The sequence below is a fragment of the Ctenopharyngodon idella genome, chromosome 7 (assembly GCF_019924925.1).
Source record: "Ctenopharyngodon idella isolate HZGC_01 chromosome 7, HZGC01, whole genome shotgun sequence".
Taxonomy (NCBI): Eukaryota; Metazoa; Chordata; class Actinopteri; order Cypriniformes; family Xenocyprididae; genus Ctenopharyngodon; species Ctenopharyngodon idella.
In genome coordinates this window covers 40076989-40148102 of record NC_067226.1, presented here as the reverse complement: position 1 = coordinate 40148102, position 71114 = coordinate 40076989, and the positions used below count along the sequence as shown (strand labels likewise).

The 71114-nt window shown below is 38.4% G+C and overlaps 3 protein-coding genes and 1 long non-coding RNA gene across 6 annotated transcripts; 1 reads left to right on the top strand and 3 right to left on the bottom strand.

The window, feature by feature from the left end:
• Window positions 1-11802: 11802 nt before the first annotated feature.
• slc35c1 (solute carrier family 35 member C1) lies at window positions 11803-15949 on the bottom strand. 3 transcript variants are annotated; one of them, XM_051899884.1, is made up of 3 exons: window positions 15798-15949; window positions 14857-15362; window positions 11803-12551 (listed from the first exon to the last, which is right to left on the bottom strand). In XM_051899884.1, the coding sequence occupies exons 1-3, from the start codon at window positions 15839-15841 to the stop codon at window positions 11986-11988; spliced, it is 1116 nt and encodes a 371-aa protein (XP_051755844.1). In that variant the 5' UTR covers window positions 15842-15949; the 3' UTR covers window positions 11803-11985. The 3 variants fall into 3 exon arrangements, with proteins under 3 accessions (XP_051755844.1, XP_051755846.1, XP_051755845.1); XM_051899886.1 differs by having other exon boundaries at window positions 15787-15901; XM_051899885.1 differs by lacking the exon at window positions 15798-15949 and having other exon boundaries at window positions 14857-15725.
• A 789-nt stretch (window positions 15950-16738) lies between these two features.
• Window positions 16739-27367, top strand: tollip (toll interacting protein). The gene is made up of 6 exons (XM_051899887.1): window positions 16739-16929; window positions 19712-19861; window positions 21066-21248; window positions 24282-24434; window positions 24776-24866; window positions 26776-27367. Exons 1-6 carry the CDS (start codon window positions 16897-16899, stop codon window positions 26994-26996), a joined length of 831 nt encoding a protein of 276 aa, XP_051755847.1. The 5' UTR covers window positions 16739-16896; the 3' UTR covers window positions 26997-27367.
• A 2483-nt stretch (window positions 27368-29850) lies between these two features.
• LOC127515657 (mucin-5AC-like) lies at window positions 29851-61711 on the bottom strand. Its single transcript, XM_051899538.1, has 27 exons — window positions 61625-61711; window positions 61374-61443; window positions 60321-60461; window positions 59986-60150; window positions 59780-59874; window positions 59566-59692; window positions 59189-59444; window positions 58752-58792; window positions 58462-58568; window positions 58017-58168; window positions 57796-57934; window positions 57612-57716; window positions 57343-57522; window positions 57000-57236; window positions 56730-56886; window positions 56496-56624; window positions 55894-56041; window positions 55763-55806; window positions 55427-55654; window positions 53851-54102; window positions 31787-31827; window positions 31572-31697; window positions 31327-31422; window positions 31060-31188; window positions 30921-30960; window positions 30491-30611; window positions 29851-30130 (listed from the first exon to the last, which is right to left on the bottom strand). The coding sequence occupies exons 1-27, from the start codon at window positions 61694-61696 to the stop codon at window positions 29929-29931; spliced, it is 3600 nt and encodes a 1199-aa protein (XP_051755498.1). The 5' UTR covers window positions 61697-61711; the 3' UTR covers window positions 29851-29928.
• Window positions 31928-33187, bottom strand: LOC127516567 (uncharacterized). The gene is made up of 3 exons (XR_007931022.1): window positions 32964-33187; window positions 32321-32489; window positions 31928-32029 (listed from the first exon to the last, which is right to left on the bottom strand). It is a non-coding gene; the product is annotated as an uncharacterized LOC127516567 (long non-coding RNA).
• Window positions 61712-71114: the final 9403 nt, after the last annotated feature.

Genomic DNA, 71114 nt, shown 5'->3' with positions numbered 1-71114 from the left:
TCAATACTTAAAGGCTTTGAACCTCTGCATATTCAGAGTAAAGGCCTCAGGGTCTGTATTCCCCAAGGATTCAAAAGCAATTTTTAATAATCGAGAACCCGAAAAAACAAAAAGCAGTAGAACAAGACAAGTGTAAAAAATCATAAAGTCAGTAGGTAAAACAAACAGAACGGCGGGTAAACCAGAAACTAAAAAAAAGGTAAACAAGTCGTCGAAACCGCGATAATGAATTGCTAACGTTAGATATATATATTTGAAACATTGAATAAATAATAAAATAACATTAATTATTCCACTCCAGATTTTGCATACCTTTTTCTGATTATTGTAGTATTACAGCATGTTTCTGAGCACATACTCCATTTAATGCTGCTGTGATGCTACTGCTTGACTGCAGACATCATTGTGTGTGTCTAATGCAGGTCGATGTAATTGTCATTTTTTCATATCAGCTGTTAGCCAGCGGCATTCTCTCAGAGTAAGCAAGTGTCTCTTCAAGAAATGGAGGAGAAACAAATCCAAAGTACCAAAAATAAAAAAAAATCAAGTATAACAAAATATATGATTAAACTGTGAGTATAATTCACTATTTTTTCTAATGTGACACTATCCAACAGCGGCACCTTGAGCCCTGAAGCCAATAGACCTCCATATTTGGTGTATGAGGCAAGTTAGACCTATTTATAATTAACTTTATTATTGTAACTGTATTTTTTTTTTTTTTTTTTGTCAACATCACGGCATAAATACAAAAGCACATGACTGCATTGGTGTATCTTACCTTAGAGTATTTTTACAACACGAACTTTAACCTGATACTTAACATGCTTACAAAGAAAATGTGTTAACGACCCAGGCTCTGTTGGTGCCCTATGCGAGATTTTAGATCTCATTAAAAGTTTCAGAAAATGCAGATTTTTCAAAACTTTACTATAACGTAACATAACATAACATACTTATAAGTATTAACATAAATAAGTAGTAAATAAACTGTGATAATAAATAAATTTGTCTTACAGTCACCTGAAGAATAACACAAAAATGTAATTAAATTAAAGTGCAAATCAACAAAAAAGTGCAAAAAACTATATTTTCAGAATTACAGAACAGTTTCAAAACTGAACATGAAACATGAACATGCTAGATTATAGTCCTAGTCGTGGTCTTTTTCAAAAGACATTTAGTGCACTTTTTGGTGAATTGAAAGCAAGCAGTAATGCAACTGAAATTAAAACATTACAGAAGCTTATATTTAAAAGAAAATAAAGTACAATTAAATAAGCAGTTAACTCGAAGCAAAAACGTTCCACAGTGTCAGTGTTACCAGTTAAGATGTTCTAAAAAGGCTATTTCAAAATACTGCATAAACATCACAGGCTAATACACAGTGATTAACTTGATTCTTACCTCTATATTGCTCTGTTTTCTGCTCCTCTTCTTTGCGCGGCTTCCTGCCTTCTTGTGCCCCTGATAATTTTCTTTTTTCACTCATTTGTTAGAAATGATACTTTCAGAGCACATAAATGGCAAAACTATTTTAACTGTGTGCGCCATGCATTATTAATGCGTTATGATGATATGTTATAATGACGTCATGACGCAGAAAGTGTTTAAATTAGTCCAACGTGACATGTTGTCAAATCTTATGATTTTTCGTTGACGTAAATTGTATTGTATTCTAACATTATTTTAATCAGTTCGATGATCGATCAGTACTAAAAATGTTAATTGTCAGGATTTGCTTAATATATGGGTGTAGGAGTGCACGATGGTCACAAGAGGGCGCTCCGAGGAAAAAAAAAAAAATTGTGCGGCGTCCCCCAGTCATTTTGCCCCCTAGGCAACTGCCTATGTCACCTATGCCACGGGCCGGCCCTTAACCTTTAATGAATTAATTTTTAGTTTATTTTTGTCATGTAATATTATATTTTATTTTGTTTAAGCTTTATTTTAATTAAAATGTTTTAATAGTTTGAGTTTAGTTAACAATAATAACATTGAAACGTCCAAAATAATGCATTTAATATCATTTATTAAAGCCAATAGAGTACCTCAGGGATGACGTGTTTTTGTAGGCCAACCCAGAAGTTAGCGGCACACGGGTTCCCTCGATCGAAAGCCAGTGCATTTTTCCCATAGACTTTTGGAAAATCGCAAACAAATAGGCTCTGTGTTCAACAAAGGGTTATGACACTTACACGTTTTGTCTATCAAGATAATCTTTACAAGTTAACACATAATTTATAAATTTTGCAGCCTAAATAAAGTCGTCAGATATAAAAAGCTAACAGTAGGCTATAAACGGACTACAGCACACCATGGTCACGGATCAACGTCACCACCACCAAGCTTCCTCAAACTTGATTTAAAAAACAACTTTATTTAAAAACATGCTCGCTGATTATGATCTGCGCTGTGTATGAATACTTATCCACTTTTTCATGAGAAATGCTGTCCAAATGTCCTGTTTGTCATGATGACGTCTAAAGTCCCCGCCAAAGGAAGTAGTCCCTTTTAGCAACTTGTTAGCAACTGCCGTTTTTAAGACACAATAAAGGTTTAAAAAATCACAAGCGGGCTATAACTGGTGTGTTTTATGTCATAGATCAAAACGTGAAAATATTTAGAGGCTTTGTTAACCACAGACCTTATTTCAGGCGATTTAGCAAAAACCCATTCAAAAAACCCATTGACTTTGGGGCGATGGAACCGGAAGTCCTAAAATGCTAACTCGCTTCTGGGTTTTGCCTACAAAAACACGTCATCCCTGAGGTACTCTATATATATTAAAATTAGTGTTTTAAAGCTTTTTTATTTTTTTTTACATGTATTCCAAAATATTAACTGTAAGAATGTAAGTAAGGAATAATTGACGACGGTCCATTGAATTATTAGAAAATAATGCACACCCGAAGTGGTAATGCGGCCACAACTCAAAGCGGCCATTATAACTCATATTTCATATGTCTATGCCCTAGGCACTCAAAAAAAGCACATGGTTCCCTTTTTTGTGGAAGTCCTAAAAGCATGAAGCATTATTTTTTTATTTCTTGTTTTCTATTGATCTCAACATAAGTTGTTTTCTCATGATTTAAAGTCTAGACATAACAATAGTTAGAGATAACGAAAAAACAAGAAAGAAAGAAAAATAATGCATGGCCTCTTAGAGCTCCTGTACTTTTGATTGGATGGGTAAAAACGCCTATCCCAGTTTGAAAACGCCCAAAAACTGGGAAACACCCATTTTTGTTCCGCAAAGATCCTAAACTTGCAAGAGGGAGGGGAAGTTATTAAGGTGAGTTCACGCTATGTCGTAATTACCGTAATGATTCTGAACTTTAAAAAGCCTTCATGTGCTTGTAGAACTTGTAATTACAATGTGTAAACTCATCATTTTCTGAGAGCTACATGTACACATGGCCACTGTACCCTCTGACCACTGCAGATTTAAGATGTGTTCGACTTGAAACTGTGCTGTGCAGACTGATCAGTGTATGGTATCAAAGTACCGCGAAAGCGATTTGAAAGCGCACAGAGCTTTATTTACAGTAATTACAAATTGTGTGAACGCAGCAAAAGATTCCGAGGCACATACATTGCAGTATTCCATATAAACAAAACAAGAACTGTAAATTTTGAATTCATGGTGACTTTAAAGAATAAGAAGTATTTAATTTCATCTAGTTTTATTTACCATTACACCATGGTCTGTCTGAATACTCTGATTAGCTGGATTGTGTGAGTTGAAACCAAGTAGTTCCAGTCAGTTTAATCACCATTCTAAATCAATGCTCTGTCTTTATTTCAGGACATCCGCACACAGGTGCTTCTTATCTCGGCAGCCACGTCATATACAGGTGCATCTCAATAAATTAGAATATCATGAAAAAGTTTTTTTTTTCTTTCTGTAATTTAATTCAAAAAGTAAAACTTAAATATATTCTAGATTTATTAGACATAAAGTAAAATATTTCCAGACTTTTTTGTTTTCATTTTGATGATTACAGCTTGCTGCTCATCAAAATCAAAAAATCAGTATCTCAAATTATTAGAATATTTAATTTCAAGTTCTATTAAATTACCATTCTCAGGGTATAAATACTGGGTTTAGGTCAGTAATCCCAACAGCATTCATGGGGAAGTCTGCTGCTGTCCAGAAGATGATCATCAAGACCCTTTACAATGAGGGTAAGCCACAGAGGGTCATTGCTGAAAGAGCTGGCTGTTCGCAGAGTGCTGTGCCAAAGCATATTCATGGAAAGTTGACTGGAAGGAAAAAGTGTGGTAGGAAAAGGTGTACAAGTGAAAGGAATGACCGCAGGCTTGAGAAGATTGTCAGGCGAAGCCGATTTAAGAACTTAGGAGAGCTTCAAAAGGAGTGGACTGAAGCTGAAGTCAGTGCATCAAGAGCCACCACACACAGACGTCTTCAGGAAATGGGCTACAACTGTCACATTCCACGTACCAAGCCACTTCTGAACCAAAGACAACATCAGAAGCGTCTTACCTGGGCTAAGGAGAAAAAGAACTGGACTGTTGCGCAGTGGTCCAAAGTCCTCTTTTCAGATGAAAGTAAATTTTGCATTTCATTGGGAAATCAAGGTCCCAGAGTCTGGAGGAAGAGTGAAGAGGCACAGAAACCATGTTGCTTGAAGTCCAGTGTGAAGTTTCCACAGTCAGTGAAGATTTGGGCTGCCATGTCATCTGCTGGTGTTGGTCCACTGTGTTTTCTGAAGTCCACAGTCAACGCAGTCATCTACCAGGACATTTTAGAGCACTTCATGCTTCCTTCTGCTGACAAGCTTTATGGAGATGCTGATTTCCATTTCCAGCAGGATTTGGCACCTGCCCACACTGCCAAAGGTACCAAAAGCTGGTTCAATGACCATGGTGTTACTGTGCTTGATTGGCCAGCAAACTCGCCTGACCTGAACCCCATAGAGAATCTATGGGGTATTGTCAAGAGGAAGATGAGAGACACCAGACCCAACAATGCAGATGACCTGAAGGCCGCTATCAAAGCAACCTAGGCTTCCATAACACCTGAGCAGTGCCACAGGCTGATTGCCTCCATGCCATGCCGCATTGATGCAGTATTCATGCAAAAGGAGGCCCAACCAAGTATTGAGTGCATAGAAATGAACATACTTTTCAGAAGCCTGACATTTCTGTTTAAAATTTCCTTTTTTATTGATCTTATGAAGTATTCTAATTTTTTGAGATAGTGAATTGGTGGGTTTTTGTTAAATGTGAGCCAAAATCATCACAATTAAAAGAACCAAAGACTTAAAGTCCCAGTGAACCGGAAGTTGCAGACTTTTCTCCAGTGTTGTGACGTATTTCCAAGTAAAACGGAATATTGAATAGAGGGCAGGGTTTTATTTTAGCGCTCCTCCTCTCCATCTCTCGCTCATAGCAGACTAATGGTTGGAGGGGAGTGGTTTAAGCATTTTCAACCCAAGCTGTCAAACTGATATCATTAGAGAATGGGCACCGTTGCAGAGGGGAGGAGCATTTTCAGATTTTGATTAAACATTACGAAGCCAAACAATTTTTTTGTGTGGATTGACTTGCACGGATGAATTGTTCACCACAAAACTAGCAATTTGAGCTAACAAAATAAATAAGGTTAATTTTGATTTCATGTGTACTTTAAGTACTTCAGTCTGTGTGCATTGAATTTATTTAATACATGAGTTCCACAATTTGAGTTGAATTACTGAAATAAATGAACTTTTCCACGACATTCTAATTTATTGAGATGCACCTATATCTCAATTTGAAGAATCCTTGTGCGGCAGTTTGCTTTGTGTCACTTTAGCTCCAACACACCTGCATGGAAGTTTCTAGTGATCCTGATTATCTTGATTTGCTGGTTCAGGTGTGTTTAATTAAGAGCTGAAGCTAAAAACTCAAGGAACAGGTTTGGACACCCCTGCAGTACACGTCAGATAAAGACATTATGTATTGTACAGTATACCAGTTTGGTTAAGAAATGAAAGTATTTCCTCACGTGAATGTATAGTACTTTAGTAGTACAGAGACAGCGCATTTAGGCCAACCCAACCCTCTCCATTGACTTTATATTGCATGAAGCTGCCTCCTTGTCATTTCTTGCTTCTAACAAAAGACAGAAGACAGAACAATGCCTAAAAGCCACTGTGTGACAGGGTGTACAGCAAACAAGCTATACCCCCAGAAGTTTTTATAAGCTACTGAGCTGTAAAAGCCAGCCTTTGAGACAAAAGTGGATAGGCTACAGGCAATAAGACGTGAAGCATCAGCAGGAAGAATGGATAAATTGTGGGTAAATTTTAGTTTCTCAATATATCTCCTCCTCTCAGGTTCACATAGGGTGGTAAATTAATGTTTTGACATGGTTAAAAATAATGAAGTTTTTTTTTTTTTTTTTTTGCATATCCTGTTGCAGATAACGTTCCCCTCTATTGGGCGTAGTTCTCAGAGTAACATGACACGTTGCACTCTGTCTCAATTGCCTGTATCTACTTTTGTGTGTTTTTTTGGGTCGACAGCTTATAAAAACTTAGTTCTAGGTTTTTTAGCTTGTTTGCTGTACACCCTGTAACGTAGCAGCTTTTAGACATTGTTCTGTTTTTTGTTATAAGTCAGAAATGACAAGGAGGCAGCTTCACACAATACAACATCAATGGAGAGGGTTGGATATATATACAGGTGCTGGTCATATAATTAGAATATCATCAAAAAGTTCATTTTTTTATTATAAATTATTTTTAAAAATGAAACTTTCATATATTCTAGATTCCCTACATGTAAAGTAAAACATTTAAAAAGTTTTTTTTTTACATTTTGATGATTAGAGCGTACAGCTCATGAAAGTCCAAAATCCAGTATTTCAAAATATTAGAATATTTCCTAAGATCAATCAAAAAATGGATTTGCAAAACAGAAAAGTTCAAGTTCTTTAAAGTATGTTCTTTTGTGCACTCAATACTTGATCGGCAGGACATACTACAGCAAATGACTTGCTCCTAGCACAAATTACTGCATCAGTGAAGTGTGGCATGGAAGTGATCAGCCTGTGGCACTGCTGAGGCACTATTGAGCCTTCAGATCATCTGTATATTGTTGGATCGACTGTTTCTCATCTTTCTCTTGAAAATATCCCATAGATTCAGGTCAGGCATATTGGCTGGCCAATAAAGCACAGTAATATCATGGTCAGCAAACCACTTGGAAGTGGTTTTTGCACTGTGGGCAGGTGCTAAAGTCCTGCAGGAAAAGGAAATCAGCATCTCCATAAAGCTTGTCAGCAGATGGAAGCATAAAGTGCTCCAAAATCTCCTGGAAGATGGCTGCATTGACTTTGCACTTGATAAAACACAATGGACCAACACCAGCAGACGTCACGGCCCCCCCAAATCATTATTGACTTCAGAAACTTCACACTAGACTTCAAGCAGCTTGGATTCTGTGCCTCTCCAGTCTTCCTTCAGACTCTGGGACCATGATTTCAACATGAAATGCAAAATTTACTTTTATCTGAAAAGAGGACTTTCGACCACTGTTCACTGTCCAGTTCTTTTTCTCCTTAGCCCAGGTAAGATGCTTCTGACGTTGTCTCTGGTTCAGAAGTGGCTTGGTAGTCCTTTTCCTGAAGATGTCTGAGTGTGGTAACTCTTGATGCGCTGACTCCGGCTTCATTCTACTCATTGTGAAGCTCTCCCAAGTGTTTGAATCGGCTTTACTTGACAGTATTCTCAAGCTTGCGGTCATCCCTGTTGCTTGTGCACCTTTGCCTACCCAATTTCTTCCTTCCAGTCAACTTTGCATTTAATATGCTTTGATACATCACTCTGTAAACAGCCACCCCATTCAGTAATGACCTTCTGTGACTTACTCTCTTTGTGGAGGGTGTCAATGATTGTCTCCTGGACCATTGCCAAGTCAGCAGTCTTCCCCATTAGTGTGGTTTCAAAGAACAAGAGATACCCGGAATTTATACTGTAGGGATGGTCATTTAATGAAACTCAAATGTAAATATTCTAATATTTTGAGATACTGGATTTTGGACTTTCATTAGCTGTACGCTCTAATCAACAAATTAAAAAAAAAAAACTTTTGAAATGTTTTACTTTACATGTAGGGAATCTAGAATATATGAAAGTTTCATTTTTTAAAATAATTTACAATAAAAAAATGAACTTTTTGATGATATTCTAATTATATGACCAGCACCTGTATGTGACCCTGGACCACAAAACCAGTCATAAGGGTCATTTTTTTTAAATTAATACATCCACTGAAAACTGAATAAATATGCTTTCCATTGATGTATGGTTTGTTAGGATAGAGCAATATTTGGCCGAGATTCAACTATTTGAAAATCTGGAATCTGAGGGTGCAAAAAAATCTAAATATTGAGAAAATCACCTTTAAAGTTGTCCAAATGAAGTCCTTAGCAATGCATATCCACTCACAAAAATAATTTTAAAAAAAATTTACGGTAGGAAATTTTCAAAATATCTTCATGGAACATGATCTTTGGTCCATAGGGTTTAATATGGAGTTGGCCCACCCTTTGCAGCTATAACAGCCTCAACTCTTCTGGGAAGGCTTTCCACAAAGTTTAGGAGTGTGTTTATGGGAATTTTTGACCTTTCTTCTAGAAGCGCATTTGTGAGGTCAGGCACTGATGTTGGATGTTGGCCTGGCTCGCAGTCTCCGCTTTAATTCATCCCAAAGGTGTTCTATCGGGTTGAGGTTAGAACTCAATAAGTCCTAACAAGTCAAGTTCCTCCACACCAAATTCGCTCATCCATGTCTTTATGGACCTTGCTTTGTGCCATCCCCAAACTGTTCCCACAAAGTTGGAAGCATGAAATTGTCCAAAATGTCTTGGTATGCTGAAGCATTAAGGGTGTATTCACACTAGGCGCTCTGAACCGTGCCCGAGCGGGTTTGACCCCCAAAGCCCGGTTCGTTTGACAAGTGTGATCACTCCAGTCCGTGCCCGGGCGCCGTTCGTTTAGCCGTCCCTGGCCCGCTTGGAAGAGGTGGGCCAGAGCATAGTTCGTTTGGGCTCGAGCGCGGTTCGCATGCAGTGTGAGCGCTAACCACGCTGGAGCACGGAACAGCACGGAATTATATATTGCAAATAAAGCTGCAAAATTCCTCCATTAACGTCAGCTGCCTTCGTAGTTCGTAATAATCCTCTGATACGGGTGAGTGAAAATCGCTTAAATTATAAATTTATTAGGCAATATCTTAGTGACAGTGCATTTCACAATCGCGCTCGGACTCGGTTCAAGGCAACTGTGCCTAGTGTGAGTACACCCTAAGAGTTCCTTTCACTGGAACTAAGGGGCCAAGCCCAGCCCCTGAAAAACAACCCCACACCATAATCCCCCCTCTACCAAACTTTACACTTGGCACAATGCAGTCAGGCAAGTAACGTTCTCCTGGCAACTGCCAAACCCAGACTCGTCCATCGGATTTTCAGTCAGAGAAGTGTGATTTGTCACTCCAGAGAACACGTCTCCACTGCTCTAGAGTCCAGTGGCAGCGTGCTTTACACCACTGCATCCGACGCTTTGCATTGCACTTGGATGCAGCTGCTCGGCCATGGAAACCCATTTCATGAAGCTCTCTACGCACTGTTCTTGAGCTAATCTGAAGGCCACACGAAGTTTGGAGGTCTGTAGCTATTGACTCTGCAGAAAGTTGGCGACTTCTGTGCACTGTGCGCCTCAGCATGCGCTGATCTCACTCCGTGAGTTGCTGTTGTTCCCAATTGCTTCCACTGAATTCAATGATTTGGAGGGGTGTCCCAATACATTTGGCAATATAGTTTATATATATATATATATATATATATATGTGGAGACCTCATTCAAAAAATAAACCATATATTCAATATTTGTCTTTATACTCCTGTATAAATGGCCAGAAATCCAATCCAGACATTTGTTGTAATTTGATTTTCAGTGTCAACAGGACAACATGCAAATGCCTGAGAAAAACATCACAAGCCCATATATATATATATACATATATATATATATATATATATATATATATCACTATATGTGGAGACCTCATTCGAAAAATAAACCATATATTCAATATTTGTCTTAATATTGTATCATTTATCAGTATCTGTTATAGTAACTCCTGTATAAATAGCCAGAAATCCAATCCAGACATTTGTTGTAATTTGATGCAAATGCCTGAGAAAAACATCACAAGCCCATGAATTCCTAACACCATCCCAGGGAACAGGTTAATCTTGTTCTGTCACTTTGTCTTTTAACCTGAAATACAATCATGTTACTCATCTTCACAATGGAGATGCATCCTCCTTAAATAAGTCTGTGCAACAAGTTTAAAGGTTTCCAAAAATGAAAATTCTGTCAATTACTCACCCTCATATCATTCCAAACCCATAAGACTTTTGTTCATTTTTGGAACATAAATGAATACATTTTTAATGCAATCTGAGATATTTTTGTCCCTTTATTGAAAGTCTATTCACTTTCCCAAAATGTTCATTAAGAGATTATAAAAGAAATCCAGTCACGCTTTAGATTAGGTTCCAATTCTCACTATTATTAACTATTAACTATGACTATTGCCTCAGTAAACTCCAAATTACTAATTATTAATAGTTAGTAAGGTAGTTGTTAAGTTTAGGTATTGGGTGGGGGTTAAGGGGTTAGTTCACCCAAAAATGAAATTTCTGTCATTAAGTACTCACCCTTATGTCATTCCAAACCTGCAAGACCTTTGTTCATCTTTGGGACACAAATTAAGATATTTTTTTGATGAAATCCCAGAGGTTTTTTTATCTCCCATAGAAAGCAACGAAATTACCACATTCAAGGTCCAGAGAAGTAGTAAAGACATTGTTTTGTTTTTGTGCACAGAAAGTATTCTCGTAGCTTCATAACATAACAGGTTGCACCACTGTAGTCATGTTGACTATTTTAAGGATGTCTTTACTACTTCTCTGGACTTTGAATGTGGTAATTTTGTTGCTTTCAAAAAACTCTCGGATTTCATTAAAAAATATCTTAATTTATGTTCGGAAGATGAACAAAGGTGTTACAGGTGTGGAATGACACGAGGGTGAGTAATTCATGACAGAAATTTCATTTTTGGGTGAACTAACCCTTTAAGGGATGTAGAATATGTTCATGCAGAACAAGGCATTAATATGTGCTTATAAGTACTAATAAACAGCCAATATCCTAGTAATATGCATGCTAATAAGCAAGTAGTTAATAGTGACCTTTTGACCATAATTCTGTCACCTTATGGAGTTTGGATTCCTTGCCACTGTGACCTTTTGGCTTGCTTAGTTGGGGACACTTAATATTCTGCATTGTTATTGACTTGAGTGCACTGACACTATTGGATGAGAACTGAATTGAGCTGATGACTACATCACTGTTTTTTTCCAAAGCTACTTTATAGATTAATTGAACCCATAATCGATGAACTTCACAGTTATTATACCAAAATAATTCAACGCTGAACTGATTTCAACTGAATAATGTCTGTTTACTATTGTCTTTTTGACATGTACCTGTAACTGTAGATAGAAGCATTTAACACTTCCAAGATCCAGGATATTTATACATAAAAATTACTATAGTTCTTTGCCTTAATTTAGCAGTATGTCTTACTGATTAATGAAATCAATACTAATATAAAAAATAAATATTTTTGTTTCTTTGTCAGATTTGTGCTTACATAATCTGTCAGGTACAGCAACCAGTATGTTGCTTGGAAATACGTTGTTGTTAAATAAGTTAGGTAGAGTATTGTTAAACAGGTTTTAATAATCATTTACAGTACAAAGTAAATGTTTATACATAAAATATTCAAATGCCCTTAAAATACACAGACACACACACACACACACACACACACATATATAATGTATGTGTGTGTGTGTGTGTTAAACAGACAGTCTCTACAACAAAGATATTCCTAAAGTATTTTTCACACCTCTGGATCATCTTTACTTTTCTCTGTGTTTGTGGTTTGTGTTTCCACAGGCACTTTCTTCATCTCAAGTCCTTTGACCCAGGTGTAGGCACAGGATCCACCCAGCACCATCATATTGCTCGTCCACCAGAGTGCACTTTTATGGGACGCCGAGTAGGCAACTGCCAACACAGTCTGTGCACAGGATTTGGCTGTGCCGGACACATTGTGCGTCAATGGACTAGTGAACTTGATCTGAAGTCCTGTCACATATCCAATTGCAAAGCCGAAGACTCCACCTAAAATCATCATGCCCCAAAAATTTAAATGTGTCAGTCGGCTAAACTCAAACAAGCTTTTAAATTCCCCAAAAATGACAATAAGGGGGATAAAAAGTACACTAGCATTGAGGTTGTTGTAGTAAGAGAGCTTCCAGATATTTCCATCCACCACTGGCAACACTTTCTTTGTGAAGATGGCATTGAGAGACACACAAAGACTGGCAATTACACCGAAAATGACTCCTGTCCAGGAAAGAGAACCTGCCACAGATTCTTGGTCCACACCCAGCCAGAATCCACCTGAAGGCAAAGAACAAGGCACAAACTTGTCAGCATACCTCTTTTACAAACAGACACCATTGTGTTGATTAACAGGATCTTCACAGTCGCTGTGACAGCATCAAAAAAAGGCATTTTCCTGATTTACAAAATATCAATAACTTTTTTTTATTTTTAGACCAGGGAAGAATAACATTCTGTTTATTCCAAGTGCACTCGTTAAAAGCTCAAGCTCTTTAAAGTCGGATGAATTCTGATTGGCTGTCACTGTTTTTATCATTCATCAGTTAAAAAAATAAATAAATAAATAAAACAATACTGGAAGTTATAATGATATTGATCGTCTGTGTCATTATTGTTATAGCTGTTGTATGGGCTATCCTATTTTCGTAGCATTAGAATGTTTATTAAAACATGGTTATCGTCCCTTAAAGGTGCAATGTGTAAAATTTGGGAGGATCTATTGACAGAAATGCAATATAATATACATAACTATGTTTTCAGTGGTGTATAAAGACCTTACATAATGAACCGTTATGTTTTTATTACCTTAAAATGAGCCATTTATGTCTACATACACCGTGGGCCCCCTTACATGTTAAGTCGCCATTTTGCGCCGCCATTTTTCTACAGTAGCCCTAAACGGACAAACTGCTCTGCAGAGCGCATTTCATCACTATGTTGTTGTTCTTCTAAATCATTTGTGGTTTTAGAGGCAGCTTGCATTGTCACTACGTTGAATACCCATGAAAAAGTAGTAGTAGTAGTGGTTGTCGTCGTCTGGTTTATTAGAAGCAGAGACCGTTCTTTGTTAGAAGTATAAAGAAACCTCATTGCTTGACTGGCTACTCTCTTCTGTCTCAGACGACGACGTCTTTGTCTTGTGTCGGCCAGGCGGCCACTGTAGCTTCTCTTTGTGCTTCGAAAGAGAGGGGTGACCTCACCGCTAGATGCCGCTAAAATTTACACACACTGCACCTTTAAAGATAACTATATTAACGTTCACACCAACGCACAAAAATATTCTGTTTTATTAAAATCGTGCGCTGCTGTTATGTCATCTGCCACTTTAAAGTGATAGCTCACCCAAAATTTTCTGTTAATTTAATCACCCTCAGGCCACCTTAGATGTAGGTGTCTTTTTTCTTCAGTAGAAATGTAAAGAAGATTTTTAGCTGAAACCCTCCTTGGTGATTCATATAATGCAAGTCAATGGCTACTGTCACTTTGAGAGTCAAAAAAACATGTACAGGCAAAATAAAATTAATACCTGTGGCTCTGACGATACATTGAGGTCTTATGAAGTGAAACGATTGGCCTGTGCAAGAAACTGAACATTATTTACAATATTATTACCTATAATCAAGAGCCTTGGCAAACAGGAACTTTCTGTCACAGTATGATGTACGCACAGGAGTAACTCGTGAGCTGACTCTGTGTTTGTTTACAACAGAGAGGAAAGACACATGTGTTGTATTGTTTATCAAAGTGGTACTTATCCTGGATGCCGCAACCTATATAAAAAATTAAGATTATGTTCGCTTGAGCAATTTCAATCTGGAAGACTGACTTTTCACAGATTCCCAATGTTTGAGCTCCTGTGCATACGTAATTATGTGACAGAAAGTTCCTATTCCAGACTGTCCTGAATGCACTTGGGACCGTTTGATGAGGTTGTGGATTACAGGAAATAATGTTCAGTTTCTTGCACAGACCAATTGTTTCGCTTCATAAGACCTCAATGTACCGTCGGGAGCCACAGGTATTAATTTTGCTTTGCCTGTTTATGTTTTTTTGTCTCTCAAAGTGACGGTAGCCATTGATGTGTATTATATGAATCATCAAGGAAGGTTTCTGCTTAAATCATCTTTACTGTTCTGCTGAAGAAAAAAGAAGACACCTACATCTTGGATGGCCTGAGTGTGAGTAAATTAACATCAAATTTAAATTTGGGTGAACTATCCCTTTAAATGCTCGAGCTCTTCAAAGTTGGGTGGATTCTGATTGGCTGTCAATGTTTTTATTTGACGTTATCTATATAGTTGTGGTGTGGACTTCTCTTAATATTCTTAATAATCTAAACTGTCTCAGTGTAACTTATTATAGTTAGAGGTGTGCATCTTGCATCACGATTCAATTAATTATTATAGTGGTTTTAAAACTCAAAATTACTTGTTAAATAATTATAATTATTTTTATTTACTTTGAGACGGAAACGTGCTTCCATTGGTGTGTTTTTTTTTTTTTTTTTTTTTTAATTTAATTGGTAAGAGAGAGAGAGAGAGAGAGAGAGAGAGAGAGAGAGATGGGGAGGTTCGATACTCACCTAGAATGACTCCACAACACAGCACTGCGTACAAAGACGTCGACTGTTTTAGAACCACGTAGGACAAAATAACGTTAAATACGGTGGAAAGCGAGCGGCCAACCGTATAGAAAGCAACTCCCACATGTTTGAGGCACAAGTTGTTGAATGTGATCATGCTGATGAACACGACCGTCAAAGGCAACATCTCTCTGCACACTCTCAAATCAAATTTCAAAGATGGGAAATCCACGTATCCAGGACAAAAGTATGCAAAAACGTTCATGAGCAAACATAGTCCAACGCTAACAACACACTGGAAAAATGTGATGAAGAGAGGCGCATTTAGGTCCTTGTTGTCTAACAGGTAGTTGTTCAGGAATACCATAGAAATCGAAACGAACCAGTAGAGAGATACGACCAATGCGATTTTGATCGCTCTCAGAATAAAGGGCTCTTCTTTGTCCCCCGGACGACTGGAGTCTGTGAAGGCCATTCTTAATATTCTGGATCGTTTGAGTTGGGACCTGTTCATGTTTCAGGAATAAAGGAGGAGGTGAACATTAGTTATTTCATAATAATAAGAACAACATTTCACGCCGGCTCCCTGTGATACTCTGCACTGGACATTAGAAAAGCGATAGGCGACAGCCAGAGTGGTCGATAACTTCCCTGTTCCGCGTTTCTTAAAGTGATACCCTCACCTGGCAATAAAATCTTAAAATTGGACAAAATCGACTCTCACAATGAACTATGAGCGGCAACCATCAAATATTTATCATAATTTTTATAGCTGCATGCATGAATAAATAAAAAATAAATACAAACAAATACTAGGGGAGCGTTTCAGATGCTAAACCATATATTTATTCTCTTACCTAAACAACAATAAAATAATTTCGAAATTTATGTTTGTAAAGTTTAAAAATTACAAAATATGTTCACACTTACTTGAGTCTTACCTTAGCCTACTGGACGTCAGACATTTGCTCCAAACTATCTGCATTGCATATTACTACATCAGGAAGTGTTTTTAATTTTGAACTCCTCCTTTCCCTTAAGACAATCTACCGTAGTACCATATGGTTTTATTTTCATTATTACAGTAGAACAAAACGAGCAAATTACTTATGAGATATCTGTCAACAGACTTAAGTTACAAAAAAGAAGAGATGAAATAAAAAAACAATTTTAAAGTGTCTATTAGCTATATAAGTCTAACAGAAAGCAAATTTCTGGCTTGGAAATCTTCACAGCTAAAAACCAAATTAGATAATCTCCCCTATAGGCTATTACAAGTTGTATACATCTTTCCAAAAGATTATTAATTACCATAAAAAATAAATGTTCTACAGTTTCTATCTTAGCCTTACAGAATAAACAGGCTACATTTGAGTTACCAGCATCAGAAGTCAGGCAATAATTGACATTTATGATTTTAAAATGCACATCTTTGCATTTTGGGGCTATGGGAAATAAAATGTACTTACTCCTAATTTCACATTGCTTTTTGTTATAATGATGAATGATGTTATGTTCTTTTACTAACCAAATCAATGATAATGGTATACTTTTAATAACTTTATTTTAGAGCATTTTAGATTTAATCTATTGCAGAAGTTATTATCATTTAAAATATTTCCCTCCTTGTCTATGGTATCTACTGATTAATCTTGACAGTTATTTCAGAGATTTCAGTGTGCAGTTTCAGATGTGGTAGGCCTATTTGTTAGATGATTGTTAGTGTTTGTTTGTTTGTGTGCGCACGTGTGTGTGATTTGTATAATTTTATTTAATTTCTTTTTTGTCATGGAGATTGGGTGAGTTTTCATTCAGAAGTCTCCGATGTAGCCATGCTAATTTTGAATTAAATTAGGATACATAGATTCCAAAAGACTTTTATTCTGAAATTTGAAATGGGACGGGGCCTGAGAGGGTGGTTCATTTCCGGTTGTGAGCTTTGCTGATGCATATCGTTAGATATCAGTGCATTCTGACGTAATTATTTTTATATTTTGCTTATTTGGAAAATAAGACAAGCGTTGTCTATATTACCTCGGAATGGCAACAACAATTAGCACGCAACGGGGACAGGTAAGAGATTATTTTCTTTATTTGCTGTCTAACAGCAACATGCTAGCTTGCTCACGCGGAATAATAAACATTTTTCCCAATGAAAACAAACATTGAAAGTTGCGCAGTACAGAATTACCAACGTAACAATAGGCATGTATAGATGTTACACGAAGAAGACAGCTTAAGTGGCGTCTAAAAATCACAATGTTTGACGCACAAAGTAACGAAAAGGACAGATGTATACGTTTGTCAGTTCTCGATTTTGTCTTGCAGAAACTTCGATTTCTTTATAACATGTAGATCGTTTATGTGAAGATGTGATGACTCTTCGTTATCAAATATATATATTTTTTTGCCAGATTTTAAAGACAAGCATGTGTCCGTGTAGTAAGTAAACAGTCGATTTTTTTTATTTATTTGAACGTTAATCTTAAACGTTATTTGATTTAAAAACTACAGTTTGCGCAATACCATGATGGATAATAGTTTTTTTTTTTTTTTTTTAGATATAGTAATATTTTTAGTAATATTAATATAGTGTGCGCGGAATTGTTGGCTACATCGGACTCGTGATTTAGCAAGCGGTTTGTAAAGGGAAGTTCACGCATGACGTAATAACAGACACTTCTAGTCAACACCAGTAGTTAAGGTTTAGTAATATCATTAAAGTAAAATACAAACATAGTGACAGATATAATAGGAATGTATTTAAAAAGAAAATTGTACCATGTTCAGCATTTTTTTTTTTTTTGGTAATCTTTTTTAGAAATTACCTGGAAAAGAGTCTGGACAAATGATACAAATACTTTAAAGTAATAAAGTTAGAGAGGTATCCCTTAAAATATCTCACAGAATCTGTTAAACTGTTATTTGAACAATTTAATTTAGATATTGAAAATTCTTACGAAATTTGTGTAGCATAGGGATGTGCAACAGCGACCGAGTACTCGACCGTGACAGCGACGATCAATCATGTAAACGATGATCGAAATGTATTTTTTCTTTTTTCTCCTGATTGGTTATAGCAGCACTTTTAGATGCTTCCTTAACATTGCTGCATCATAATCAATCTAACACTGTTCAAATCACGTTTTCATGTTTTCATAGACAGGCTTTCATGTCATAATTTTATTTTTAACATTCATTTTCCTAACAGTCTTCAGATATTTTCATTATCTCCATGACGGCCATGCCCCGCCCCCCGCACACGCCCCGCCCCCCCGAGTACTCGATTAACCGTTTTTGAAACCTATCGATGATCGAATTGAAAAATTGCCAAAAATGCCCATCCCTAAGTTATGCACAATATATATATTGAATCTTGAATCATGTAATTTTATTTTTGTACATTGTAATATTGATTGCACTGCAGTAGCATTAGTACAACTGTTTATTTTAGTTGGAATCATATTCATGTGAGAGAATGGACTAAAGCTAAGCCATCTTTTCTCAGTTTCTAAACTAGATGGATCTTCTATGAATAAAATGATACTATATATATATATATATATAAGATGTATGATGACTTCTTTTATTCAACTTTTTTTTTGTCATTTTACCCTGGCACAGTTTTTATTTATTTTTTTGTTGTTGTGTTGTATAGAGTCGTATTAATTTTGTATATGGTTTAAGTGTGTGTATGTATATACAGTGCTGCTTGAACCACTTGCAGAATCTGTGAAAATGTGAGTAATTTTAACAAAATAAGAGGGATCATCATCTTACAAAATGTCATTTTTTATTTAGTACTGTCCTGAATAAGATATTTTACATAAACGATGTTTACATAAAGTCCACAAGACAAAAAATAGCTGAATTTATAAATATGACCCAATTCAAAAGTTTATGAACCCTTGATTCTTGATACTGTGTGTCATTACTTGGATGATCCATGACTGTTTTGTGATGGTTGTTCATGAATCCCTTGTTTGTCCTGAGCAGTTAAACTGCCCAATATTCTTCAAAAAAATCCTCCAGGTCCCAAAAATTCTTCAGTTTTCCAGCATCCTTTGTGTATTTGAACTATTTCCAGCAGTGACTGTATGATTTTGAGATCCGTCTTTTCACACTGTGGACAACTGAGGGACTCAAACACAACTATTAAAAAGGTTCAAACATTCACTGATGCTCCAGAAGGAAACATGATGCATTAAGAGCCGGGGAGTGAAAACCATAAAAAAAAATCCCCTCCAGACATCACTTTTGGTCACTACTGTATAAGTTTGCGGATAGGGAAAAAATATTGATATAACTGATAAAATGAACAGTAAACCACAAACTAAAACTGGATGATATCCTTTGGAGACCCATTCTTATTTATGTTAAAAGAAGCAACAAGGTTTAATAACTTTAATTCCCAAACCTGGCAAGTATAAGGATCCCAAAATTCTTGACAAGTTTAGACCGATCATATTATTAAAAAACAATTGCAACAACTTTTGATTACATTGAACACCAGTTTATTTTCTGTCGTTTCCATGATTTGGTTTTGGGGATACTTTTGGAAACATTATATCTAGTTTCTTTTTATGCAAAACTCAAACAGTTCAATCTCTTTATCAGCAGGCGCATCAACCCAATTTTCCATCAAATGTGGGGTTAAACAGGGTTGCCCTTTTTCTTCATTTCTCTTTGCAATTGCTACAAAAATGCTTTATCTTTATTAACAATACAAACATGGCTCCATCATGTTTAGTTTGATATGATCACAGAAATGAATGACTAGTAATTACTTTTATAAAGGGTATTTTTATAAATATTGTTTATGGCATGTGTTCTTATTTTCTTATTCTGTGTTTAGGTCTACATTGGTGAGTTGCCTCAGGATTTTCTGAGGATCACCCCGACTCAACAGCAACAGCAGGTACAGTTAGACGCCCAAGCAGCCCGACAGCTGCAGTATGGAGGATCATTAGGAACAGCTGGTCGCCTCAGCATCACTGTAGTACAGGTACCTTTATGTGTTATTTTAATATTAGACAGCAGTAAAGTATTTCAGAGGAGAATTTTAATTTTGGAAAACTTACTTTGCTACATTGCAAAGCATAATGCCTTATGGGGGGAAAAAAATCCATTTTTCAATATTTTGAAGTTGAATGAATTTTGAATGAATTGGTTTGCAAAATGATTGCAGTATGAGCTAATCCTAGTTGGACCACTGAACTATTCAGAATCATTAAAGAAGTAATTGTGATGCATTGCTAAATCAGTTTTTTCCCCCCTCACCTCTAATACCAGCATTTTGTGTGAGGAAACTTTTGAATAGAAAACAGCGAGAGCAATTTGGATTAATTTTTCATCGGACAGTGAAGAAACTGACCAATGTGATATGAGCTTTTGGACATGTGAGTTGAGTTGCTGTTCTCTAGAGTTAATTTTCCCATTTGACTATCTGTGGGCATTGTTTAATGTTTCTAAGATAAATATATTTCCAAGAGATCCCAAAGTGGCCTGAGCCGATCTGAAGCTAGCGTCTCTCAGTTGTGAAGTGTTTCTGACCTGTTGAATGATGATTTCTTGAGCTGTTTTTGACTGGAGAATGAATCAGCATCTGAGTTAAGGTGCTGTCACATTAGCAAATTCTTTCATCCGTGCGTGAAAATCCCGTTTGTATGGATTCCTATTGAAAGTTCGTTGGACAACAGTAAATGTGACTGCACCTTTAGGATTAGGTTATGCGACTTTGCAACTTTGGCCAGTGTCAATAAATCATGCATAATTAGAAAAAGTTTAGTATAATTTTTTTATTATTATTATTATTTTTTTTTTTTGTGTGTGTGTATATAATATATATATATATATATAGAAAATATGTCTCTGTTTTACCACGCGTATTTTTGTTTTATGCTGCAGGTCTTTCTCATAAAAGTGACTAACCTGTTTAAAGGTATAATAACAATACAAAAGTAATAATAACAAGTTATTTACCTCGCTCACATTTTCTGTGGTTGAAACACTGATTAGGCGCTTACATGAGCAATGCATTTCAGCCAGTTGCTTTGCTTAATACTGAATTTCTACATAAATGACAACTATTTTTGTGTTTGTGCGTCTGTGACTTTAGGTGTCCAAAAATAATACAGAATATTTGAAAGGAAATGCAAAGGCCTGTAAGTTCTATGATATGATCTTATATCAGATTCTTATTTTCACAGGCAAAACTTGCAAAGAACTATGGTATGACACGCATGGACCCTTACTGCAGGGTTCGACTTGGGTATGCCGTCTATGAGACTCCTACTGCCCACAATGGAGCAAAGAACCCTCGCTGGAACAAGGTCATCCAGTGCACTGTCCCACCTGGGGTGGATTCCTTCTATCTGGAAATCTTTGATGAGGTCAGACTGAAATAACTTTGCATTACATAGAAAACCTTTTCATTTTTGTTGATCATGCCATCATTTTGTCCTACTTCATTCTATCTTTATTTTTTATTTATCCTTTATTTATCCAGGAAAATCCCATTGAGATATCATAATCTCTTCTTCCAGGGAGACCTGGTCAAAACGGCAGCACACATAGTTTCAGACAAATAACAAAAACACAAACAATCCAACAAATCAAATAGGCCCAAGGTCAAGAAGAGCACTTACAAGACTCTTTAAAAGCAGAATACAAAATGCATTTAAAAGTACTCAAAGGTGGCAAAAACTCTAGTTTCAGTACATTTTGTAAGTCGTTCCAAGCCCTAGGGGCATAAAAAGAAAAAGCATGCTTTCCAAATTCGGAGGATACCTTTGGGACTTTTAATCGAAGATGTAGCTGCGATCTAGTACCATAACCGTTAGTATAAAAAGCATAGTATAAAAAGCTAATAATTTACCAAGAAGTGCCTTGGCAATAAATATATACATATGCAAATTTCTCCTATAATGTAAAGAGGACCATGATAAAGATTCATAAAGGATACAGTGGTGCGTACGAAATTCCGCACCACATACAAAACGCAACGCTGCATGATAGACAGAGTCCAATTTCCTTAATAAAGATGAAGCTGCATGCATGTAAACAAGATCACCATAATCAATTATTGATAAAAAAGTACTCTCAACCAGCTTCTTCAGCTACTTCAGCCTTAGTTTAATTAGGACATTTAAAGGGTTAGTTCACCCAAAAATGAAAATGCTGTCATCACTTCGTTCATCTTCGGAACACAAATTAAGATATTTTTGAGGAAATCTGAGAGGTTTCTGATTCCTCCATAGACAGCAATTTAACGACCACTTTCAAGGTCCAGAAAAGGTACTAAAGACATTGTTGAAATAGTCAACGTGACTACAGTGGTTCAACCTTAATTTTATGAAGCGACGAGAATACTTCTTGTGCACAAAAACAACGCTGAACGTAAACAGCGTAGGACAATGACACAGAAGAGAAGATATTGTTGAATAAAGTCATTATTTTTGTTTTGTTTTTGCTCACAAAAAGTATTCTCGTCGCGTCATAAAATTAAGGTTGAACCACTGCATTCATGTGGACTATTTTAACAATGTCTTTAGGACCTTTCTGGACCTTGAAAGTGGTCGTTAAATTTCTGTCTATGGATGAGTCAGGATACCTCTCTAGTTTCATCAAAAATATCTTAATTTGTGTTCCGAAGATGAACGAAGGTTTTACAGGATTGGAACGACATGAGGGTGAGTAATTAATGACAGAATTTTTACGTTTTTGGGTGAAATAACCCTTTAAGTAGCTTTTATAAACTTGCCTTAGAAAAAACATAACTGGTGACAAAATAATGGCACTGACCTATTTTAAGATATGTCAGTGCAAGTTGCTTTCAGTTAAGACAGCTCAAAAAAACATTTTAGTCTGAGACTAGGCTTAAGCCTTGTCTGTGAAACCGGGCAAAAAAGTCTAATGTCTAATAAGCCGACAACGAACGGGGTCATGTAACTGCGGTAACCCGTTTTCTTTTATCAGAGTAAGGTCATAAACGGCTTAAGCATAAACCAGTCGGAACAGGTAGTTACACCGATTTCGCACGGCATGAAGTGCACACGTATAATACGTGACAGAAACGCATCCTTAGTGCAGATTTAAACGCATCCAAACAGAGTGAGTGTTTTGCAGGAAAGAAAGGAAATATATATCACAAACATAAACTCTTTCAAGACCCAGAAAATTGTAAAAAAAAAAAAAAAATGTTCTCCTCTCTCGTGCAGCAGAAGTAGTGGTTCAGTCAAAACGCTGCATCTGTAACTGCATGAGAGAATAATATATGAGCCGTAAGTTTCCCGCTGACATGTTGCAAGCTTTAACATCACAACTGACATAACATATGTAATATTCGGAGTCAGATACGCAAATGATTATTTTTTGATGTCACTACAGGGAAATAACCCGATTAAACACAGTTTACTTGCGTTGTCAGTTTACTGGTTTGCATGTAAATGGGGAGAACTGGTTATTTCAATAAGCTGATATTTGTGAGTTATCAGCTTACTGGTGTGCATGTAAACTTGCTCTGAAAACTGCATTTAGTCATGCTGCAGTGCACAATAATGGTTAAACTGATAATCACAATTGTTTTACTGAATTATAATCACAATTATAAATCATGATTGTTATCATTTGAGAAATTTCTTTTTTACATTTCTTTAGAATGATCACACTTTCCTGTTGCTCTCAACTATGGACTTGTATCAGAGAAATCCACAGCAATAAGTGAAAAGAATTTACAGGGTCTCCGCAGGTCCTTAAAAAGTCTTAAATTCAGTTCTATCAAATTTAAGGCCAAAAAAAGACTTAGAATTGTATAAGAAAAGTGTTAATTATAATTCCAAGAGATTTTAAGTAAATCATTATATTTAGAATCATTTAAAAATATATGATGATAACATATAATCATATATTTTTAAATTCATAAAAATATAATAATTTATAATTTTTACTTATCCCTTTTGATGCCTAAGCCAGCCTTTAAACCATGCCTAAAAATGGTTTTAAAACTGAAACGTGAGGTTTATCACTTTATAAAACGTTTTGTTTTTGTCAATCTGCATTTGATTTTGTTTAAAAAATAAATTAAAATAAAAAAATAAAATAGTTTTTATAGTCATTTTATGTTTTAGTATCAAATAGACATTGCCAAACCCCACTCATATGGTATTAATTTTATTTGTCCAAATCTTAAAAAAGGTCTTAAATAGCCTTAAATTTAATTTTAAAAACCCTGCAGATACCCTGCTTTAGAAAGCTGTTTCTGAATGCTGTCCATTACAGCTTTCACAGTTAAACATATGTTAGCCTGAAGGAAAATATCAACAAACAAACACAAAAAAAAATGTAAATTCTGAAACTTAAATGTAATGGTAACTTCTCTGGCAGTAACCTCTCTTAACTGATGGTTGTTGTGTGTTGGTGGGCAGAGGGCGTTTTCCATGGATGATCGCATCGCATGGACACACGTGACTATCCCAGAGAGCCTGCGCGAGGGCACCGTAGTGGATGAGTGGTACAGTTTGAGCGGAAGACAGGGTGATGACAAAGAGGGCATGATTAATCTTGTCATGTCTTTTGCAGTAAGTCCTAACAAAATACTTTATGGCATGTCATGTCCGGGTGTTATGCAAACAAGTGATAAAAGCTGTTGCTTAATGTTGACGTAAAGTTGTAAACCAATGTGATTGTGATTGGTATGCGTATGTTCTCTTGGCTGCAATTGTGTCAATTCTGCATTTTTGCTCAAATTACTTGTTACCTATACAAATTTCCTGGTCAAGACATGCTCTAAAATTCATACATGCACTATAAGTGGGGAAAATGTGTAAGAACAGTAGCTCTCTCAAAGTAAGAGCTTGTCAACTTTTGCTGAATATATATATATATATATTTTTTTTTTTTTTTTTTTTCTTTGTCAAAGACAATTCCAGCGGGAATGATGATGCAGCCGCAACCTGTGGTTCTGATGCCTACAGTTTATCAGCAAGGCGTTGGATATGTGCCCATAGCAGGTTTGTTTAACAATCTATCATCATAACTAGGGATGCATCAAGCGATCAGTCACTGCTTTATTATCAGTCAATATTCATCTTAAAACTGTAATGGAACATTGGCCAATTGTGCTTAAATTCAGGGCCTATATGATAGAGCTGCACGATTAATTGTTAAAAGATCATGATCTCAATTCAAACACCCCCACGTGATCTAATTCCTAAGCGACAACGATTCGGCTATGTCTATTAGACCTTTGACAAGTGCGATAACATTCAAATCTGTGTCCCCGCTGCTGCTGAGCTAGAGAGAGCAGTTGTAATTTTCAGGTGTGAAACAGCTTCACAAACAGTCTTTTCAACCACAATACAAATATTGAAATTATCACAGAAGTACTGGGATAAAAGTTTATAGTTTGGATATAAACACTTATGTCTACAGTAGCGATCAAAATAGAGCAAATCACCTTTTGAAAGTAACTTGGCACTTTAAATAACGATTGAATCGATTACATTGGCTACGTTTACATGGACCCAAATAATCCATTTGTAATCGGATTGATGGCTCAATCGGATTGAAAAACGTTCATGTAAACACCTTAATCAATCCAATTGAGCTTGATCCAAATGAAATTTCGATCGGATTGGAAGGGGTGGTTTATTCCTTTTCTGATCCGATCCAACAGCAAAAAATGATCATGTAAGCGATTGAATCCGACTACTTTCTCAATCGTATACAGAAGTCTCTCGGGCACATGCGCAGTGCAATGTTGACACGCATTATGCAGTGCACAAGTTCACGTTCATGTTTTAAGTTGTAAAGATGTATGCCAACAGGCAGTGGCGTAGCTGTATCCCTTCGTCATAATATTGGAAATTTTTCCTTTTTAAAACAAGAAGGGGAGGCAATGGATATCACACGAGAAACAACGTGCAAATTTCTCTTGTGGCCGTACATATACAGTTGTGGTCAGAATTATTGGCACCCTTGGTAAATATGATCAAAGATGACTAAAAATAAATCTGCATTGTTTATCCTTTTGATCTTTAATTCATAAAATTAGCAAGAATCTAACCTTTCATTGAAGAAAAAGAATTGAAAGTGGGGGGGAAATCACATTATGAAATAAATGTTTTTCTCCAAAACACATTGGCCACAATTATTGGCACCCCTAGAATTATAATAGACTAGAAGAATGTAACAGGCCTACATTAATTGGAAATACCAAATCCTCTTAATATTGCCAAGATTTGATGCTTTTGACAATATCTCTGGCTATCGTCGATGCATGATCATCGTCTGTTGACGCAACCCAGGGGTACCGCAAGTGTGATTGATATGATGTCACACAAGCAGAGCGTGTGCGCAAAAGTTTTATTCGGAATGTATATAAAACGCATATAAATGGATATTTGAATCAGATTACAATGTTTAGAGGACATGTAAACAGATATGCAATCGGATTCAATTCATTCAGATTGACGAAAATTGGTGCATGTAAACATAGCCATTGTTACTCCACTAGGTGGCGACAAGTGACTGTTAAAAATGTATTTGTCATTGAATCATTCATTCAAGAGATTAATTTAAAAACGATTCATCCAGTAATGAAACAAGAATTTATGAATCATTCAGACTGCTTTTTTTTTTTTTTTTTTTTTAATATTTAATTCAAATTAATTAAACATTTTTAAATAGAATGCAACGATTACTATTTTGTCAGAACCTCTAGTAAGTTACATTATTTTGGTTAGTTGTCTATTGAGAATCGTGGGAGAATTGTGATCTCTATTTGAAACAAAAAATTGATTCTCAATTTATCCAGAATCGTGCAGCTCCACTATATGATGTATGGGCATTTTATCATGTTTAACCCTGTAAAGCCTACTTTATCATATGATAAAGTAGATATATGATATGATATCACAGGTGTTCCTGGTATGTACAACCAAGGTGTGGTACCCATGGCAATGCCAGCAGTGCCTCCTGTTGCACCACAAAGCACCCCTTGCAGTGAAGAAGACCTTAAAGCCCTTCAGGATATGTTTCCCAACTTGGATAAGGAGGTGATTCGCACTGTTTTGGAGGCCCAACAGGGCAACAAGGATGCCGCCATTAACTCCTTGCTACAGATGGCAGAGGAGCTTTAACTGGAGAACTGCCACTTAAATGTTCAACTATACCAACAATGTAAATCTTTATACCAAAAATACCTTGTTAAAAATGCACACTGAAGTCTATCAACCCTTAATAGTAGCAAGTAAATCTAACAACTTGTAATTGTTTTTGCTAAATCAGCATTCAGAATGAATGTTTCTGGAATGTTATAGAGAATGTAGGATAATTTTGCAAAGGGGTATCTTGTCATATGTCCACTGAGGGCAGTATACCATATCTGTATTGTAGTGATCCCATGTCTTAAAGATGTTCGATATATTATGCTTTTATCTGTATGAATTTAGTTACATAAATGTACATGAATATAATTTATTTTGAAGATTATTAAAGAGATATCAGAGTATGTCAGAATTAATGTCATTATTTGGATGGGTCTTTTGTATGTTTTTTTTTTTTTAATTATTATTATTATTATACACTCACCTGACTCTAAACCAGTGGTTTTCAACTTGTGGCCCACTAGGGGTCCTCAGTGATCCCCCAGGGGGGCCGCGAGATAACTTAAAATTAATTTAAATATATTTAATATAATTCATTAATTTAATTACTAATACGTTACATTGAAAAGAAAACTTAAATTAATTAAAAAATACATTTAAAACAAGGCACCACTTCTCTCGTACGTATTCTGTGATTGTTTCGGATCAGCCCAGGCCGTTTCTCATCGTGCTGCTGTGAAATACAGACTGAACGGTGGCTTAAAACGCAAACTAACTCCCTCGGTTGGAAAAAGAAAAGCAGTGTGGCTAAAAAGGATTTGATGGATGACGATTGTAATGAAGGTAAAGATGATTACAGTACAGTGACATACAGGAGTCGTACATAACGTATGCGCAAACAAACCGCACATGTGCGTTCTCGACTCACTGATCGCTAAAACATCGTATTTCTGCATGAACACAGTTCAATATATTCGTCGTTGTCAAAATTAATGTACTGTGAGTGTTTTATAACGGATGCTCGCCGAACAAGTGTGTTTTGGAGAAGTTTGAGAGGATCAGTGGTGTTATATGTGTTTAATAATTTTGAAATGGATCCGCATAGTATTTAAATTCAGTCCTTTGGTATCTCCCTGTGGTCTTGTTTGGTATGGCAGGTTGACTTATGCTTATTTAAGTTACTGTAGTACTGAGCAGAGTAAGTATTTTAAGTTGCAAAGAATGTCTGCAAAGTATAAATAACTCTGAAGGTTTAAATCTATCTTGAGTTTCTTCTTTAAAGAAATAATATCATGGGGTTGAAAAGTAATAACACTACAATACAAATGTTTTTGTGCAGTATTGATTCAGAGAGGAGGGGCCCTTAGCATAAAAAAAGGCTGGGAACCACTGCTCTAAACAATCTTTTTAGGCCCCTTCAATCTGGATTCTGCAAACTACATAGCACTGAAACAGCATTAGTTAAGGTTACTAATGACTTGATAATTGCTGCGGACTCTGGTTGTCCTTCAATTCTGATTCTTCTCGATCTCAGCACAGCTTTTTACACTGTAGATCATTCTCTTTTACTCACTCATCTGGAAACTGTTTTTGGTGTTACTGATACTGTATTAAACTGGTTCAAGTCTTATCTCTCAGACCGTAGGCAGTTGATTTTTCTGGGTGGATGGTAGAAGCCAAAGTTGGTTCAGTTAAATTTGGTGTTCCCCAGGGGTCGATTTTGAGTCCCTTACTTTTTAGCATGTGCATTTTTCCCCTTGGTCTTAAATTTCATTTTTATGCAGATGGCACCTGGATTTGCAGTCATTCAGAACATGGTGATAATGCGGCTGTCGCCTTTCTTAAACACTGTATTTCTGAAATAAAAATATGGATGTCTCAATTTTCTCTGTCTCAACAGTGACAAGACTGAGGTTATGCTAATTAGTTCGCCTCACCAAATACTTAAAGCTGTTTTTTTTAACCCTAAGTGTGGATGGCGCTGCTGGGGTGATATTTGACTCCAATTTAACATTTGATGTTCATGTCCAGAATACTGTTAAAATGCTTTTTTTTTTTTTTTTTTTTCATCTCAGAACCATTGCAAGACTGTGCCCTATGTTATCTTTCTGATCAATACATTTGTATTTTCTCGCATTGGTTATTGTAATGCTTTGCTGGCTAGGGTCTCTAAATCTACCCTATATAAATTGCAGTATGTGCAAAACTCAGTTGCCAGAATCCTGACAAGAACCAGGACGAGTGAGCACATCACTCCAATCTTGGAGTTCTTGCACTGATTCCCTGTCAGGTTTTGTATAGATTTTAAAATTCCCATGCTTACCTATAAGGCTTTGCATGGTTTGTCACCACGATATTTGTCTTAACTTTTAACTCTCTACTCCCCAAGGCATGATCTCTGCTCCTCTGACTCTGGCTTTTCACAAAATAATATTTGTTTCTTCTTTGCATGTCTCCTCTGCACTGGCTTGTTTCCTAACCTAGCTTTCTAATAATAGCATTGTGTACTATAAATATTGTTGGATCTGTGACAAATTGCTGTTCTTTTACTGTAAGTTGCTTTTGATAAAAGCATCTGCAAAATGTAAAGGCTATACTTGCCATACCTCTCTAACTATTTAACTTCTAATTCAAATATAATTTATGAGCAATGGTCATTGGTTGCCCACAGTTACAATAATTTTGCATCCAAAATCAATACATTGCAAATCCATAATCCTTTCCACCATGCCATTCACAGATTTCTTTCTATGCAGAATTTTGAGACCAGAAAAATGAAAACTTGCAGGCAAACTTCAGTTTGCATTAGTTTATTAAGATCTACTAGACAAGAAACATAAGAGCTGTCATTTTTATGACACCATAGAGATAATTATCACAAACATTTAAAAGTTTTACAATTTACAGATTCATGCCATAAGATACATTTGAAATGGCTCTACTGTACGTTGTTAAAAATGCAGGTTTACAATCTCCTCCGGCGTCTCTTTAAGTAAGTAGATTGACCAGAGCAATCGCTGGCCCTGCAGCCACAAGACTCAATGTGAATGTATGAGTGGTTGATGTTTGACCCATCTGGGCAAGTCAGAGTCACTTCCTTTATGGTGGTTGTCATTTCTTGACAGCACGAGCATGAATGCACGAGAGCGTTCACTTCTACAGAGTATCTGTTTTAACATACAATGAAGAGACAGTTCTGTTGTTAATTACCAGTACAGACAGAATAAGTATTTTGCCTCCATATTATGGAAGCTTGTTTCTGCCATGGAATAAAAAATTAAAAAGATAATTGTGACTTTTTATATTACATTTCAGACAGAATTGCAAGTTTATATATTATATTTTTCTCAGAATTGCGACATATAAACTCAATTCTAAGAAAGAAAATGTCAATTGTGAGATATAAACTTAAATAAACTGAAATAAAGTCACAATTTCCTTTTTACATTTCTTTAGGTGGAGCAGTGGCAGCATGGCACAAAAAGTACATATATTTAGAAATGAAGGATTCTGATTTTGGTACTCACATTGATGAGGTACCACACAAGCCTGCACAAGAAGTTATCTCCACAGGTGTGCTGCTTATACAGTCATTGCTGACCAAGAAGGTGCTGTTCTTCTGGACATTACATTTGTTGTCCAGTGTACCTAATAGAAATGAGAAACACATTAGGTAAGTGTTACAAAATATACTTCAACAGCTTGTACGTCCTTGAAAAACTTTAAAAAGTACTATTTTCTTCTCTCTCAAAATGTTATTTTGCTCCCGAAAATGGACATTTTATTCAGGGCAGCAGATGTATATGTGAGTAGCATTAACTGTCAATTTTATAAATCACAAATCATGATTCAAATGATACATAAATGTATAAATGTTTATGAGTGAGATTTAATTCTCATATGCAATTCTTTTTGTATAATTATTTTCTATAATAAATTGTCTCAGCTGAGACTCACAAGTTTTACAGCAGCCATTAGCGTCAGTTGTCTCTGTTCCCTGTAGAAAACGAAACAGCATTGACCATTACACCGATTTAATTTTTACATATAAATACCAATAGCTCAATCAAAGTAGTGTCCCATGAAAGCCACTTACAGGGATACAATCTTCAGCATTAAAGGCAGGACAAGCAGTCTTAATCTCAACTGCCAATGAGTTACCGTTGTTTCGTTCACACTCGTATTTCACACATTTGTCATTAGTTGGTTGCCATGTCTGGTTAACCTGTTGGTGGAGAAATATATAGATTACAAATATATTAAAAGATTAATACACGCAGAAATTAATAGTCATAAATTTGATGTTATAAAATGTGTTTTACAATGCAGTTGTTAGAATGCTAGAATGTATGTAAGAACTTACTGAAATGGTAACTGTGACGTTGTCATGCATAACCACACAATTAGTGCTAACACACTCTCCACAGCACTGACCAGGAATAGATTGGTACTCCTGATCCTATAGGAAAAGAGGAGAAATGCATCACATTGCCTGGAAATGAATACTTAAATGGGCATTGGGTTCTTTTAAAGATGTCTTTGCTCATTCTTCACATGTATAACCCAATTGATCTAGTCTTCATTACAGACGTAAATAGATCTTTATACCTCTGTACAGTTATAGTTGCAGTCAGCTATCACACACTCTGGAGTAAGAAGTTTTGTTTCAGGATCTACATCCCCACCACAATGACAAAGTGTACAAGGATCATCACTTGGTATAGGTGAGCCAGGCTAGAGAGAAAAAAGTCGAATAAGTGCACATGTAAGTTGTTTTAGATATCTTATGAGGTATTTATTTATACATAAATATCTAATTTTACCTGATACACTGTGGTATTATGGACACAAACTTCCATGGGTGCTGTAAAGAAGAAGAAACAAATGAGTTCACACCTGTGCATTGCATAATACCGAAACAGTGAAGTATCATTCATTGAGAACAACTAGTCCATACTCACAGCAAACATACTCTGGACAGCAGTTATCTGGAGTTACGCTGATGGACGGTATAAAACCCAGTGGACATTGTAGTGTGGGAATAGGGCATAGATTCTTATCGCAACCTGTAGAGTAATATAAAACATTTTTGTTTAGCATTTGATTGTAAATGTACAAACATTTCTATAATAAATTTTTAGACCACAAATGTGCTGTCTAACTTTTACAAGTTAAAGGGTAAAATAAAGGCCCATATTTTCTTTAGGACCTTATTTTTTGGTCATTGCTCATCAGTTGAAATCCATTGTTTAGTTAATATATAAACTTAATAGAACTTTAATTGTTATTTGCACTTATGGAAGCATCTGCTTTAAAATGCTTGTGTCCCCAACCTTTCTTGTGTTCAGATCACTTACTGCATTCATAGATCTCACAGCAGTCAATTGTTGTGTTGACAAGTACTTGTCCAGGCTTATCACAAGTAACAGATGGTGAAACAGGACAAGTAACAGGCTGACAAAGGACCCTCAGTGTTTCACTGTCACACTCACACATTTGACATCCACTCTGCCAAGTATCATTGGGCTGCAAAACCAATAAAACTTGTCAGGTACAACCCGTTTTCATAGAAGGGAAGTTGACATGGTTTACTAAATTCTATTCCCTAAATTCTGTGATTGACCCCTTGTTAATTCTATGACCTTGCTTGATTTAAAGATGTTCATTATTCCCCTACACCTGAGACTCCATTCATATTTTAATTAATGGTTCAGTAATCTTTCCATCAAAATATGCAAATCTATTATGCATATTCAAGGGTTTGCTTAACATACATTTGTGTCAGCTTGCCGACATATTATTAAATATTAAATTAATTAATTACTTATCCAGAAGTAATTATCCAGTGTTGCTTTGGATAAAAACGTCTGTCAAATGCAAACGTAAATTTATTTTTGATTTTCTTGTTTTCCCACTGAAATGGAGGGCCATGGCCCTACTGATGATAAGGGTTCCACAATCTATGAAATGAAGGACCAAATTATTTGAAGTAGGATGTACCTGTCTTGGTGGATCAACAGCATCACACTTAGGCCCAAAGGTTGTAGTTGTTACTTCTGTGTTTGTATTAGTTGTGGATATTAATGTGACAGGTTGTGTTGTGCCTATTGTTGATGCACTAGAATATGTGGTTGTTTCAGGAGAAATGGATGGTGATGGAGTGGTTCCACAAGATGTTGAAATCTTCACGATATGACAAGTTGAATTACAGTATGCAGTGAAGCACCAACCAAAGCCATCAGTAACATTATAAATGATATCACCTGCAAAAAACAGAAGATAACAAATTTTAGACTGTCTCTCAAATATTAAATATTAAACAATAAAAAAGAATAATAAGTATGAGACTTTTTTGTACCTGACTGAAAATCTGTGCCATTAACAAAACAACAAACAATCGGAGTAGTTGAGAAAAGAGAGGATTCTGTAGTCACAGGAAGGGTCTGAGTAAAAGATGGCAGTGTTTGTGTAATGGGAGCAATTGAGGTCTCCATAGATGTGGATGAGTAGAAAACATTTGTAGTGGTAATTGGTGAAATGGTATATTTATTTATTGTTTTGGTTGTTTCGAATGAGGTTTCCTCTTCTGAAGTGGTTGTTGCTGTAGTTGCTGATTGGCCAGTTGTTATTACCTTCAGAGGCCTGGTGGTGGACAAAAGTGTCTGAGATGTGGTCAATTCGTTCTCAGTTACAGTCTCAGTTGTTGTTACTTCTCCAGTTGTTTGAGTAGCTGTAGATGATTTTGAAGTTGTGGAGACAGTGCTTGGAGCTGAGGTTTCTGTAGGTGGTTGGACAGTGGTGCTTCCCTCCTCGACAATGACAGTAGTGGATGGGATGGCTGGTGAGGTGGTTGAAAGAGTTGTTCCAGCTTTGACTGGTTTTGTAGTTGAAGAAAGACCCTGAGTGGTAAGCTCATATGCAGTGGATGATTCAGCACTCACTGTTGTGGACACAAGTGTTGTGACTGGCACTTCAGTTGTCTTTGTTTGCGTTGTTGGTTGCATGGATGTAACGACTGGTAGTGAGGTTTGTGTCACTGGGAGAGATGTGCTTGAAGATGTTGACGTTTCAGATGACGTTGCAGTTAACTCTTCTAAAGTGGTTGTGGCAGTAGTTGTTGGTAGGCTTGTTAGACCAGTTGTTACCACCTTTTGTGGCCTGGTGGTGAACAAAGGTGTCTGAGATGTGATCAATTCAATCTCAGTTACAGTCTCAGTTGTTGTTACTTCTCCAGTTGTTTGAGTAGCTGTAGATGATTTTGAAGTTGTGGAGACACTGCTTGGAGCTGAGGTTTCTGTAGGTGGTTGGACAGTGGTGCTTCCCTCCTCGACAATGACAGTAGTGGATGGGATGGCTGGTGAGGTGGTTGAAAGAGTTGTTCCAGCTTTGACTGGTTTTGTAGTTGAAGAAAGACCCTGAGTGGTAAGCTCATATACAGTGGATGATTCAGCACTCACTGTTGTGGACACAAGTGTTGTGACTGGCACTTCAGTTGTCTTTGTTTGCGTTGTTGGTTGCGTGGATGTAACGACTGGTAGTGAGGTTTGTGTCACTGGGAGAGATGTGCTTGAAGATGGTGACGTTTCAGATGACGTTGCAGTTAACTCTTCTAAAGTGGTTGTGGCAGTAGTTGTTGGTAGGCTTGTTAGACCAGTTGTTACAACCTTTTGTGGCCTGGTGGTGAACAAAGGTGTCTGAGATGTGATCGATTCATTCTCAGTTACAGTCTCAGTTGTTGTTACTTCTCCAGTTGTTTGAGTAGCTGTAGATGATTTTGAAGTTGTGGAGACACTGCTTGGAGCTGAGGTTTCTGTAGGTGGTTGGACAGTGGTGCTTCCCTCCTCGACAATGACAGTAGTGGATGGGATGGCTGGTGAGGTGGTTGAAAGAGTTGTTCCAGCTTTGACTGGTTTTGTAGTTGAAGAAAGACCCTGAGTGGTAAGCTCATATGCAGTGGATGATTCAGCACTCACTGTTGTGGACACAAGTGTTGTGACTGGCACTTCAGTTGTCTTTGTTTGCGTTGTTGGTTGCGTGGATGTAACGACAGGTAGTGAGGTTTGTGTCACTGGGAGAGATGTGCTTGAAGATGGTGACGTTTCAGATGACGTTGCAGTTAACTCTTCTAAAGTGGTTGTGGCAGTAGTTGTTGGTAGGCTTGTTAGACCAGTTGTTACCACCTTTGGTGGCCTGGTGGTGAACAAAGGTGTCTGAGATGTGATCGATTCATTCTCAGTTACAGTCTCAGTTGTTGTTACTTCTCCAGTTGTTTGAGTAGCTGTAGATGATTTTGAAATTGTGGAGACACTGCTTGGAGCTGAGGTTTCTGTAGGTGGTTGGACAGTGGTGCTTCCCTCCTCGACAATGACAGTAGTGGATGGGATGGCTGGTGAGGTGGTTGAAAGAGTTGTTCCAGCTTTGACTGGTTTTGTAGTTGAAGAAAGACCCTGAGTGGTAAGCTCATATACAGTGGATGATTCAGCACTCACTGTTGTGGACACAAGTGTTGTGACTGGCACTTCAGTTGTCTTTGTTTGCGTTGTTGGTTGCGTGGATGTAACGACTGGTAGTGAGGTTTGTGTCACTGGGAGAGATGTGCTTGAAGATGGTGACGTTTCAGATGACGTTGCAGTTAACTCTTCTAAAGTGGTTGTGGCAGTAGTTGTTGGTAGGCTTGTTAGACCAGTTGTTACAACCTTTTGTGGCCTGGTGGTGAACAAAGGTGTCTGAGATGTGATCGATTCATTCTCAGTTACAGTCTCAGTTGTTGTTACTTCTCCAGTTGTTTGAGTAGCTGTAGATGATTTTGAAGTTGTGGAGACACTGCTTGGAGCTGAGGTTTCTGTAGGTGGTTGGACAGTGGTGCTTCCCTCCTCGACAATGACAGTAGTGGATGGGATGGCTGGTGAGGTGGTTGAAAGAGTTGTTCCAGCTTTGACTGGTTTTGTAGTTGAAGAAAGACCCTGAGTGGTAAGCTCATATGCAGTGGATGATTCAGCACTCACTGTTGTGGACACAAGTGTTGTGACTGGCACTTCAGTTGTCTTTGTTTGCGTTGTTGGTTGCGTGGATGTAACGACTGGTAGTGAGGTTTGTGTCACTGGGAGAGATGTGCTTGAAGATGGTGACGTTTCAGATGACGTTGCAGTTAACTCTTCTAAAGTGGTTGTGGCAGTAGTTGTTGGTAGGCTTGTTAGACCAGTTGTTACCACCTTTGGTGGCCTGGTGGTGAACAAAGGTGTCTGAGATGTGATCGATTCATTCTCAGTTACAGTCTCAGTTGTTGTTACTTCTCCAGTTGTTTGAGTAGCTGTAGATGATTTTGAAATTGTGGAGACACTGCTTGGAGCTGAGGTTTCTGTAGGTGGTTGGACAGTGGTGCTTCCCTCCTCGACAATGACAGTAGTGGATGGGATGGCTGGTGAGGTGGTTGAAAGAGTTGTTCCAGCTTTGACTGGTTTTGTAGTTGAAGAAAGACCCTGAGTGGTAAGCTCATATGCAGTGGATGATTCAGCACTCACTGTTGTGGACACAAGTGTTGTGACTGGCACTTCAGTTGTCTTTGTTTGCGTTGTTGGTTGCGTGGATGTAACGACAGGTAGTGAGGTTTGTGTCACTGGGAGAGATGTGCTTGAAGATGGTGACGTTTCAGATGACGTTGCAGTTAACTCTTCTAAAGTGGTTGTGGCAGTAGTTGTTGGTAGGCTTGTTAGACCAGTTGTTACAACCTTTTGTGGCCTGGTGGTGAACAAAGGTGTCTGAGATGTGATCAATTCAATCTCAGTTACAGTCTCAGTTGTTGTTACTTCTCCAGTTGTTTGAGTAGCTGTAGATGATTTTGAAGTTGTGGAGACACTGCTTGGAGCTGAGGTTTCTGTAGGTGGTTGGACAGTGGTGCTTCCCTCCTCGACAATGACAGTAGTGGATGGGATGGCTGGTGAGGTGGTTGAAAGAGTTGTTCCAGCTTTGACTGGTTTTGTAGTTGAAGAAAGACCCTGAGTGGTAAGCTCATATGCAGTGGATGATTCAGCACTCACTGTTGTGGACACAAGTGTTGTGACTGGCACTTCAGTTGTCTTTGTTTGCGTTGTTGGTTGCGTGGATGTAACGACTGGTAGTGAGGTTTGTGTCACTGGGAGAGATGTGCTTGAAGATGTTGACGTCTCAGATGAAGTAGCTGTTAACTCTTCTAAAGTGGTTGTGGCAGTAGTTGTTGGTAGGCTTGTTAGACCAGTTGTTACCACCTTTGGTGGCCTGGTGGTGAACAAAGGTGTCTGAGATGTGACCGATTCATTCTCAGTTACAGTCTCAGTTGTTGTTACTTCTCCAGTTGTTTGAGTAGCTGTAGATGATTTTGAAATTGTGGAGACACTGCTTGGAGCTGAGGTTTCTGTAGGTGGTTGGACAGTGGTGCTTCCCTCCTCGACAATGACAGTAGTGGATGGGATGGCTGGTGAGGTGGTTGAAAGAGTTGTTCCAGCTTTGACTGGTTTTGTAGTTGAAGAAAGACCCTGAGTGGTAAGCTCATATGCAGTGGATGATTCAGCACTCACTGTTGTGGACACAAGTGTTGTGACTGGCACTTCAGTTGTCTTTGTTTGCGTTGTTGGTTGCGTGGATGTAACGACAGGTAGTGAGGTTTGTGTCACTGGGAGAGATGTGCTTGAAGATGTTGATGTCTCAGATGAAGTAGCTGTTAACTCTTCTAAAGTGGTTGTGGCAGTAGTTGTTGGTAGGCTTGTTAGACCAGTTGTTACAACCTTTTGTGGCCTGGTGGTGAACAAAGGTGTCTGAGATGTGATCAATTCAATCTCAGTTACAGTCTCAGTTGTTGTTACTTCTCCAGTTGTTTGAGTAGCTGTAGATGATTTTGAAGTTGTGGAGACACTGCTTGGAGCTGAGGTTTCTGTAGGTGGTTGGACAGTGGTGCTTCCCTCCTCGACAATGACAGTAGTGGATGGGATGGCTGGTGAGGTGGTTGAAAGAGTTGTTCCAGCTTTGACTGGTTTTGTAGTTGAAGAAAGACCCTGAGTGGTAAGCTCATATGCAGTGGATGATTCAGCACTCACTGTTGTGGACACAAGTGTTGTGACTGGCACTTCAGTTGTCTTTGTTTGCGTTGTTGGTTGCGTGGATGTAACGACTGGTAGTGAGGTTTGTGTCACTGGGAGAGATGTGCTTGAAGATGTTGACGTCTCAGATGAAGTAGCTGTTAACTCTTCTAAAGTGGTTGTGGCAGTAGTTGTTGGTAGGCTTGTTAGACCAGTTGTTACCACCTTTGGTGGCCTGGTGGTGAACAAAGGTGTCTGAGATGTGATCGATTCATTCTCAGTTACAGTCTCAGTTGTTGTTACTTCTCCAGTTGTTTGAGTAGCTGTAGATGATTTTGAAATTGTGGAGACACTGCTTGGAGCTGAGGTTTCTGTAGGTGGTTGGACAGTGGTGCTTCCCTCCTCGACAATGACAGTAGTGGATGGGATGGCTGGTGAGGTGGTTGAAAGAGTTGTTCCAGCTTTGACTGGTTTTGTAGTTGAAGAAAGACCCTGAGTGGTAAGCTCATATGCAGTGGATGATTCAGCACTCACTGTTGTGGACACAAGTGTTGTGACTGGCACTTCAGTTGTCTTTGTTTGCGTTGTTGGTTGCGTGGATGTAACGACAGGTAGTGAGGTTTGTGTCACTGGGAGAGATGTGCTTGAAGATGTTGATGTCTCAGATGAAGTAGCTGTTAACTCTTCTAAAGTGGTTGTGGCAGTAGTTGTTGGTAGGCTTGTTAGACCAGTTGTTACAACCTTTTGTGGCCTGGTGGTGAACAAAGGTGTCTGAGATGTGATCGATTCAATCTCAGTTACAGTCTCAGTTGTTGTTACTTCTCCAGTTGTTTGAGTAGCTGTAGATGATTTTGAAGTTGTGGAGACACTGCTTGGAGCTGAGGTTTCTGTAGGTGGTTGGACAGTGGTGCTTCCCTCCTCGACAATGACAGTAGTGGATGGGATGGCTGGTGAGGTGGTTGAAAGAGTTGTTCCAGCTTTGACTGGTTTTGTAGTTGAAGAAAGACCCTGAGTGGTAAGCTCATATGCAGTGGATGATTCAGCACTCACTGTTGTGGACACAAGTGTTGTGACTGGCACTTCAGTTGTCTTTGTTTGCGTTGTTGGTTGCGTGGATGTAACGACTGGTAGTGAGGTTTGTGTCACTGGGAGAGATGTGCTTGAAGATGGTGACGTTTCAGATGACGTTGCAGTTAACTCTTCTAAAGTGGTTGTGGCAGTAGTTGTTGGTAGGCTTGTTAGTCCAGTTGTTACCACCTTTGGTGGCCTGGTGGTGAACAAAGGTGTCTGAGATGTGATCGATTCATTCTCAGTTACAGTCTCAGTTGTTGTTACTTCTCCAGTTGTTTGAGTAGCTGTAGATGATTTTGAAATTGTGGAGACACTGCTTGGAGCTGAGGTTTCTGTAGGTGGTTGGACAGTGGTGCTTCCCTCCTCGACAATGACAGTAGTGGATGGGATGGCTGGTGAGGTGGTTGAAAGAGTTGTTCCAGCTTTGACTGGTTTTGTAGTTGAAGAAAGACCCTGAGTGGTAAGCTCATATGCAGTGGATGATTCAGCACTCACTGTTGTGGACACAAGTGTTGTGACTGGCACTTCAGTTGTCTTTGTTTGCGTTGTTGGTTGCGTGGATGTAACGACTGGTAGTGAGGTTTGTGTCACTGGGAGAGATGTGCTTGAAGATGTTGATGTCTCAGATGAAGTAGCTGTTAACTCTTCTAAAGTGGTTGTGGCAGTAGTTGTTGGTAGGCTTGTTAGACCAGTTGTTACCACCTTTGGTGGCCTGGTGGTGAACAAAGGTGTCTGAGATGTGATCGATTCATTCTCAGTTACAGTCTCAGTTGTTGTTACTTCTCCAGTTGTTTGAGTAGCTGTAGATGATTTTGAAATTGTGGAGACACTGCTTGGAGCTGAGGTTTCTGTAGGTGGTTGGACAGTGGTGCTTCCCTCCTCGACAATGACAGTAGTGGATGGGATGGCTGGTGAGGTGGTTGAAAGAGTTGTTCCAGCTTTGACTGGTTTTGTAGTTGAAGAAAGACCCTGAGTGGTAAGCTCATATGCAGTGGATGATTCAGCACTCACTGTTGTGGACACAAGTGTTGTGACTGGCACTTCAGTTGTCTTTGTTTGCGTTGTTGGTTGCGTGGATGTAACGACAGGTAGTGAGGTTTGTGTCACTGGGAGAGATGTGCTTGAAGATGGTGACGTTTCAGATGACGTTGCAGTTAACTCTTCTAAAGTGGTTGTGGCAGTAGTTGTTGGTAGGCTTGTTAGACCAGTTGTTACCACCTTTGGTGGCCTGGTGGTGAACAAAGGTGTCTGAGATGTGATCGATTCATTCTCAGTTACAGTCTCAGTTGTTGTTACTTCTCCAGTTGTTTGAGTAGCTGTAGATGATTTTGAAATTGTGGAGACACTGCTTGGAGCTGAGGTTTCTGTAGGTGGTTGGACAGTGGTGCTTCCCTCCTCGACAATGACAGTAGTGGATGGGATGGCTGGTGAGGTGGTTGAAAGAGTTGTTCCAGCTTTGACTGGTTTTGTAGTTGAAGAAAGACCCTGAGTGGTAAGCTCATATACAGTGGATGATTCAGCACTCACTGTTGTGGACACAAGTGTTGTGACTGGCACTTCAGTTGTCTTTGTTTGCGTTGTTGGTTGCGTGGATGTAACGACTGGTAGTGAGGTTTGTGTCACTGGGAGAGATGTGCTTGAAGATGGTGACGTTTCAGATGACGTTGCAGTTAACTCTTCTAAAGTGGTTGTGGCAGTAGTTGTTGGTAGGCTTGTTAGACCAGTTGTTACAACCTTTTGTGGCCTGGTGGTGAACAAAGGTGTCTGAGATGTGATCGATTCATTCTCAGTTACAGTCTCAGTTGTTGTTACTTCTCCAGTTGTTTGAGTAGCTGTAGATGATTTTGAAGTTGTGGAGACACTGCTTGGAGCTGAGGTTTCTGTAGGTGGTTGGACAGTGGTGCTTCCCTCCTCGACAATGACAGTAGTGGATGGGATGGCTGGTGAGGTGGTTGAAAGAGTTGTTCCAGCTTTGACTGGTTTTGTAGTTGAAGAAAGACCCTGAGTGGTAAGCTCATATGCAGTGGATGATTCAGCACTCACTGTTGTGGACACAAGTGTTGTGACTGGCACTTCAGTTGTCTTTGTTTGCGTTGTTGGTTGCGTGGATGTAACGACAGGTAGTGAGGTTTGTGTCACTGGGAGAGATGTGCTTGAAGATGGTGACGTTTCAGATGACGTTGCAGTTAACTCTTCTAAAGTGGTTGTGGCAGTAGTTGTTGGTAGGCTTGTTAGACCAGTTGTTACCACCTTTGGTGGCCTGGTGGTGAACAAAGGTGTCTGAGATGTGATCGATTCATTCTCAGTTACAGTCTCAGTTGTTGTTACTTCTCCAGTTGTTTGAGTAGCTGTAGATGATTTTGAAATTGTGGAGACACTGCTTGGAGCTGAGGTTTCTGTAGGTGGTTGGACAGTGGTGCTTCCCTCCTCGACAATGACAGTAGTGGATGGGATGGCTGGTGAGGTGGTTGAAAGAGTTGTTCCAGCTTTGACTGGTTTTGTAGTTGAAGAAAGACCCTGAGTGGTAAGCTCATATGCAGTGGATGATTCAGCACTCACTGTTGTGGACACAAGTGTTGTGACTGGCACTTCAGTTGTCTTTGTTTGCGTTGTTGGTTGCGTGGATGTAACGACTGGTAGTGAGGTTTGTGTCACTGGGAGAGATGTGCTTGAAGATGGTGACGTTTCAGATGACGTTGCAGTTAACTCTTCTAAAGTGGTTGTGGCAGTAGTTGTTGGTAGGCTTGTTAGACCAGTTGTTACAACCTTTTGTGGCCTGGTGGTGAACAAAGGTGTCTGAGATGTGATCGATTCATTCTCAGTTACAGTCTCAGTTGTTGTTACTTCTCCAGTTGTTTGAGTAGCTGTAGATGATTTTGAAGTTGTGGAGACACTGCTTGGAGCTGAGGTTTCTGTAGGTGGTTGGACAGTGGTGCTTCCCTCCTCGACAATGACAGTAGTGGATGGGATGGCTGGTGAGGTGGTTGAAAGAGTTGTTCCAGCTTTGACTGGTTTTGTAGTTGAAGAAAGACCCTGAGTGGTAAGCTCATATGCAGTGGATGATTCAGCACTCACTGTTGTGGACACAAGTGTTGTGACTGGCACTTCAGTTGTCTTTGTTTGCGTTGTTGGTTGCGTGGATGTAACGACTGGTAGTGAGGTTTGTGTCACTGGGAGAGATGTGCTTGAAGATGGTGACGTTTCAGATGACGTTGCAGTTAACTCTTCTAAAGTGGTTGTGGCAGTAGTTGTTGGTAGGCTTGTTAGACCAGTTGTTACCACCTTTGGTGGCCTGGTGGTGAACAAAGGTGTCTGAGATGTGATCGATTCATTCTCAGTTACAGTCTCAGTTGTTGTTACTTCTCCAGTTGTTTGAGTAGCTGTAGATGATTTTGAAATTGTGGAGACACTGCTTGGAGCTGAGGTTTCTGTAGGTGGTTGGACAGTGGTGCTTCCCTCCTCGACAATGACAGTAGTGGATGGGATGGCTGGTGAGGTGGTTGAAAGAGTTGTTCCAGCTTTGACTGGTTTTGTAGTTGAAGAAAGACCCTGAGTGGTAAGCTCATATGCAGTGGATGATTCAGCACTCACTGTTGTGGACACAAGTGTTGTGACTGGCACTTCAGTTGTCTTTGTTTGCGTTGTTGGTTGCGTGGATGTAACGACTGGTAGTGAGGTTTGTGTCACTGGGAGAGATGTGCTTGAAGATGTTGACGTCTCAGATGAAGTAGCTGTTAACTCTTCTAAAGTGGTTGTGGCAGTAGTTGTTGGTAGGCTTGTTAGACCAGTTGTTACCACCTTTGGTGGCCTGGTGGTGAACAAAGGTGTCTGAGATGTGATCGATTCATTCTCAGTTACAGTCTCAGTTGTTGTTACTTCTCCAGTTGTTTGAGTAGCTGTAGATGATTTTGAAATTGTGGAGACACTGCTTGGAGCTGAGGTTTCTGTAGGTGGTTGGACAGTGGTGCTTCCCTCCTCGACAATGACAGTAGTGGATGGGATGGCTGGTGAGGTGGTTGAAAGAGTTGTTCCAGCTTTGACTGGTTTTGTAGTTGAAGAAAGACCCTGAGTGGTAAGCTCATATGCAGTGGATGATTCAGCACTCACTGTTGTGGACACAAGTGTTGTGACTGGCACTTCAGTTGTCTTTGTTTGCGTTGTTGGTTGCGTGGATGTAACGACAGGTAGTGAGGTTTGTGTCACTGGGAGAGATGTGCTTGAAGATGTTGATGTCTCAGATGAAGTAGCTGTTAACTCTTCTAAAGTGGTTGTGGCAGTAGTTGTTGGTAGGCTTGTTAGACCAGTTGTTACAACCTTTTGTGGCCTGGTGGTGAACAAAGGTGTCTGAGATGTGATCGATTCATTCTCAGTTACAGTCTCAGTTGTTGTTACTTCTCCAGTTGTTTGAGTAGCTGTAGATGATTTTGAAGTTGTGGAGACACTGCTTGGAGCTGAGGTTTCTGTAGGTGGTTGGACAGTGGTGCTTCCCTCCTCGACAATGACAGTAGTGGATGGGATGGCTGGTGAGGTGGTTGAAAGAGTTGTTCCAGCTTTGACTGGTTTTGTAGTTGAAGAAAGACCCTGAGTGGTAAGCTCATATGCAGTGGATGATTCAGCACTCACTGTTGTGGACACAAGTGTTGTGACTGGCACTTCAGTTGTCTTTGTTTGCGTTGTTGGTTGCGTGGATGTAACGACTGGTAGTGAGGTTTGTGTCACTGGGAGAGATGTGCTTGAAGATGTTGACGTCTCAGATGAAGTAGCTGTTAACTCTTCTAAAGTGGTTGTGGCAGTAGTTGTTGGTAGGCTTGTTAGACCAGTTGTTACCACCTTTGGTGGCCTGGTGGTGAACAAAGGTGTCTGAGATGTGATCGATTCATTCTCAGTTACAGTCTCAGTTGTTGTTACTTCTCCAGTTGTTTGAGTAGCTGTAGATGATTTTGAAATTGTGGAGACACTGCTTGGAGCTGAGGTTTCTGTAGGTGGTTGGACAGTGGTGCTTCCCTCCTCGACAATGACAGTAGTGGATGGGATGGCTGGTGAGGTGGTTGAAAGAGTTGTTCCAGCTTTGACTGGTTTTGTAGTTGAAGAAAGACCCTGAGTGGTAAGCTCATATGCAGTGGATGATTCAGCACTCACTGTTGTGGACACAAGTGTTGTGACTGGCACTTCAGTTGTCTTTGTTTGCGTTGTTGGTTGCGTGGATGTAACGACAGGTAGTGAGGTTTGTGTCACTGGGAGAGATGTGCTTGAAGATGTTGATGTCTCAGATGAAGTAGCTGTTAACTCTTCTAAAGTGGTTGTGGCAGTAGTTGTTGGTAGGCTTGTTAGACCAGTTGTTACCACCTTTGGTGGCCTGGTGGTGAACAAAGGTGTCTGAGATGTGATCGATTCATTCTCAGTTACAGTCTCAGTTGTTGTTACTTCTCCAGTTGTTTGAGTAGCTGTAGATGATTTTGAAGTTGTGGAGACACTGCTTGGAGCTGAGGTTTCTGTAGGTGGTTGGACAGTGGTGCTTCCCTCCTCGACAATGACAGTAGTGGATGGGATGGCTGGTGAGGTGGTTGAAAGAGTTGTTCCAGCTTTGACTGGTTTTGTAGTTGAAGAAAGACCCTGAGTGGTAAGCTCATATGCAGTGGATGATTCAGCACTCACTGTTGTGGACACAAGTGTTGTGACTGGCACTTCAGTTGTCTTTGTTTGCGTTGTTGGTTGCGTGGATGTAACGACTGGTAGTGAGGTTTGTGTCACTGGGAGAGATGTGCTTGAAGATGGTGACGTTTCAGATGACGTTGCAGTTAACTCTTCTAAAGTGGTTGTGGCAGTAGTTGTTGGTAGGCTTGTTAGACCAGTTGTTACCACCTTTGGTGGCCTGGTGGTGAACAAAGGTGTCTGAGATGTGATCGATTCATTCTCAGTTACAGTCTCAGTTGTTGTTACTTCTCCAGTTGTTTGAGTAGCTGTAGATGATTTTGAAGTTGTGGAGACACTGCTTGGAGCTGAGGTTTCTGTAGGTGGTTGGACAGTGGTGCTTCCCTCCTCGACAATGACAGTAGTGGATGGGATGGCTGGTGAGGTGGTTGAAAGAGTTGTTCCAGCTTTGACTGGTTTTGTAGTTGAAGAAAGACCCTGAGTGGTAAGCTCATATGCAGTGGATGATTCAGCACTCACTGTTGTGGACACAAGTGTTGTGACTGGCACTTCAGTTGTCTTTGTTTGCGTTGTTGGTTGCGTGGATGTAACGACTGGTAGTGAGGTTTGTGTCACTGGGAGAGATGTGCTTGAAGATGTTGATGTCTCAGATGAAGTAGCTGTTAACTCTTCTAAAGTGGTTGTGGCAGTAGTTGTTGGTAGGCTTGTTAGACCAGTTGTTACCACCTTTGGTGGCCTGGTGGTGAACAAAGGTGTCTGAGATGTGATCGATTCATTCTCAGTTACAGTCTCAGTTGTTGTTACTTCTCCAGTTGTTTGAGTAGCTGTAGATGATTTTGAAATTGTGGAGACACTGCTTGGAGCTGAGGTTTCTGTAGGTGGTTGGACAGTGGTGCTTCCCTCCTCGACAATGACAGTAGTGGATGGGATGGCTGGTGAGGTGGTTGAAAGAGTTGTTCCAGCTTTGACTGGTTTTGTAGTTGAAGAAAGACCCTGAGTGGTAAGCTCATATGCAGTGGATGATTCAGCACTCACTGTTGTGGACACAAGTGTTGTGACTGGCACTTCAGTTGTCTTTGTTTGCGTTGTTGGTTGCGTGGATGTAACGACAGGTAGTGAGGTTTGTGTCACTGGGAGAGATGTGCTTGAAGATGGTGACGTTTCAGATGACGTTGCAGTTAACTCTTCTAAAGTGGTTGTGGCAGTAGTTGTTGGTAGGCTTGTTAGACCAGTTGTTACCACCTTTGGTGGCCTGGTGGTGAACAAAGGTGTCTGAGATGTGATCGATTCATTCTCAGTTACAGTCTCAGTTGTTGTTACTTCTCCAGTTGTTTGAGTAGCTGTAGATGATTTTGAAATTGTGGAGACACTGCTTGGAGCTGAGGTTTCTGTAGGTGGTTGGACAGTGGTGCTTCCCTCCTCGACAATGACAGTAGTGGATGGGATGGCTGGTGAGGTGGTTGAAAGAGTTGTTCCAGCTTTGACTGGTTTTGTAGTTGAAGAAAGACCCTGAGTGGTAAGCTCATATGCAGTGGATGATTCAGCACTCACTGTTGTGGACACAAGTGTTGTGACTGGCACTTCAGTTGTCTTTGTTTGCGTTGTTGGTTGCGTGGATGTAACGACTGGTAGTGAGGTTTGTGTCACTGGGAGAGATGTGCTTGAAGATGGTGACGTTTCAGATGACGTTGCAGTTAACTCTTCTAAAGTGGTTGTGGCAGTAGTTGTTGGTAGGCTTGTTAGACCAGTTGTTACAACCTTTTGTGGCCTGGTGGTGAACAAAGGTGTCTGAGATGTGATCGATTCATTCTCAGTTACAGTCTCAGTTGTTGTTACTTCTCCAGTTGTTTGAGTAGCTGTAGATGATTTTGAAGTTGTGGAGACACTGCTTGGAGCTGAGGTTTCTGTAGGTGGTTGGACAGTGGTGCTTCCCTCCTCGACAATGACAGTAGTGGATGGGATGGCTGGTGAGGTGGTTGAAAGAGTTGTTCCAGCTTTGACTGGTTTTGTAGTTGAAGAAAGACCCTGAGTGGTAAGCTCATATGCAGTGGATGATTCAGCACTCACTGTTGTGGACACAAGTGTTGTGACTGGCACTTCAGTTGTCTTTGTTTGCGTTGTTGGTTGCGTGGATGTAACGACAGGTAGTGAGGTTTGTGTCACTGGGAGAGATGTGCTTGAAGATGGTGACGTTTCAGATGACGTTGCAGTTAACTCTTCTAAAGTGGTTGTGGCAGTAGTTGTTGGTAGGCTTGTTAGACCAGTTGTTACCACCTTTGGTGGCCTGGTGGTGAACAAAGGTGTCTGAGATGTGATCGATTCATTCTCAGTTACAGTCTCAGTTGTTGTTACTTCTCCAGTTGTTTGAGTAGCTGTAGATGATTTTGAAATTGTGGAGACACTGCTTGGAGCTGAGGTTTCTGTAGGTGGTTGGACAGTGGTGCTTCCCTCCTCGACAATGACAGTAGTGGATGGGATGGCTGGTGAGGTGGTTGAAAGAGTTGTTCCAGCTTTGACTGGTTTTGTAGTTGAAGAAAGACCCTGAGTGGTAAGCTCATATACAGTGGATGATTCAGCACTCACTGTTGTGGACACAAGTGTTGTGACTGGCACTTCAGTTGTCTTTGTTTGCGTTGTTGGTTGCGTGGATGTAACGACTGGTAGTGAGGTTTGTGTCACTGGGAGAGATGTGCTTGAAGATGGTGACGTTTCAGATGACGTTGCAGTTAACTCTTCTAAAGTGGTTGTGGCAGTAGTTGTTGGTAGGCTTGTTAGACCAGTTGTTACAACCTTTTGTGGCCTGGTGGTGAACAAAGGTGTCTGAGATGTGATCGATTCATTCTCAGTTACAGTCTCAGTTGTTGTTACTTCTCCAGTTGTTTGAGTAGCTGTAGATGATTTTGAAGTTGTGGAGACACTGCTTGGAGCTGAGGTTTCTGTAGGTGGTTGGACAGTGGTGCTTCCCTCCTCGACAATGACAGTAGTGGATGGGATGGCTGGTGAGGTGGTTGAAAGAGTTGTTCCAGCTTTGACTGGTTTTGTAGTTGAAGAAAGACCCTGAGTGGTAAGCTCATATGCAGTGGATGATTCAGCACTCACTGTTGTGGACACAAGTGTTGTGACTGGCACTTCAGTTGTCTTTGTTTGCGTTGTTGGTTGCGTGGATGTAACGACTGGTAGTGAGGTTTGTGTCACTGGGAGAGATGTGCTTGAAGATGGTGACGTTTCAGATGACGTTGCAGTTAACTCTTCTAAAGTGGTTGTGGCAGTAGTTGTTGGTAGGCTTGTTAGACCAGTTGTTACCACCTTTGGTGGCCTGGTGGTGAACAAAGGTGTCTGAGATGTGATCGATTCATTCTCAGTTACAGTCTCAGTTGTTGTTACTTCTCCAGTTGTTTGAGTAGCTGTAGATGATTTTGAAGTTGTGGAGACACTGCTTGGAGCTGAGGTTTCTGTAGGTGGTTGGACAGTGGTGCTTCCCTCCTCGACAATGACAGTAGTGGATGGGATGGCTGGTGAGGTGGTTGAAAGAGTTGTTCCAGCTTTGACTGGTTTTGTAGTTGAAGAAAGACCCTGAGTGGTAAGCTCATATGCAGTGGATGATTCAGCACTCACTGTTGTGGACACAAGTGTTGTGACTGGCACTTCAGTTGTCTTTGTTTGCGTTGTTGGTTGCGTGGATGTAACGACAGGTAGTGAGGTTTGTGTCACTGGGAGAGATGTGCTTGAAGATGGTGACGTTTCAGATGACGTTGCAGTTAACTCTTCTAAAGTGGTTGTGGCAGTAGTTGTTGGTAGGCTTGTTAGACCAGTTGTTACAACCTTTTGTGGCCTGGTGGTGAACAAAGGTGTCTGAGATGTGATCAATTCAATCTCAGTTACAGTCTCAGTTGTTGTTACTTCTCCAGTTGTTTGAGTAGCTGTAGATGATTTTGAAGTTGTGGAGACACTGCTTGGAGCTGAGGTTTCTGTAGGTGGTTGGACAGTGGTGCTTCCCTCCTCGACAATGACAGTAGTGGATGGGATGGCTGGTGAGGTGGTTGAAAGAGTTGTTCCAGCTTTGACTGGTTTTGTAGTTGAAGAAAGACCCTGAGTGGTAAGCTCATATGCAGTGGATGATTCAGCACTCACTGTTGTGGACACAAGTGTTGTGACTGGCACTTCAGTTGTCTTTGTTTGCGTTGTTGGTTGCGTGGATGTAACGACTGGTAGTGAGGTTTGTGTCACTGGGAGAGATGTGCTTGAAGATGTTGATGTCTCAGATGAAGTAGCAGTTAACTCTTCTAAAGTGGTTGTGGCAGTAGTTGTTGGTAGGCTTGTTAGACCAGTTGTTACCACCTTTGGTGGCCTGGTGGTGAACAAAGGTGTCTGAGATGTGACCGATTCATTCTCAGTTACAGTCTCAGTTGTTGTTACTTCTCCAGTTGTTTGAGTAGCTGTAGATGATTTTGAAGTTGTGGAGACACTGCTTGGAGCTGAGGTTTCTGTAGGTGGTTGGACAGTGGTGCTTCCCTCCTCGACAATGACAGTAGTGGATGGGATGGCTGGTGAGGTGGTTGAAAGAGTTGTTCCAGCTTTGACTGGTTTTGTAGTTGAAGAAAGACCCTGAGTGGTAAGCTCATATGCAGTGGATGATTCAGCACTCACTGTTGTGGACACAAGTGTTGTGACTGGCACTTCAGTTGTCTTTGTTTGCGTTGTTGGTTGCGTGGATGTAACGACAGGTAGTGAGGTTTGTGTCACTGGGAGAGATGTGCTTGAAGATGTTGATGTCTCAGATGAAGTAGCTGTTAACTCTTCTAAAGTGGTTGTGGCAGTAGTTGTTGGTAGGCTTGTTAGACCAGTTGTTACAACCTTTTGTGGCCTGGTGGTGAACAAAGGTGTCTGAGATGTGATCAATTCAATCTCAGTTACAGTCTCAGTTGTTGTTACTTCTCCAGTTGTTTGAGTAGCTGTAGATGATTTTGAAGTTGTGGAGACACTGCTTGGAGCTGAGGTTTCTGTAGGTGGTTGGACAGTGGTGCTTCCCTCCTCGACAATGACAGTAGTGGATTGGATGGCTGGTGAGGTGGTTGAAAGAGTTGTTCCAGCTTTGACTGGTTTTGTAGTTGAAGAAAGACCCTGAGTGGTAAGCTCATATGCAGTGGATGATTCAGCACTCACTGTTGTGGACACAAGTGTTGTGACTGGCACTTCAGTTGTCTTTGTTTGCGTTGTTGGTTGCGTGGATGTAACGACTGGTAGTGAGGTTTGTGTCACTGGGAGAGATGTGCTTGAAGATGTTGACGTCTCAGATGAAGTAGCTGTTAACTCTTCTAAAGTGGTTGTGGCAGTAGTTGTTGGTAGGCTTGTTAGACCAGTTGTTACCACCTTTGGTGGCCTGGTGGTGAACAAAGGTGTCTGAGATGTGACCGATTCATTCTCAGTTACAGTCTCAGTTGTTGTTACTTCTCCAGTTGTTTGAGTAGCTGTAGATGATTTTGAAATTGTGGAGACACTGCTTGGAGCTGAGGTTTCTGTAGGTGGTTGGACAGTGGTGCTTCCCTCCTCGACAATGACAGTAGTGGATGGGATGGCTGGTGAGGTGGTTGAAAGAGTTGTTCCAGCTTTGACTGGTTTTGTAGTTGAAGAAAGACCCTGAGTGGTAAGCTCATATGCAGTGGATGATTCAGCACTCACTGTTGTGGACACAAGTGTTGTGACTGGCACTTCAGTTGTCTTTGTTTGCGTTGTTGGTTGCGTGGATGTAACGACAGGTAGTGAGGTTTGTGTCACTGGGAGAGATGTGCTTGAAGATGGTGATGTCTCAGATGAAGTAGCAGTTAACTCTTCTAAAGTGGTTGTGGCAGTAGTTGTTGGTAGGCTTGTTAGACCAGTTGTTACAACCTTTTGTGGCCTGGTGGTGAACAAAGGTGTCTGAGATGTGATCGATTCAATCTCAGTTACAGTCTCAGTTGTTGTTACTTCTCCAGTTGTTTGAGTAGCTGTAGATGATTTTGAAGTTGTGGAGACACTGCTTGGAGCTGAGGTTTCTGTAGGTGGTTGGACAGTGGTGCTTCCCTCCTCGACAATGACAGTAGTGGATGGGATGGCTGGTGAGGTGGTTGAAAGAGTTGTTCCAGCTTTGACTGGTTTTGTAGTTGAAGAAAGACCCTGAGTGGTAAGCTCATATGCAGTGGATGATTCAGCACTCACTGTTGTGGACACAAGTGTTGTGACTGGCACTTCAGTTGTCTTTGTTTGCGTTGTTGGTTGCGTGGATGTAACGACTGGTAGTGAGGTTTGTGTCACTGGGAGAGATGTGCTTGAAGATGGTGACGTTTCAGATGACGTTGCAGTTAACTCTTCTAAAGTGGTTGTGGCAGTAGTTGTTGGTAGGCTTGTTAGTCCAGTTGTTACCACCTTTGGTGGCCTGGTGGTGAACAAAGGTGTCTGAGATGTGATCGATTCATTCTCAGTTACAGTCTCAGTTGTTGTTACTTCTCCAGTTGTTTGAGTAGCTGTAGATGATTTTGAAGTTGTGGAGACACTGCTTGGAGCTGAGGTTTCTGTAGGTGGTTGGACAGTGGTGCTTCCCTCCTCGACAATGACAGTAGTGGATGGGATGGCTGGTGAGGTGGTTGAAAGAGTTGTTCCAGCTTTGACTGGTTTTGTAGTTGAAGAAAGACCCTGAGTGGTAAGCTCATATGCAGTGGATGATTCAGCACTCACTGTTGTGGACACAAGTGTTGTGACTGGCACTTCAGTTGTCTTTGTTTGCGTTGTTGGTTGCGTGGATGTAACGACTGGTAGTGAGGTTTGTGTCACTGGGAGAGATGTGCTTGAAGATGTTGATGTCTCAGATGACGTAGCAGTTAACTCTTCTAAAGTGGTTGTGGCAGTAGTTGTTGGTAGGCTTGTTAGACCAGTTGTTACAACCTTTGGTGGCCTGGTGGTGAACAAAGGTGTCTGAGATGTGATCGATTCATTCTCAGTTACAGTCTCAGTTGTTGTTACTTCTCCAGTTGTTTGAGTAGCTGTAGATGATTTTGAAGTTGTGGAGACACTGCTTGGAGCTGAGGTTTCTGTAGGTGGTTGGACAGTGGTGCTTCCCTCCTCGACAATGACAGTAGTGGATGGGATGGCTGGTGAGGTGGTTGAAAGAGTTGTTCCAGCTTTGACTGGTTTTGTAGTTGAAGAAAGACCCTGAGTGGTAAGCTCATATGCAGTGGATGATTCAGCACTCACTGTTGTGGACACAAGTGTTGTGACTGGCACTTCAGTTGTCTTTGTTTGCGTTGTTGGTTGCGTGGATGTAACGACAGGTAGTGAGGTTTGTGTCACTGGGAGAGATGTGCTTGAAGATGGTGACGTTTCAGATGACGTTGCAGTTAACTCTTCTAAAGTGGTTGTGGCAGTAGTTGTTGGTAGGCTTGTTAGACCAGTTGTTACCACCTTTGGTGGCCTGGTGGTGAACAAAGGTGTCTGAGATGTGATCGATTCATTCTCAGTTACAGTCTCAGTTGTTGTTACTGCTCCAGTTGTTTGAGTAGCTGTAGATGATTTTGAAATTGTGGAGACACTGCTTGGAGCTGAGGTTTCTGTAGGTGGTTGGACAGTGGTGCTTCCCTCCTCGACAATGACAGTAGTGGATGGGATGGCTGGTGAGGTGGTTGAAAGAGTTGTTCCAGCTTTGACTGGTTTTGTAGTTGAAGAAAGACCCTGAGTGGTAAGCTCATATACAGTGGATGATTCAGCACTCACTGTTGTGGACACAAGTGTTGTGACTGGCACTTCAGTTGTCTTTGTTTGCGTTGTTGGTTGCGTGGATGTAACGACTGGTAGTGAGGTTTGTGTCACTGGGAGAGATGTGCTTGAAGATGGTGACGTTTCAGATGACGTTGCAGTTAACTCTTCTAAAGTGGTTGTGGCAGTAGTTGTTGGTAGGCTTGTTAGACCAGTTGTTACAACCTTTTGTGGCCTGGTGGTGAACAAAGGTGTCTGAGATGTGATCGATTCATTCTCAGTTACAGTCTCAGTTGTTGTTACTTCTCCAGTTGTTTGAGTAGCTGTAGATGATTTTGAAGTTGTGGAGACACTGCTTGGAGCTGAGGTTTCTGTAGGTGGTTGGACAGTGGTGCTTCCCTCCTCGACAATGACAGTAGTGGATGGGATGGCTGGTGAGGTGGTTGAAAGAGTTGTTCCAGCTTTGACTGGTTTTGTAGTTGAAGAAAGACCCTGAGTGGTAAGCTCATATGCAGTGGATGATTCAGCACTCACTGTTGTGGACACAAGTGTTGTGACTGGCACTTCAGTTGTCTTTGTTTGCGTTGTTGGTTGCGTGGATGTAACGACAGGTAGTGAGGTTTGTGTCACTGGGAGAGATGTGCTTGAAGATGGTGACGTTTCAGATGACGTTGCAGTTAACTCTTCTAAAGTGGTTGTGGCAGTAGTTGTTGGTAGGCTTGTTAGACCAGTTGTTACCACCTTTGGTGGCCTGGTGGTGAACAAAGGTGTCTGAGATGTGATCGATTCATTCTCAGTTACAGTCTCAGTTGTTGTTACTTCTCCAGTTGTTTGAGTAGCTGTAGATGATTTTGAAATTGTGGAGACACTGCTTGGAGCTGAGGTTTCTGTAGGTGGTTGGACAGTGGTGCTTCCCTCCTCGACAATGACAGTAGTGGATGGGATGGCTGGTGAGGTGGTTGAAAGAGTTGTTCCAGCTTTGACTGGTTTTGTAGTTGAAGAAAGACCCTGAGTGGTAAGCTCATATGCAGTGGATGATTCAGCACTCACTGTTGTGGACACAAGTGTTGTGACTGGCACTTCAGTTGTCTTTGTTTGCGTTGTTGGTTGCGTGGATGTAACGACTGGTAGTGAGGTTTGTGTCACTGGGAGAGATGTGCTTGAAGATGGTGACGTTTCAGATGACGTTGCAGTTAACTCTTCTAAAGTGGTTGTGGCAGTAGTTGTTGGTAGGCTTGTTAGTCCAGTTGTTACCACCTTTTGTGGCCTGGTGGTGAACAAAGGTGTCTGAGATGTGATCGATTCATTCTCAGTTACAGTCTCAGTTGTTGTTACTTCTCCAGTTGTTTGAGTAGCTGTAGATGATTTTGAAGTTGTGGAGACACTGCTTGGAGCTGAGGTTTCTGTAGGTGGTTGGACAGTGGTGCTTCCCTCCTCGACAAGGACAGTAGTGGATGGGATGGCTGGTGAGGTGGTTGAAAGAGTTGTTCCAGCTTTGACTGGTTTTGTAGTTGAAGAAAGACCCTGAGTGGTAAGCTCATATGCAGTGGATGATTCAGCACTCACTGTTGTGGACACAAGTGTTGTGACTGGCACTTCAGTTGTCTTTGTTTGCGTTGTTGGTTGTGTGGATGTAACGACTGGTAGTGTCACTGGGAGAGATGTGCTTGAAGATGTTGATGTCTCAGATGAAGTAGCTGTTAACTCTTCTAAAGTGGTTGTGGCAGTAGTTGTTGGTAGGCTTGTTAGACCAGTTGTTACCACCTTTGGTGGCCTGGTGGTGAACAAAGGTGTCTGAGATGTGATCGATTCATTCTCAGTTACAGTCTCAGTTGTTGTTACTTCTCCAGTTGTTTGAGTAGCTGTAGATGATTTTGAAGTTGTGGAGACACTGCTTGGAGCTGAGGTTTCTGTAGGTGGTTGGACAGTGGTGCTTCCCTCCTCGACAATGACAGTAGTGGATGGGATGGCTGGTGTGGTTGTTGAAAGAGTTGTTTCAGCTTTGACTGGTTTTGTTGTTGAAGAAAGACCCTGAGTGGTAAGCTCATGTGCAGTGGATGATTCAGCACTCACTGTTGTGGACACAAGTGTTGTGACTGGCACTTCAGTTGTCTTTGTTTGCGTTGTTGGTTGTCTGAAGGTAACGAGTTGTGAGGTTTGTGTAATTGGGAGGGATGTGCTTGTAGATGTTGATGTTCCAGATGACGTGGTCAATTCATACTCAGTGGTTTGTTCTCCAGTCGTCTGAAGTGTGGGCACAGATTGTGATTCTGTGGACAGTGTTGTCCACACTTTACCAGTGACCATTGGAAGTGTTTTTGTAATGGGTGCAATCGAGGTTTTTGATGTTATTGTACTTTGTGTCTCTACGGAGCTTTCAGATTCTGTTGTTTTCTTTGCTGTCGTGTACAAGGACAGTTTTGATGTTTGATCTGATGATGTTGAAGACTCTGATGTTACATACATCTGTTGTTTAGTTGAATATTTAATTTCTGCAGTAGAAGCAGTTAAAATAACTTCAGTTGTTGGTCCGCTTGTCAATTGTTCAGGCTTGTTGGATGTAGTGAAAACTTCAGGAGCTGTGGTTGTTTCTTTTTCAGTTTCCGGAGAAGTGTATTCTGTGGTCATCAAGTAAATACGTTGTTAAATGTAAGATAAATGTAAAATAAGCATTTCAATAAGAAAATTGTAAGTAAGAATTAAGAAAGTAATTAAGAATAATAGCAAATTAATAATTTTGTGCTGAAAAATACATGTTCAGTGTTTGAATAATATAAATATACACCTCAGTTCCATTGTCTGGAGAAGTTGTTATCATTTGCAATTGAATGAAAATAATCACTGTTTACTACTACAAGTCTTCTCAGTATAACTAATGTATACACTTTGATTATCAATGCATGAACCCTAAATATAGGAGCAATATACGAGGAAAAACTGTCTACTACAGAAATGACCAAGTACCTGGGGTGCTGAAGACAAAAACTGTTGTCGGGGTTGGTGTTAATTTCTGTGTTGTGGTCAGAGGGGATGTGACAGTTGGAACAGCAGTCGTTTCACAAGGTATCAAAGTCCTCTCAATAGTTCCATTGACTGAACATCTGCCTGTGATACATCCTCCCAGTCCATCCGTTGTGTGATAAATTATATCTCCATAGTTGTACTCTACATTGTTGTATTGGCATGTACATGCTGTAAATGAAAAAAATATATATATTTAAAAAAAAAAAAAGTATATAATGAAAGTAGATTCTGCTTTAACAATCTTCAAACTAAACTATAACTTAAATGCAGTCTTACCATTTACATCAAATTCACAGATAACACCAAACGATGTACAATAACTGCAGGAGAAAAAAAGCATAAATAGGATATTTAAAAACTATTAGTGACATATGAAACGTGAATATGATAGGAAAATATACACATACCATGACTGACAGTTCTCTGTGGTCGGCACCTGCTGGCCAATCTGATATTGTAACATGTCAACATAACAGCCACAATCTTCCTGTGTAACACACTTCATGTTATCCTCATCAAAAACAGGCTGCTCTGGAGGGCATTTAGGATAGCAACCTAAAATGGTTCAAAGGGAAAAATATAAATCAGAGTAAAAACAAACAATGTGAAGTTCATTTTAAGAACAGATTTCAGTGAATTAATTGTTATGATAAATGTTTTGAAGACATTGTTCTCTAACTTGTCCAGTGTAGGGGACATGGCCTATTATATGTCTTTTTCATGATTCTGAACCAAGGTGATATTATGATTGATACATTTCCATGAATGCTTGGCAAAAAACCATTTGAATCACTTGTTTTTTTTGTTTTTTTTTTAAGCTGCAGCAAAATCTCCCCAAAATTATCACTAGGTTTTCTACAGTAGTAATTGTACACTGATTATGCATTATTTAAAAATATGTATTTAATAGAGTACAAAATAAGTGTGATGTCTTCCAAATACAAGTATTTATAGTTGTTTCCTCACTAACATGCTGATGATATAATTGGTTGTAATTATGAGTTCTCACCTTCAAGCGCTGGTATCTGACTAGAGCAGTTTCCAGAGGGGTTTCTGCATGTCTGCATACAAGGAGCTCCACAAGGTTTGTAATGCCACTCACATTCACCAGGGGGGTTGTAATAATCACAGAATAATGCTGCAATGAAAAGGCAAACCTTAAAGTTGTTTTAGGATTTTGTGGTGTACAGTTTTTAGTCATTCCTTTACAGCACATCTGATGTGAATCTTATCAGTGACTCACGGCATATTTTAGGTGTTCTCCAGGCAACACAGGCTCCAGCCTCATTACAGGCTTGTGCATAGGCTGTTACAGCAGTGCAAAAACACTCATAATCTCCACCACTATCACAGGCACATGCATCTCTCACACAAGCATCATAGAAAGGAGAGGGGTCCACCTTTAAAGCAATATTCATAAAAATGTGGCTGGTAAATGCAATCGATTTTTCAGACATAATATACTTAACATATGGATATTCGAGTTCCCTAAATAGCAGTTTGTTGTAAGTACCTGTGAATGACAGGTTGAGAAGACATTGCTAGTAATGATGCTGCACTGCCTCTGTGCCCAGGCCTCCCTATATGGATTATGGACACATGGTTCTTGGATGAGAGTTGCATCTGGACAACTAGAGAGCTTCCAGCTGTTTACAAAATCCAGGGCGTCGACAGCAATTGCTTGACTGCGTGTAGTGAAGTCATTGTTTGCGTTCCCATCATAGTTTCCACACAGACCACATACGCGCCCCTGACCATATGAATAGAACACTATTATTATAAATATTAATAAGATATTTGTATTTAATAAATAGACTTGACAAGGATGGAGGTAATAGTCCTGCCATAGTACTCACATTAAACTCTGGATTCAGTTTGATGTGTATAGTTGTTTTTCTGTCCCAAATGAGCATCAGACCATTACTGGCCTCAATCACCAAGTAAAGCCCCATGGTGCGCATCTGGTAGGGAATCTCCTCTCCTGCATCTCTGCGAACAACTTGGTAGGATCCATCTGTCAATCTAAGCTCATTGCTCTGAAATATAAATGACAAATGCAATGCTCATTCTGTACTAATTTAGGGCTTGATATGCCTGCTTTGGTAAATGTTAAGAGTTAACTCACTCCGAGGAAAAGCTTGATAGCCTTGGAACAAGTGGTGCCAGTGGATCCACAGGGAATATTTTCAGTAATGACTCTAAAAGTGCCGGTGGTGCTATTGCAGAAGTCCTGGTCATAGCATAAAAATTTAGATTTAGATTAAGTTATAAAGATCTTCGGGCCTCATAAGAAAGTGCAAGGTTCATACCTGAACAAGGCTGTATTCACAGTTTCCACTAAAGACGTATCTTTTCTCATCAAAGGTTCTGTAATGACCATCTCCATAGATGCTGCATGTCCCACTGCACTGGTTCGTGGTACATATCCATCGTCTATTCTTACAAGTACTATAAAAAATAATGTAAGTGCACTATAAACAATAGTATCTAAAATATGAAAAATAATTAAAAATCTCACAGTTGAACATACCATGTATTGCAATCAGTCTTGATGCTTTCCCCAGGTTGGTAGGCAATTCCATTATGGATGCAAGGACAGAGGTCTTCAGCAATGCAGCCACCTTTCCCATCTGACACCAGCCCAGTTGGGCACACACAGCCAGACACACACTCTGTACTGATCTGCAGTCATGCATAAAATTAAAATTGAGTTGTTATTTATTTACCCCAATTCCATTCTAAACCTATATGCTGTTATTTTCTCAGTGGAACACAAAGGGAGAGTTTACAAAGTATCTTCACACAGCTTTTTTCTGTACAGTCTGTGACAGACTGGTGTTTATTATCCCTATTGGAGTTCTACTATAGGAGTAGTACAGTGCACTATGACCATGTCATGTCACTTAAAGAAATGTCTTGTTTTATGTTGCAAAGAAACAGAAAAACTAGCCTTTACAGGCATTCAAGTAACTCACGCAAGCCATGTCTAATGTGTTGCAGCTCTTCTGACACTCTGATCCCTTGGAACCAGGGCTAGCACTGGAGCAGTTGAAAAACGTCATTGGCTCGTTGCATTCTAACAGTATAGAATCATAGAATTGATGAAGACAGTGTACTCACTTAAAGGTATAAGTGTAGCTGATGTCAAATACAATCACTGATAAAATCTCATAAAGTTCAAAAACTCTTCAAAGAAAGTCAGAAACATATTATCTTAAGAATTTAAATATAGCTTCTCAGACACACAGATACACACCTTCGCCATTTGATCCACCAGAGCAGCTCAGTTTCCCTTGTTCGCAAATACTGAAATTTAAATATTAGGTTAAATATTATTAAATCAAATTTGGGGCAGTAATCTACAACAGGGTTTTTCAAACAGGAGTCCATGGAAGCCCAGCATCCCCTTGGTTAAGAGAAAAGATTATTATAAATTTAAGAGAAAAAGACTTTACAAATATACAAATTTAGTTTGGCCTGAGTACAATGATGATACTAAAATCAATTATTTTTCTCACAAAGTTAACCTAATATAATTAAAATTTTCATAAACAGGTGGTTAGATTTATACTTTCATGTGCCTCAGCGTTGTCATATTTGGGGGTCCTTGACATCAAAAACTTTGAAAAACCCTGTATTCAAAATATACCCTTTAAACAAATATTTTATTCGACATAAATGTAACCAACTCCATGTCCATACCATGATCCTCCATCTTTGGAGATGGAGATCCCAGCAGGAATAATTTTGCCTGAATCATAGCATGAGCAGCTGGAAGATGCAACACAGTCACCATTCTCGTTCATGTATGTTCCTTCTGCACAGCCACAGCCATCTACTGGTACAAAGTCAATAGCGCAGGTGCTGTCTGATTGGCTGAGGGATCGGCAAGTGCGGTCACAGCTGGTCATTTGATAGGAGTAGACCGTGGTGGCAACGCAAGTTAGGGTGTACTTTTCTGAGAAGAAAGAGACGACATTTAATTGAGTTTAACTACAGTCAACTTATTGAACATATGTGATCAAGCTGTTGACAACTATCAAATATTCTCAAGCCTTTCTGAGAAGAAAGCAACTCACTGCAGGCAGCATCTCTCCAGCCATCAAGAACAATCCCTCTTGCAGCACATGCATGTACGTATGAAGACAATGCAGCACACATACAGTCCTCACTCTTCTCACAGTTGCAGCTGTCATATATACAATTCTAGAAAGTATGGAAAAGTTAGAGAAGAGTTAATAATGAAATGTATAACATCAGCTAATATATATATGTAAATGTAATTTCACTTACTGCTTTGTAGACTTCAGGGTTGATTTCAGAGTGGCAAGGGGCAAACACTGATGAGGAATCTGACAGCAGGGAACACCAGTGCTGTGCATATTTCTCTGTGTGTTTATTAGAAACATGATCAGTTCAAGATGACATTCCAGAGTTACAAATGCAAAGTGTTATGGTATTGTGGAAATCACATGCCAACAGTAAAGGTAAATTCGTACCATTTTCAGTGCTAAGACTGCAAGGATTCTCAAAGGTTCTTTTAACATCAGGGCAACTTGCTCTTGTTTTCCAGGTGTTGGCAAAGTCCAAAGCAGTTCCTTCCCTGAGTCCACCAATGGTTGTAAAGTCATCAGCCTCAATGTTGTTGAAATTGCCACAAAGACCTGTGGATTAATTTATCAACAAAATTAATCTAGGGCATAATGAACTGAAGATTGTAGATAATCCCACAGAAAAAAAAGACAGAATGCCTTCACATAAAGTACAAGATGATGCTTTTGTCATTAGTATTGCATGATAAGGTTATCGTTAAGAGGTCTGTAAAAATAAATACCACATGTTTCTCCTTGGTATGCTGAATTGACTGTGATGTAAAGTTGCATTAACGGTACAAGCTGGATCTCCAGACGAAGCCCAATCAAATGGGCCTGAATGATAATGTAGAATGAGGAGGGCTTGAAAATGCTCACATCAGCTGAAAATCAAATAATAATACAAATTTAGACAATTACAGACATTGATGTGTGTTTAATAATATGCAAGACTTCAAGTAGTAATCCAGTATTTCTTTATATAACCATAGTTAGTCCACATTAACCATATATCTTTTTCTCTTCATGATCAGTCTTTCAAAACAATCATTCAATGCACCCACACCATTTGAAATGACATCACTGTAAAGGCATCATATTCACATTCCCTTCCCTACATTCACCAAATAACCTTTCTCTGATATTAGATACACTATGCAAATTTTTTTTTAATAAAAATAACAATATCAGTATTGTTAATGAGAGTATGCAAAAATCCACCTTCCAAAACTGGTTGTAAAAACAAAACAAAAAAAAACTGAAATCACCCCTATACCTTTATACAGTGCACTATTTATGGGACAGCCAAAAACCACCATGGATATTATCAAGTGCACTCATTCGATACACCTCGATAACGAATATATGCACTTTGAGCATCACGCTGAATGAATTCCAGCATATTGAATTATATTACTGGAGTAATGTAGGGAAAACTGAATGAGAGTATTAGATTTCAGATACAGCTGTTATTTATTTGTTTATCCACTCTGATAAGATGTCATAAATCCATGTGGTTCACAGTTGCATCGAACCACATTCATCCATGCAGAGAATCAGAGCCGAAGCACAACCAAAGCAATCTTCTTTTGCAAGACGCATGTTTTATTTTATTTTTTTAACTGCTAGAGGGCCAAAAGCTACATAGTGTAAAAAAGCTAGCTCTATTATGATAACAAAAATTGATTTAGTAGGCCTACTGAAATGTTTAATTATATTTGTGTGCTTATAATTAATGAATTAATTAATTTATTTTTCCCCCTTAAATTTTCTCTTCTCATGATTGCATAGCCTACCTGTTAAAAGCGGCAACTGGACAATTATTCTGTTGACCTCAATATTTCCATTGGAATCCACTTTAAACACCTGTGTGCACAAATGATTTCTGTTCAGAAATGCTTCAGAATGATATGCAGATTTTAAATATAGGGCCTATATATATATATATATATGCAGCAATGTGAAGAGCAAGAGGTGTTTTGATAAAAGCCTATTCTGGTAAACATTGTCTGTTTTTTTCCCTTCCCCAATCCTTTTTAGTACTTACAGTACTTCCATCTGACAATGCCAAAGTTATTGCCTTCAAACAGGTTTCAGTTTCAGTCACACCACATTTCATCAGGTCTCCTTGAATTGTGAATTCTGTGCCTGTGCATTGCTTTAAAAAAGAAAGAAAAATGGACCAGTTAAGTAATATAACTTTAAAAAAAAAAAAAAAAGAAGATAAAATTTCCAACCATTTGAAATTACATGCACATTTATTACCATATTTGATTATCTTAAAACCATCCATAGAAATGTGAACAGTGTTAATCATAAAGCAACAATCATTTTTAAGATAGTGTTTGTTTGTTTGTGGCACACATTTTGTTTATCCTTCATACAGCCATAATCTAGATGTACTGTCTAACAAAGAGATCTAGACAGCAATAGTTAACTTCTGTGGGTTAATTTGGTGAGAACAAAAAATATCCAATTAATTTCTTAAACTAGTCATGCAAACTTAATCCCTGTTTCCACCACAAATCAATTTGTACCATTTGGATCTTATCATGCATATCAAATCAATCATGCAATAGCCACAATTATCCCTAATATCAGCCTCATAACAGATTTTAATGGCTTTCTAAAAGCTTCTCAGTTATTAAACACAAACTCATAAGTATCATTTTTAGTTGATGAAAAAATTACATTTTATTAATAAAATAACTGCTTCTACTGTTCTCATTTATAAGTCACTTTGGAGAAAAACGTCTGCTAAATGACTAAATGTAATGTAAATGTAATAAAATTATTATAACTATCATCTGGACATTTATTATCTGACATGTTTATTATATTATGATGCTGTTTAGCACAATGCTTAGAAATCAACTATTAATTTACTATTAATTAGTACAGCAACAAAACATATGTAATGCAATGTCTTGTAATGTTGTCTTATAAAGGTAATTGCCTTCAAGCACATACTTTGGATAGGACGTAAGTGCAGTCTCCATGAAAGGTGTAGGCTTTTCCATCAAAAGTTGTAATATGGGATCCACCCTCTACTGAACATGCTTGTGGACAATCCTTTTGGTTACAATTCCACTGTCCCTGTTCACAGGTACTAAATGGGAAATAATAATGTCAGTACAAACCTATACTTTTTATAACACTCAATATATTAGGCCTGCATAATATATTAAACATTAAATCTTCAATTGCTTAGTATTTTTAATCATGTTTTTATCCTAACCATAAGAGCAAATTGAATTTCAAACAATGGAGGCTTACCAATCTCTGCAGCTGCTTGTGTAATTCTCCCCAGAGGCAAATATTTTACCTCCAAGGATGCAGGAGCATTCACTGTGTGGAATACAGCCAGTGTTGTGTATATCATCAAAAACGGTGCCTTGAAGTGAGAGAAAGAGGAAAATGGGTTATGACTCAGACAGTCATAGTGCTCACTTTAAGACAGAATGGACACATTCAGAACATCAGTAAAAAAAAAAAAATACTTATAACACTAATTTTAAAGCTAGCTGAGGTTAGGTGGATTTTGAAGACCATTTAGACTTTTCTAACCAAATATTTTTTGTGTGTGTGTTCATATAGCAAGTGCCACAAAAGTCACCAAGTTTAGCATGAAGTTAAAAAAAAAAGACATTAGATTAGGAAGGTATCAGTGAAAAGTGAAATTAATGTAGTCAGTTACATTAGAAGATAGTGTCAATAAGGAAAACCATAATAAAAACACTATACCAGGAGGGCAGAAGCATCCATCAATGCAGTGGCGCTCACACACTTGTCCTCTTTCAGGGTTGGTACAGGTGTCAGTACAGGGATTTCCACACTCTTGGTGCACCATGCTTTCTGGGCACGGATGTGCTGCAATATAGAAAAAGAAGGAGAAAGACTATTCAGAGAGCATAAAAAAGAATACAAAACTACAAGAGGAGACTGTGGATCAGTAGCATTGCTTTAGCCCTTATCATGTTAAGGGCTAAGGCCCATATCTCATCCAACTATATTAATGGTAAGGCAAACATTAACAAATGACCAAAAAAATTAGCCATGCTTGGCATGAACATAGCATACTTACGGCAAAAATATTCTGTTCTCCATTCTTCAGGCTTTCCACCTGCATGTACACACTGTCTAGAATATTCAGCGATAGTTTTGCATAGGCAGAAGGATCCAGAGGTGCCATTGCAATGGCATAAGTCCTTTATGCAAACTTGAACAAACGAATCAATGGAAACCAGACCGCTGCAATCACTGAACACTGCACTGGAGAAGATATCGCGACAAAAAGTCTGTGGAGAATAAGACATAAAGATTATAAAATTTTATAAGACATAAAATACTCATCAACAAACAGATAAAATATTCACGTCTACAGCTACAAATGATGAAACCACTAATAATAATGATTCCAATGACTCCCCTGCTTGTGATATGAATCCATTCACATTCAAAAATTTACATTTTTTATATATATTTTTGATTTACTAAAGACAAACCCTGTGATTTAATCCCGGGTTACATGTAATATGAGATTCACAATGCTAACTCAAAATGCACAAATTTTTTCCCTTCATAAGTATTCATTTTATGCAAGTAAAAAAAGGTGGGTACAGTGAAAGACAAGAAGAGAGCATAAACCAACACTATTTTAGCCTTGAGCAATGCAAATTTTTAGCCCAAAAATGTAATTATTACCACACCAGTTTTAAGGGGAGTTAATTGCTTGTCATTTCTGTGTAGACAAAGAAAAGGTCTAACGGAGCATTGACAATTTCATTTCTTACCTCATCTCCACAGTTTTCATCAAGAGATATTTTGTCTTCCTGACAGATTTCTGTTGGACCATCCATTTTCCAGAGGTTCCCATAATCAGAAACGGACAATGTAGTTCCTAAAACAAAAGATGTACTAATTCTTTATTGTCTGTGGACAATCGTGTAAAACATGCAAGAAAGTTACAGATATATTTCTCTATAGACAGTATTGTAAAAATAAATGAATAAATACCATCACTGATGAATTCGTTGTAAGTCTGGATTCCATTGAAGTCACCACACAGTCCACATGTTTGGTTTTGGTACTTTTCATCTAACTTGACCTGAAAATTGATTAATATATATATATATAATACAGTATATAGAGTGGTGCAGGTATGACGTCAGCAATTCAGCAAATTTGCTTTTGATTCCTTCGGGAATTTTCCTATGGGGTTTTATATAATGGGGGTTTTCGATTTGAAAAACAAAAGCCTGTGGTAAACATAACTTGACTATACTTTGACGTTTTGTTCTACAATGTAAATTACACACACCCAGAGTGAAATCTCGAATTTTGAAGCAGTTATTTTCATTTTTGAAAATTTACGTTTTTAATTAAGTAACTAGATAAGATAGCTTGGGGTGTGAATGTGTGCAGTGGACGTTGTAGAACAAAACCAAACAGCTGACGGGCCCCATTGACTTCCATAGTATTTCTTTTTCTTCCATACCCATCAACTGTTTGGCCCATATTCTTCAAAATATCTTGTGTTCAGTAGAAGAAAGAAATTCAAACAGGTTTGGAAAAACTTGAAGGTGAGTAAATGATGACAGAATTTTCATTTTTGGGTGAACTATCGCTTTAATTAATATGTATTGGAGGCAGTATTGGTTTGTTGCATAATGATATAAGATATCCTTACCATGAAAGAATCATCTTCATTCCACATGGCTACTAGCCCCAAAACAGCCTTGACTGCAATATAAGATGTCATCTTCTCGATGAAAACTTCAGAGTTGGTAAATGGAAGTGTCACTCTACAGATAACATTGACATTGATAACATTAAACACTGAATTTTTTGTCTTACCAACTCCCAAACCACCATCAAAAAACAAAGTGAAGACTGACAGCAATGTGAGATGAAGTCAACACAATTCAATCATTTTTCTGGTATGATAACAACAACATCAGCTTATAATCAGAATCACTTACATTTGCCCATTAACACTGAGAGAGCCATTTGTAAGCTCTATAAATGTCCCCTGTAGTTTCATCGTGATTTTGCTGATTGTTGGTTCATTGTTCACCACCTCATGCCTTAACTGGATGTTAAAGTCTTCATAGGTGGTCGAACAGTGTGAGGTAAAAATGTAGTTGCAGGAAGATGGAAGCTGGAAGTAGTTCCCATCGTAGGTCTTGAAATGGTAGTTACCCCAAGCACTACAAACCAGCTCATTGTGTTGTGAAGTCAATCCTGGTAAAATAAATAAATAAAATAATAGTTTTCAGTTTATTTTAAAGTTGATTATGAAGAAACCTTTGAATTCAAATGATTTAGAGATTTTTTACCTGAAACGAATTCTATCGTCGTAGTCGGATGCATGTTCATTGTTGTGAAAACAGCTGGAGGAGTTTAAATTTTTTTTTTTAATATATGTTAAAACATAGGTAAGAATCATTTGTTTGAATGCTTTGCAAAATGCCCAAATCTTACTTTTTTTTTTTTTTCAGTTCCACTAAACAGAATATAATTTAAATAAATTGTATTACCCATATCTCATAAATATTTGATAGTTATCTTCCCTTTTTAATTATTGAAATAATTTCTGCCTTTAATGATGATTATTCTGAATTAATTCTTAAATCTGAACAAATTCTTTCAAAATATTAGCATGGTACATTACATATAACTGCATGTAATTATTGTACTACTATAATTCAACTAGAAAAAATTTCTAGTTGAATTATAAAATTTTACAATCAAAGTAAAATCCAGTATTTAGAAACACTTGTTATAAATTGTCTTACTTGTTTGTGTTACTGCCAGTCCAATAGACAGTGTCACCCATTGCAGCACTCCTATGGATACTCTTTTTAGCATCCCCATGGTGTTGGTAGAGCGTCAAGCTCTCCACAAGATCAATGAGAAAGACACAGTCCTATACTCAGAGTTTTATACCACTTGTCCCTTAGAAGGGACGTAAGATTGAACTAAAGGTGGGGCCAAATGTTTATCTTCCATGACAGCATAACATAACATTTAGCTGATAGATTTCCATACCTAATTTTAGAATGCGTGACTAAAACAGGTTCACTTTAGAAACTGGCTAATTATTTAACGAGGGGAAAAAAAACACATTAAATATTAAAAAATAATACTAAGAATAATAAGAATAAGAATGGTCAGCAAATATTCAAAGCCACATCAATAAATATTCAATCAAAGAAGTTTAGGTTGATTTTTAAGTATTCTTCTTTTAACCACGCACCCATTTGCTTATGCCATCTTTCTTCATAGTTATACTTCTACACTATTTTATTTTATTTTATTTTATTTATTTATTTATTTTTCTAGGTTTTGCTTGCTTTAGATTTGTTATTATAATACTTAGTCTTGTTTAGTAATTATGGCTATATTTAGAAATTATATTTCAGCTATACCATCTATATAAAACATCACCATGAAAGATGATGATTGATGATTTTAGTTTAGTCATTGATATATGTTTCTAGGACTTTTTTATTTTGCACTTTGAACTCGATGCTAGAATAAAATAATAGAAACAGCTGGAAATGTAACTATGTAAATGTTTGTGGTTTTGGTGTGCCTTTATTGTATTGCAAGTATCTTTATTAGAGAAATGATTGTAACAATGCATGGGGTGGGGTAGTTTTTTGAACTAATGATGTATAAATATTGAGCCCTTAGTACATTAATCCTTAAAAGTGACTCAACTTTGTGAACACTCCTTAACAAAACTTCAGGCCCTGTACTTTTGTGTAGTGGAAGGAAATGTTTTTGTATAATAGCAATTATTGCTTGTGTCATGAGTGATGAGATTTTTCCAGGATCTGCATCCTGATCAAAGGAAATTAAAAAATGTAAACGCTAAAATTTAAATATTCATATTTAAAAATATATATTTATATATATAATAATTCTCTCACATTAAAGAAAATTGAGAAATTAAAAATTATTATAGCCTAAGTCTGTCATAAATAACCATATTTAGCATTTACCAGTTGAATCCAAAACAGAAACTTTAGACTTTTATGGTTATTATTAATTTGCTATTAATATTATTACTATTCATTTTAAATAAGACTAAGGCGATCCACTCTCTAAAACCTTCCAAACCACCCAAACCTCTGGTTTATGCCTCGTCTGAGGTTGTGTGCGTATAGCCATACTGTTTGTTGAACTGGGAGCTCTGGAATGTTTTCTCACAGTCTTCGTCATACTCTGCTATATGGTGTATTATCTCACAAGCACAAAGTAAACAGATGGAGCTTAATATGGTCTTTGGGGTAAACTGGATTCAGGATTCTGAAATTAGCTCAATGGCTCAACAGCGTAATTCAAACACACATTGTGATGATTGATGTTATGCTATGACATGGTATATGCCACTGAAGATTAAATTGAGGTAAGTTAAAGCCTTTATGTAAAGGTCATTTTCGCAATACTTAAATAAATATACTTGAGGGAGAAAACAAGAAAAAATATCCATCTTAAATGAAAGCTATGATATAAGCTTTTGCTTTTTCAGATTTAGAAATGGTTGGTTAATCATTATTAACATAAAATGATTGGAGCAAAATGTGTGATTTAAGTTACAATGGCCATTAATTGCCAAATAAAATTGCCAAATACAATCACTTTTCTCTAAAAAAAAAAAATCTGTTGTTCTTTTGTATGAAGGCCATTTCATGTAGGACTACTGTCCTGAAAGAAGAAAGCAAACTGGATATCTGAATATTGTTATTTCTTGTGACAAATAGCTTATGATATTCCTTATTTGTAAGTCATTTCAGATGATAGTGTCTGCTAAATTAATAAATATAAATGTTCTCATCGATCTGTCACTTGTTGTTGCAAAGGACGTCATATATGATGATTTATGTAATATGAGTGCACACTGGATAAACAAACAATGAAATGTTAATGATGTAAGTGTATATTCCACTGTTAGTGTAAAAAAATAATTATATTATATTTTATATATGTTAAAATACACTGGACAATGATGTATGTAGGCCTAAATGTTGCATTTATGTGACCAAAAACAGTTTTGTAAATTATCAAATGTATAACATTTTTACTTGTGATGGCAAAACTTCATTTTCAGGATCCATTACTCTAAGGGAACATTATGTTACATAATTCTTAAGAAATCATAGGACAATAAAATGATGAGATAAAACCTGACACTGGCAATAAACAAAACAAAACAAAACAAAACTGAATGGTAATAAATTATAGATGAAGCTAAGTTTAACATGTTGAGCTGTTGTGGGGAATAATTGTAAGGTCCTTTAGAAGCACTGCCATTCACATCTATGGTAAGCACTGCAGAAAGCATAAAGTCTGCACAAACGGAAGTTGTGATCATCTTTTCTTCCCTTTTGGGTTGCATATCTGAGTAAAACATCTTCTCGAAAAAGAAAAAAAAATGTACAACTGTATATCATTTTATATCACTTTTATATTGCTGTTGTGTTTAATCATGTGTTTTGTGCTGTGTTGTATTCATAACATAGTTACAGATAAGAGAATGTCTCTATCTAGTTTTTCTCTATCTCTGTCCAGTAAGTTTCCCATTGTCTTTGCATGGTATAATAACACTATGAAATCATACTGAGCATTGAGAAAGTTTATTCAATAAACTGCGCATTTACACAATTACTTCCTCCCTACTTCCTGCTATTTTGTAAATCAAGCCAACATTGATGGAGAGAGGTTCAGCTAAGGTGGGTTCAACAATAGAATCTGTATTTTTTTTTTCAATTAATCTGTATTATTCTTCTGTAATTTTTGATCAATTTAAGGATTAAAGAATCATTTTTGTCCATATTTTTTAGAGTTACCTGATTGAAACTTTTGTATGGTAATGTGTGTAAAATACTCCAATCCTGTGCACTTTTTTTGTGCAAGCTATACTTAATATGTATGAGTATTTAATTTGTGAAATTTAACTGGACTTGTTCAGGTTAAGAGATCTATAAATTAATATGCAATATATAAAAATCTGTGAACTATACTACCTAAGCTTTGTTTAGTGAGTTTTTATTGAAAAAACCCAACACAGACATTTTCTCTAAAATTGTGAATATCAATAACAATTTAGTTTTAAATATTTTAATTATAACTTTAATATATGTACAGTTTAATGCTTTTTTAAAAAGTTTTTATGGACATTTTGCTCTAATCTCAAAGTTTTCGTAGGCTACCTGTGTCAGTCAAAATGACTACAACATATACAAAATATATTAATTTACTTATTAAAACAGCAACAACAAGAGATAACGAGAATGCATACACACACATATATATATATATATTCAATATAAATCCATAATAAGACCCTTATTCAATGCTTTACTGTCTTAACTCTGCAATCACACTTTTCTATGTAGATCTGTTTCTATGTATGCATGACTTTTGATCCATCTCTCTCGTGTATCTCCATGCAACAAAAATATAAATGTTGTCCTGTATTTGTGCAGAAAGCGAAAAATTCATTGTTGTGTTTTCTTCTTCTTCTTCTTCTTTTTTTGTTGTTGTTGTTGTTGTGAAGAACATGAAAAACAATGGAATGCTGTTTTGATCTTATTTGTATTCGTAGGTATTTGTACGTAGACTAGTCTTTAGAAATGACACAAACAGAATTTAACCAATAGGCTATAATTATTAAACACATTATAGATGTGCTTATAAATCAAAAATAAAGCATTTATAGCTGTATTTATACACTGCTTACTAATGTGTATTAATGCTTTATAAGTGATGAATTGACTATTTACTAATGCTTAACTAATGCTTCATAGCGTGCAGTTATTATAAAGTGTTACAAGATTTTCTAATGTTTTTTAAAGAAGTCTCGGTAACACTTTATTTTAGGGTCTTTTAACTAGTTGCTTATTAGCATGCATATTACTAGAATATTGGCTATTTATTAGTACTTATTAAGCACATATTAATGCCTTATTCTGCATGACCTTATTCTACATTCTTAATCCTACCCAATACCTAAACTTAACAACTAACTTACTGACTATTAATAAGCAGTAAATTAGGAGTTTATTGAGGGAAAAGTTGTAGTTAATAGTTTATATGTGTTCCCTATACTGAAGTGTTACCGAAGTCTCTTATGCTTACCAAGGCTGCATCTATTTGATTAAAAAATACAGAAATATTTCAAATATTGTAAAATATTATTACAATTTAAAATATTTTTTTCTGTTTTAATATATTTTAAAATTATTCCTGTGATGCAAAACTGAATTGTGGTATAAATAAATAAATGACATACCAAATAAAAATGTTGCCACTCATAAGTCATTCTGAATCAAAACATAACCAACATATATTTAGAAAACAACAGAGTTTACAGTTCAAGATTCAAAATTACCCAAAATGACTCAAAGTTACTAATATGGAGTTGTATAAGCTCAAACTTAAAAACAAAAATACAAATATTAAGAATATATATTTTAAATGTGTAAAAAAAAATAATAATATGACTGTGGTGTAGAAACTTGGAAACA

Bases quoted from the DNA above. Each gene is read 5' to 3' on its own strand.
- slc35c1 (XM_051899884.1), bottom strand. From the start codon at position 15,841: ATGCAGATAGTTTGGAGCAAATGTCTGACGTCCAGTAGGCTAAG. The intron at 15,363-15,797 runs GTAAGACTCAAG...AAACATGAACAG, and splicing joins CTGACGTCCAGTAGGCTAAG to GTCCCAACTCAAACGATCCA. The intron at 12,552-14,856 runs GTGAGTATCGAA...CTTTGCCTTCAG, and splicing joins GTGTTGTGGAGTCATTCTAG to GTGGATTCTGGCTGGGTGTG.
- tollip (XM_051899887.1), top strand. From the start codon at position 16,897: ATGGCAACAACAATTAGCACGCAACGGGGACAG. The intron at 19,862-21,065 runs GTACCTTTATGT...TTATTTTCACAG, and splicing joins TCAGCATCACTGTAGTACAG to GCAAAACTTGCAAAGAACTA. The intron at 21,249-24,281 runs GTCAGACTGAAA...GTTGGTGGGCAG, and splicing joins ATCTGGAAATCTTTGATGAG to AGGGCGTTTTCCATGGATGA.
- LOC127515657 (XM_051899538.1), bottom strand. From the start codon at position 61,696: ATGAAATGTGGTGTGACTGAAACTGAAACCTGTTTGAAGGCAATAACT. The intron at 56,887-56,999 runs GTACTTACAACA...ATTGCTTTAAAG, and splicing joins TCTCAACCTGTCATTCACAG to GTGGACCCCTCTCCTTTCTA. The intron at 55,655-55,762 runs GTAAGACTGCAT...TTTCATTTACAG, and splicing joins CTGTGAATTTGATGTAAATG to CATGTACATGCCAATACAAC.